At 34.7% G+C, this 70,989-nt stretch overlaps 5 protein-coding genes across 18 annotated transcripts in view; 4 read left to right on the top strand and 1 right to left on the bottom strand.

The window, feature by feature from the left end:
• LOC113698525 (uncharacterized) overlaps positions 1 to 8,913 on the top strand; it is an 8,918-nt gene extending 5 nt beyond the window's left edge. The window contains exons 1-7 of one of the 5 annotated variants that reach the window (XM_027218374.2): positions 1 to 4,876; positions 5,001 to 5,251; positions 5,338 to 5,482; positions 6,107 to 6,308; positions 6,389 to 6,685; positions 6,887 to 7,518; positions 7,815 to 8,913. The exon at positions 1 to 4,876 is cut by the window's left edge and continues 5 nt beyond it. In XM_027218374.2, the coding sequence (XP_027074175.1) occupies positions 23 to 4,876; positions 5,001 to 5,251; positions 5,338 to 5,482; positions 6,107 to 6,308; positions 6,389 to 6,685; positions 6,887 to 7,518; positions 7,815 to 8,489 (7,056 nt within the window). In that variant the 5' untranslated portion in view covers positions 1 to 22 and the 3' untranslated portion in view covers positions 8,490 to 8,913. Of the gene's footprint in view, positions 4,886 to 5,000; positions 5,252 to 5,337; positions 5,483 to 6,106; positions 6,309 to 6,388; positions 6,686 to 6,811; positions 7,519 to 7,814 lie in introns of all 5 variants that reach the window. The other 4 variants (XM_027218372.2, XM_027218373.2, XM_027218371.2 and 1 more) reach the window with 4 other exon arrangements.
• A 767-nt stretch (positions 8,914 to 9,680) lies between these two features.
• LOC113698527 (uncharacterized) lies at positions 9,681 to 15,775 on the bottom strand. Its single transcript, XM_027218375.2, has 4 exons — positions 15,562 to 15,775; positions 14,589 to 14,837; positions 12,648 to 12,867; positions 9,681 to 10,362 (listed from the first exon to the last, which is right to left on the bottom strand). The coding sequence occupies exons 1-4, from the start codon at positions 15,717 to 15,719 to the stop codon at positions 10,108 to 10,110; spliced, it is 882 nt and encodes a 293-aa protein (XP_027074176.2). The 5' UTR covers positions 15,720 to 15,775; the 3' UTR covers positions 9,681 to 10,107.
• A 20,437-nt stretch (positions 15,776 to 36,212) lies between these two features.
• On the top strand, positions 36,213 to 47,929 carry LOC113697878 (clathrin heavy chain 1-like). 8 transcript variants are annotated; one of them, XM_072058289.1, is made up of 22 exons: positions 36,214 to 36,442; positions 37,769 to 37,829; positions 38,302 to 38,436; positions 38,527 to 38,676; positions 38,743 to 38,874; positions 39,318 to 39,404; positions 39,495 to 39,619; positions 40,599 to 40,682; positions 41,743 to 41,880; positions 41,984 to 42,236; positions 42,321 to 42,457; positions 42,532 to 42,810; positions 43,000 to 43,167; positions 43,745 to 43,802; positions 43,894 to 44,797; positions 45,075 to 45,146; positions 45,550 to 45,622; positions 45,699 to 45,901; positions 46,491 to 46,603; positions 46,714 to 46,898; positions 46,981 to 47,360; positions 47,529 to 47,929. In XM_072058289.1, exons 2-13 carry the CDS (start codon positions 37,800 to 37,802, stop codon positions 43,019 to 43,021), a joined length of 1,572 nt encoding a protein of 523 aa, XP_071914390.1. In that variant the 5' UTR covers positions 36,214 to 36,442; positions 37,769 to 37,799; the 3' UTR covers positions 43,022 to 43,167; positions 43,745 to 43,802; positions 43,894 to 44,797; positions 45,075 to 45,146; positions 45,550 to 45,622; positions 45,699 to 45,901; positions 46,491 to 46,603; positions 46,714 to 46,898; positions 46,981 to 47,360; positions 47,529 to 47,929. The 8 variants fall into 8 exon arrangements, with proteins under 8 accessions (XP_071914393.1, XP_071914390.1, XP_071914392.1 ...); XM_072058291.1 differs by having other exon boundaries at positions 43,000 to 43,189; XM_072058290.1 differs by having other exon boundaries at positions 43,000 to 43,802; positions 46,981 to 47,079; positions 47,227 to 47,360.
• A 5,836-nt stretch (positions 47,930 to 53,765) lies between these two features.
• LOC113698106 (uncharacterized) lies at positions 53,766 to 57,228 on the top strand. 2 transcript variants are annotated; one of them, XM_072058285.1, is made up of 2 exons: positions 53,766 to 53,982; positions 56,255 to 57,228. In XM_072058285.1, exons 1-2 carry the CDS (start codon positions 53,778 to 53,780, stop codon positions 56,785 to 56,787), a joined length of 738 nt encoding a protein of 245 aa, XP_071914386.1. In that variant the 5' UTR covers positions 53,766 to 53,777; the 3' UTR covers positions 56,788 to 57,228. The 2 variants fall into 2 exon arrangements, with proteins under 2 accessions (XP_071914386.1, XP_027073595.1); XM_027217794.2 differs by having other exon boundaries at positions 53,766 to 53,987; positions 56,251 to 57,228.
• Positions 57,229 to 59,371: 2,143 nt separating this feature from the next.
• On the top strand, positions 59,372 to 66,190 carry LOC113697942 (signal recognition particle 19 kDa protein-like). 2 transcript variants are annotated; one of them, XM_027217569.2, is made up of 4 exons: positions 59,372 to 59,623; positions 62,337 to 62,528; positions 62,698 to 62,797; positions 65,837 to 66,190. In XM_027217569.2, the coding sequence occupies exons 2-4, from the start codon at positions 62,352 to 62,354 to the stop codon at positions 65,965 to 65,967; spliced, it is 408 nt and encodes a 135-aa protein (XP_027073370.1). In that variant the 5' UTR covers positions 59,372 to 59,623; positions 62,337 to 62,351; the 3' UTR covers positions 65,968 to 66,190. The 2 variants fall into 2 exon arrangements, with proteins under 2 accessions (XP_027073370.1, XP_027073371.1); XM_027217570.2 differs by lacking the exon at positions 59,372 to 59,623 and adding an exon at positions 60,419 to 60,568.
• Positions 66,191 to 70,989: the final 4,799 nt, after the last annotated feature.

Raw genomic sequence — 70,989 nt, 5'->3', positions numbered from 1 at the left:
GGATCTGCAGTAGTAGCAAGATATGGCCAATCATGGCGGAGGGGTCGGGGCAAAGTTTGTATCTGTTAATCTAAATAAGTCTTATGGGCAGCCTTCTAATCATAATCATCAACATTATAGTGGCTCTTATGGGCAGGCAGCTGCTGGGGCTCGGGCCAGGTTGGGAAGTGGTGGAGGGAGTGGGGGAATGGTGGTTCTGTCACGGTCGAGGATTTCACAGAAGGCTGCTGGGCCCAAATTATCTGTTCCACCCCCCTTGAATTTGCCCTCGTTGAGGAAGGAACATGAGAGGTTTGATTTATCAGGATCAAGTAGCGGAACGGCTAGTGGTACTGGGCCTGGTAGTGGACCGAGGCCCACCTCGTCCGGCATGGGTTGGACCAAGCCTGTGGCGGTAGCTTTGCCAGAGAAAGATGTTGGTGATGGTGATCTGCAGGTTGAGCCTACTGGACATGGTATTGATGGTGACAGTAGAGTCAATAGTGCTTATATGCCACCTTCAGCTCGGGCTAGTGGTATTGCAGTTGCTACTTCAAGTGCTAGTTCTGCTAGACCTTTTCCTAAGGCAGTGGACAGAGCTGTGGTTTTGAGGGGTGAGGATTTTCCTTCTCTACAAGCTGTATTACCTGTATTACCTGGGCCTGGGCAGAAACCGCAGGATAATGTGAATCAGAAACAGAAACTAGTTACCTCTGAGGAGTCAACTGACCTACAGCGGGACAGTTTTCTTTTAAATTCACTTGTTGATATGCGTCCACATGGCCAGGCTTCACGTCATACAAGTGGAAATGGCGCCATGGAGAACGGTGGTGAGGGCCATGGGTTGGGTAGTTCGCACCTAGCTGATCAGCCTCGGAAAGAAGAGTACTTTCCTGGCCCCCTGCCATTAGTCAAGTTAAATCCAAGGTCTGATTGGGCTGATGATGAGCGTGATACAGGACATGGTATTACTGAACGAAGTAGAGATTTTGGGTATTCAAAAACTGATAGAAACAGTGTTGTGGCAAGAACAACTGCTTTTAACAAAGATTTTGGGAAGGATATCAAGTACATGCCACCACATGTTGGGGACCCCCTACAAGATGGTGGTTTTTCAGCAAGCGAGGAAACTACTCATTTAAGGAGGAATGGAAGCCATTTTGTGGAAGCGCGACAACAGTGGAACAACATAAAGGAATCATATAACAGCCGAGGGTCTGAATGGAATACACGGGAGCGCTATGGTGCTGAACAATCCAACAGATATAGGGGTGACAATTTCCAGAATAGCAACATCTCTAAATCTATGTATGCTTCGGGTGGAAAAATGCCTCCTGGGACTGATCCACTGCTGACTTCTGTAAGGGACAAACGTGTCTCTTCAAAAACTGAAAGATCATATTTTGAGGATCCTTTTATAAGTTCTGCAGGTTTTGATGAAAGGGATCCCTTCTCTGGTAGTCTCGTTGGAGTTATTAAAAGGAAAAAGGATGTGGTCAAACAGACTTTTTTGCATGACCCTGTTCGGGAATCATTCGAAGCTGAACTTGAAAGGGTTCAGAAGATGCAGGAACTTGAGAGGCAGCGGATTATTGAAGAACAAGAAAGAGCTTTGGAACAGGCTCGAAGAGAAGAGGAGGAGAGACAACGGCTTATTAGGGAAGAGGAAGAACGCGTGCGAAGGCTGGAAGAGGAAGCACAGGAAGCTGCATGGAGGGCAGAACAGGAGCGTTTGGAGGCTATTCGAAGAACAGAAGAGCAGAGAATTGCCAGAGAAGAAGAGAAAAAGAGGATTCTTGTGGAGGAGGAGAGGAGGAAGATAGCAGCTAAACAAAAGCTTCTGGAATTGGAAGAAAGAATGGCCAAGAGGCAGGCTGAAGCTGTCAAATCTGATTCTTCTGTCGCTACTACGAACTTAGATGACAAATTTTCAGCAATACTGAAGGAAAAAGACGTCTCCCCTTCTACAGATGTTGAAACATGGGAAGATAGTGAGAAAATGGTGGAAAGGATAACAGCATCAGCTTCTTTTGACTCAACTGTTCTAAACAGGCCTTTTGACGTTAGTTCTAGGCCATATCCTACCAGAGATGGATCTTCGGGTTTTCTTGACAGAGGAAAGTCTTTGAACTCATGGAGAAGGGATGTGTTTGAAAATGGCAATACTTCTTCGTCACAGCTACTGGAAAATGAGATTGGTCACTTCAGTCCCAGGAGAGATTCATTTGCCAACTCGAGAGCGGTCTCTAGGAAAGAATTTCATGGAGGGGCAGGATATATGTCTTCTAGTGCTCATGTAAGAGGAGGGAAAGAATCTTATGCAGATGAATTTGGCTATCACAAAGACCAGAGATGGAACTTTTCAGGGGATGCAGACTCCTTGAGCAGAAGCATGGAGATGGATTCAGATTTTCAAGATAATCTTGCTGAGAAGTACAGTGATATTGGATGGGTTCAGAACCGTTTTCGAGGCAATACTCCTCCTCATCCAGAGAGGCCATATCCACATTCTGAGGCAGATGAGCTTTATTCTTATGGAAGGTCACGATATTCCATGAGACAACCTCGTGTCCTTCCTCCTCCAATTGCCTATACACAGAGGAGTTCTTTCAGGAGTACGAATGATCATCCTGGACCATCTGGATTCCTGGATGATAACCACTACAGCCATGCAGAAAGAAGTGAACCAACCAGGCAGACAGCGTATTATGGTAGTCATCAAGATGGCCTCCAGCAATCTGAACTAGATATCCCGAAAGATGATCTCACTCTTCAAGATCAGAATTCGAACAAGGATATAACTCCTAGGTGTGATTCACAATCTTCTGTATCTGTTTCGAGTCCTCCTAACTCTCCACCACATCTCTCCCATGATGAGTTGGATGATTCCAGTGATTCTCCCATGGCATCTATTACAGCGGAAGGGAAAAATGTTTCAGTGTCTGAGAATGAATCTATTAGCTTAAATGACAATTCAGGGCAGCATCTGAGGATGACTGCTTCCAGTTCCGTTTCTGCTACTGAAGATGAGGAATGGACTCTTGAGAATAACGAGGACCTGCAGGAGCAGGAAGAATATGATGAGGATGAAGATGGTTATGAGGAAGAGGATGAAGTGCGGGAAGGAGATGATGAGAATTTGGATTTGACCCAAGAATTTGAAGATTTACATTTAGAAGAGAAAGGTTCTCATTTGATGGGCAACTTGGTTTTAGGCTTTGATGAAGGTATTGAGGTTGAGATACCAAGTGATGACTTTGACAGAAATTTCAGCAATGAGGAAAGAGGCTTTGGCATATCAGACTCCTCTATCCCTATTGCGGGAGAAGAGGGACTGGTTGATGGTGTAAAAGGTGATGAACCAAGCCATGAAGATGTAGGTGGTTTTTCGCCAGTCTCAGTTATGGTCCAGGAAACTGAGATTACTACGCAAGATTCTTTTCTTAAACCTATTGAGGACCCATACACCTCAATAGCAGATACAACTGGTCTTTCTACTCAGCAAGCTTTATCTGTTTCAGTTGACATGCCATCTTCTGCAGGTCTGACAGCAGTTTCTATTGGATCTGCTCCAAGCCAAATTGATTCACCTGTTAAACTTCAGTTTGGGCTATTTTCTGGTCCTTCTCTCATACCATCTCCAGTTCCTGCCATACAGATTGGCTCGATACAGATGCCTTTACATCTTCATACTCCTATAGGAGCACCTCTTGCTCATATGCATCCATCACAACCACCCATGTTCCAGTTTGGTCAGCTCAGATATTCATCTGTCTCCCATGGAGGCCCACCCATTGCCCCTCAATCAATGCCTTTTGTTCCGCCGAATGTGCAGACTCCTTATAGCGTGAATCAGAATGCAGGGGGTTCCTTGGGTATTCAACCAGTTCTGGACACTTCTGCTCAGAACGTGGTGAAAAATGAAGTACAATCTACCGCTGGGATTAAGCAGCCTGGCTTTGTTCCTGGACGAAAAAGTGAACCTAATGGGAATGCATCATCTGAATTAAGTTCAGGTTTGGTCAGACAAACTGTGGATAGTGGTGCTCTTTCACAGAGTGCTAATGCAAAGGTTTTAAGTGGTCGTGATGACAAACTTAAACCAGAATCGGTTGGCCTAGCTGAGAATAGGGGGCAAAATGATGCTGTTAGAAAGAATCGTATTTCATCATCAAAGGGAACAATTTCTGAAGGTCAATCACTGCCAATCCAACCTATAAGTGAATCTGTTTCCAACGAGAAAAACTTTGGTGGCATTAAGGCTCAAGGTGTTGTATCAGGTAGCAAGGGGAGAAGATTCACATATGCAGTTAGGAATTCCAGCATGAGATCATCTCTTCCAGCTGCTGACGTTTCTAGTTCAGATACACATGGTTTTCAGAGGAGATCTAGGAGGACTGTCGAACGAACTGAATTTCGAGTTCGGGAGAATGTTGAAAGGAGGCAACCAAATGGCTCATTTTCTTCTAATAGCTTAAATCCGGGTGATAAACCAAATTACAATGGAAGATCTAATGCGCAGTTTGCAAGAAGTGGATCTAAGAGAGGGACCATGTCTAGTAAGTCGTTGAAGCAAATAGTTCATTCAGAGAGTTTGATGTCAGGTAATTTTATTTCCCAGGATGTTGAATCTGGGAAACTGGTCGTTAAAGAAAGTGGAAGAGACATGTCATTGAGGGATCAGAATTTCTCTCTGTCTGGAGAGGCAAGTTTGAAAAGAAACATTTCTGAGGAGGATGTTGATGCCCCCCTGCAAAGTGGGGTTGTTCGTGTTTTCAAACAACCTGGCATAGAAGCACCTAGTGACGAAGATGACTTCATTGAAGTGAGGTCGAAAAGGCAAATGCTGAATGATCGACGGGAACAGAGAGAAAAAGAAATTAAGGCAAAATTTCGGGTAATAAAGGTTGCATTGCTTGTGCGATTTTTCCGTACTTTTATGAGTTTTTGTTTTGGTTCTTGCTTTAGTGTATTTGTTGTTTGCTCAGCATGATTCACTCAAGTTTTCCATGTATCGCCAGCCTCCACGTAAACCTAGAGTTACTAGGCAGACTTTTGTGACTACTGTGGGGTCAACCAACTCTAAGAAAGTTTCTGGATCACTGGCTGGAGAATCATCCACAAACGTGAACTCAGGTTTTGCATCCTCTGAAGGGCGAGTTTTGGCTTATAAGGAAGCATCTGCTGCCTTGGTGTCCCAGCCGCTGGCACCAATTGGCACACCTGCAGTAAAATCTGAGATACAGGCTGATAAAACATCCCAAAACATTAAGTATGCAATTTATATTTCAAAATCTTTTCTAACAAATTTGTTTGCCTCTGAATTTTTTTTTTAATGTAATGGGTATTTGTTTACAGGCATCATCAAACAAGCTCTGTCTCTATTGTATCTGGTGCTGGAAAAGACCTTGGCCCTGCTATGATATTTGAGAGCAAGAATGAGGTTGTTGATAATGTGCAATCTTCTATGAGTTCTTGGGACACTGCACGAATTAATCAAGAGGTATGCAACATTGCTTTTGGAATGACATGAGTGTTGGTCGCTGGCTTCATAGATTCTGGGTACATGGTTAATTAGTGATATTGACATTCTTTTCTGTTGCTTCATATGAGTGGCTTCAGACATTTACTGGTTTAGATCTACTCTACTCTAACTTGATAATGTAGAAAGGGATTTTTTTTTTTTTCAGGAGATGCACATGCAGATTGGTTGGGTTCCATCTCTCTCCCTTTCTCTCTCGTGTATATATATATATATATATATATATATTTTGGGGTTCTAAAATGCATTTTTCTTGGCTCTCAACTTGTATACCTCATATGCATCTCTCTCTCTCTCTCTCTCTGTGTCTGTACATGCACGCACACGTCATGTTCACAAAGTTGTATGCAATCTTATATATTGTTGTGGTGGTGGTGGTTTTTTTTGGGTTGGGGGGGGGGGTTACATCCAAAGTCTAATTTGTAGGCACTCAACTTGCACACCTGATTTAGCAGATAATGACTTCTGTATGGTTATGAAGCTGTTTTTGTATTGTTGACCTTTATCACCATTCTGGTTATGGTTGCTCTTGAATTTAATCTTTTTTCTTAAACTTTAAAATTCTGACTAATTTCATTTTCATAGGTTATGGCCTTGACTCAAAGTCAACTTGAGGAGGCTATGAAGCCTCCCCGCTTTGACACCCCAATTGCTTCTGTTGGGGGCCATAGCAGCTCGGTCAGTGACCCCCTCTTGCCATCGTCTTCTATGCCGACAAAGGAAAGATCCTTTTCATCTGCTGCTAGTCCAATCAACTCCCTGCTTGCTGGAGAGAAGATTTGCTTTGGTAATTTTGTGAACTTCTCCATGGCTGGGGTTTTTCCGAACTGTGGAAACTGTGTCCTAATTTTTTCCCCCTCTGAACAGGTGCTGTTACTTCCCCACCTGTCCTTCCTCCCAGTAGCCGGGCTCCTGGCTCCAGTAGACAAGATATTCAAATTTCCCAGAGTCTATCTGTAGCTGAGAATGACTGTGCTCTGTTCTTCAAAAAAGACAAACAGACTGATGACTCTTGTGTTCATCTACAAGATTCAGAGGCTGAAGCTGAAGCTGCTGCCTCTGCAGTTGCTGTTGCTGCTATCAGCAATGATGAGGTTGTTGGGAATGGAATAGGTTCTGTTGCTATTTCGGATTCCAAAAGCTTTGGTGGTGCAGGCATTGATGGTATTACCTCATGTTTTCTATCATGTTCATTTTCGTTGTCTATTCATAGTGGCCTTCATTGTTAATTCAACATTGTTGATATTGTATTAACTTCTTCCACCCCCCACCCCTCCCCAAAAAAAAAAGAAGGTATGGCTCGTGATCAACAATTAGTGGGTCAATCTAGGGGAGAAGAATCTCTGAGTGTGTCTCTTCCTGCAGACCTTTCTGTCGAAACACCTCCAATCTCCTTGTGGCCAACTTTACCGAGTCCCCAGAGTTCTTCAAGCCAGATGCTTTCTCATTTTCCGGGTGGCCCTTCATCGCCCTTTCCCTTCTACGAGATGAATCCTATTTTGGGTGGTCCTATCTTTGCTTTTGGTCCGCATGAAGAATCTGCTGGTGCCCAATCACAGCCTCAAAAGAGTAGTACTACATCCACTTCGGGGCCTCTTGGGACATGGCAGCAGTGCCATTCCACTGTGGATTCATTCTATGGACCTCCAGCTGGATATACTGGTCCTTTCATTAGCCCACCTGGAGGAATTCCTGGAGTTCAAGGGCCTCCACACATGGTGGTTTATAATCATTTTACTCCAGTTGGACAATTTGGACAGGTAGGACTGAGTTTTATGGGTCCTACTTATATCCCTTCAGGAAAGCATCCTGATTGGAAGCACAATTCTTCATCGTCCGCAGCTGGTATGGCTGAGAATGATATGAATAATGCTAATATCACTGCTGGACAGAGGAATGCTGCCAACATGGCTGGAGCTATGCAGCATCTTGTCTCTGGTTCACCAATCATGCCCATTGCCTCACCTTTGACCATGTTCGATTTATCACCCTTCCAGGTAAAGATTTGTTGTTATCTATATGTAGCTTTTTGTAGCTCTCTCTCTCTCTCCCCACAAAAAATCGAAAAGAGAAAAAGTAACCTCAAATGGAGAGGAGAATGAATTGTTCTTGCTTTCAGATGCACAATACAAGTTCCTGTGTTTTTGTGTATGAAGTTTGAAGTTTGTGATCTTTGGTAATCAAAGTCAATGGATAGATATGTTGCACTATATTTTGTTTAATATATTCTTGTCTTGTCTGAACTATCATTTCCAGAGTGGTATTTTAACATGTCCTCCTGAATTTTCTACAGTCAGCACCTGACATTCCCGTCCAAGCTCGCTGGTCTCATGTTCCTGCATCACCTCTTCATTCAATTCCTCTCTCGAGGCCATTGCAACAAGTGGAAGGTGTGCCACCACCTCAATTTGGACACCAGCATCCAATTGATCAACAGCTGAATGTTAGCTTCTCTGAGTCTCAAACTTCAACTCCCTCTACTAGTGGCCCAGGTTTTACCGTTGCAACAGAGGTAAATACTGCACAATTTCCTGATGAACTATGTTTAGTAGACTCATCAAGATCCGCCACTGCTGGGGCATCTACACCAAATCCTGTCAATCAGAGCTCCTCCAACGGTGCTGGTGCTGGTGCTGGTGCTGATGCTGGCACTGCAGAGAATCTGCGAACTGGTGGTAGCAACAAAAGTGAAGGACACACCACTAGCAGTTCCAAGGCTAGGACATCCCAGCAGAAGAATTTGTCGGCGCAACAGAGTCATTCCGTGGGCTACAATTACCAAAGAGGAGGTAGTGGCCCTAGTGGGACCTCTCAGAGAAACAATGCAGGGAATGAATGGTCCCACCGGAGAATGAATTTCCATGGGAGGAACCAGACTTTTGGTTCTGACAAGGGATTTTCCTCTTCCAAAATGAAGCAAATCTATGTGGCTAAACAAACTTCAAATGGGACTCCAACCCCAGGATGATTTTTTTGTGGTGCTCTGCTGATTCAATGGAGTATTGGAAATTGCCTCGTGAGTTTGATGTTGTTGCTTAAATTTTGGATGTTGTCTTTCAATTCTTGAGCCTTACAGCTTGGGGATCTCTTTTCTTCACTTGGTCATTCATTGAGTTGTAGAAGTCGGTGACGGCAATTTCCAGTGTCGTGGTTCTCGAGTCCGCTTACTATAGTGTGCAATTATAATAGTGGGTTTGGCCTAGCTAGAAGATGGGTATGGTCCTCGTAAAATAATATTGGTTCTGCAAGCCATAAAGGCCTTTTCTGTTTGTTTGTTGGAGCTTGAGAACATTGATTCTTCCGTACACTAGTGGTCATTTTTGTAGCAACTTCTCATAATGTGCCTGCTTAATTCCATTATTTTGCTCCTATTTAAACTTTTCTTTCTTGAACTTTCGGCTTGAGGTTTACTTGCTTCTTTGTTTAAGTCAACCTTTCACTTTAGTTTTGCCTCGTTACTCCTGGCTTGCGGCCCAGATGAGGAAGGTAGACGGAACGAAACCTCCCCTCGATTCTTGAAGTACTTGTTTTCGTGTACTTGAACAAATTTGTTAAGCCTTCATTCGTTTCGTGAGGAAATTGTTGAAATTGATTACTCGTACGTTTCACAATCTTCTAAACTGGGAATTTGCCCCTTCGCTCATTTAAAGGTCGTCGAAAGTTCAATTGGAATGTGCTTAACCTAATTTGCTTGTTAGAAAAAAGTATGAATTAATCTTCTATACACTGACAGTGTGTGTATATTTTCATCATTAAATATATTAATTTAAATTTGAATTTAAAATTTAAAATTTGTACATGCATCATACATCCAACAGAGATAATATATACATTGTTAGTATATATAAAATTTACTCAAAAAATATATACTTAATTTTATATATAAGTTGTGACACGTAAAAGAGCTTGCGAACTGTTTTTTTTTCTTGGCATTGTATTTTCACCCGCTCTCTTGTCCCAAGCAATTTGGAAATCCATTCTTGATTTCCAAATGTGGCGGAAATGAACTAAAAGAAACCATTCTGATTGCCAAAACTTAAATAAAACACATAGGAAAGTTTTATACATAATTTCTTTTTTTATTGGTAATATATTTCGCGTGAAGCATAACAATTTAGATATTAAAAAGAAAACTTGAAAATATTCTTGACAAAAAAAGTTCATGAATAATTTAAGCTTAAATCAAAAGAGCTAAAAATAGATACAAGAGAAACTTCGAAACTTTTAAACATAATTTTACCAGTGTCCCAAGTTCTCTAAACGAATACCATTAACTACTACGATACAGACTATTCATTCCCGCGTCATTCTGACGAACCAAATATCAGTCTACAATACGTCTAAAACTGCAATTCAAATCAATGGTCCTGAAACTTGCTAGCTGCAAAGCCCACGTCAAAGTTGCATCTAGAAAGAAAACAAAACCACAACAAAATGCTTGAAACATTGCAGTTCAACAAAACCACAACTCTGTTCAATAAATGCGTCCCCTGTTCACCAGCATTAGGCAGCCTCCTTTGGAGGGTAGACCGTTCAAGAAGAGTATGAAGCCCGTCCTTGTTGAACTTACTGTTGCTCAACCAGAATCACAGACCAATAGACCTTGATCGAGATCTGCTCTTGCTGGTCGATATCATCTGATTCGCGTGTTCTTCCTCGTCTTCCAGTTTCTTTCTTCGAGCAGCCTCTTCTTTTTGTCTGTGAATCAACTCCAACTCCCGATGGCGTTCTTCGTCTTTTCGCTGAAGTTCCATAGCGAGCATCCCCTGAGCCTCTTCTACCCGCCTTCTATTCTCCTCAAGCATTTCATCAAGCTCTTCCCTCTCCTTTCGAGCTTGTTCCTATGATGCAATGTAGTAGATGTTCAAACACAAGACAGCAGAATTAAGACACCACTTAGGCAATGCCGGTTAATATACATTAAAGAAAGTTATAACAAGGAGGGAAATACATGTTGTAAATTTGATTATGCTGTATGTTGCAGCTAATAACTGCTAGCAACAGTACATGCAGCATACTTCTTCTAATCAGATATATGAAAAAAAAATGACATTGCATGCTAAAGAGCACCTAGGGACTTTCAAGAAATTCTACTGAAATAGATAATCAACTAAAGCTTCAGAAGATGAATTTCTCCTGATTTTGAGCCTCAACATGCACATTATCCAAGATATTTAGAATTTAAAGAGAAATATTGGCAGAGCCAACATAAGCCACAGGCCCAAGGTTACAGCTAACCAAATAACAGGAAAACGACATGGAACACTGCCATGTGAAGCATACATCTGACACACCTAAGCTTCAACTTAAACCTAGTGCATAAATCTCGTACTAGATATCTGTTAACTATTACAAGATAGCCATTTTTTTATTTTCATGTCTTTGTAATATCACAATGATGAACATACCAACCAAACTTGAACCCCAAAAGACGGAAACGAAAAAAAGATGTCTCATCAAAATATTCCCCAAAGATGTATTTACAGAACCAATCATGAAGCAGCACCAGAAATAAGTGTAAGATCACTTAAACCAAAAAGAGATATCATCAAACAGTCTAAGATTCAAACCACTTGTACATAGCGTAGGTTCATTTTCTTGTATTATGATTCTAACTCATTTTATGCAGATTTTACAAAAATAAATAACAGTATAAACATTAAAACATGTGCAATGCAGAAACCAATGTGCTAATGTTTTTTTTTTTGGGGCAAATAAATAAGACCAAAAACTAAAAATGATTGGCGCAGAGAGAGATAGAGAGAGAGAGAGAGAGAGAGGTCACTTGAATCTCATTTAGTAACTGGGAATCACAGTTCTGTAGAACATGATTATCAAGATGTTAATCTGAACCACCGACATAGGCCTTTTAAAGAAAACCCCTAATTGTTACGAGGTCACAAACAAAAACATCCTCTGTGCTAATTATGGAGTTAAATCCAAAACCACATGATCACATTTCCAATTAATATCATGTTATTTGTAAGACTTTTGTCAACATATCAAGAAGTTAACAGCATATGTTCCTTTCTTTTTCTTGTCTGTGAAAACAAATTATTTTTATTATTGAAATATATGAAAAAGTTCTTTGACACAACAACTGCATCAGCAGGGCCCAGATTCTAAAGCACCAGTTTGCAGTAAAATAACACTAAAAGAATAAAACATAACATATTCATTACACAGCCTTGTTTTAAGGAATCAAGCTCCTCACAGAATATTTATCCTTTATATCTTCTACTTTTTTCTTCATGGTAGATTACACTCGCATGCCTAGCGCCCTAAGCTATCATAGACTACCACTGAAAATGTGAAAAACTAGAGCAGTGTTATCATTAGTTCACCACTTAATAGTGAGTAAAAATAAGGATGACCAATTTTCCCTGTCTATGTCCTTCAGAACTTACACTGCCCAAAACTTAAGAGGGAAAAAGAGTTCAAAATATTCTTTTTTTTTTAATGTGGTTCAAAATATTCTTAGGAGTATAAAAGGGATTTAATTACAAATACTCCCACACTACTGTTTCAATCTTTATATCCGGAAAATGGATTTAGCCTAGAAAAGCATTCTTCTTGCTGGTATATCCTTTCAAAATCAGAATATGTATTTCAAATCTCCAACAAAGTAAAATAAACACTATGGACAGACATTTTCAGATAAAAACTGTTTTTCAATGTGTTTCAGCTATTGCTTCATGAAGGATAAAACAGAGCCTATTGCCCAAATCAAAATGGATAGAATTTCTCAAATAAAACATCAAACTAGGAGAGCATATTAATCACCTAAATTATTTCCTCAAGCCAACTGTATCAAAATTTCTAACGTGGAACCCAATGAACTAATACATTATGAAGCTAACTAGAGACCCTTTTTCTCAGTAATGAAATTGAAGATAAATTAATTTATTGGTTCATTTTCTGTGGTAGAGTAGAATAAGTACATGCTTAATGCAGTTAAAGCTAATTCTCCTTTTCATAGTGAAAGAAAGTGAAGATGGATAAAAATTTGTCAACTTTTTCTAATCTGTGATTGTTTATAATGGTCTAAAAGGTCTAGCATAGATACAAAAATTATAAAAAGATAAAAAAGAGAAGCTTATAGTGGAAATTGGAATGAGATGCATACTTCTTTTTGTTTTGCCTCCATAAGAGCAGCTTCTTTTTCCTTTTGCAGTTGAACTTCAACATCCTCAAACAATTTCTTCTGGCCTTCTTCTATCCTTCTTAATACTTCCAGTTTAACTTCTTCCGAAGCCAATTTTTCTTCAACCTTCCTCCGGATTTCGTCTTCCAACCTCCTTGCAGTCTCCTCTTCTAATCTTTTCAGTTCTTCTTCTTGCTGTTGTCTGAGAACACAAGAAGCAACTTGAACCAACTTGAATAAGAAGAGTTTCTTCCATTACCTAGATTAGCAGAACTAGGTTTGGGTCCTCATAATTATATGGCTAGCCAGCTAACTAGTATTCTGGCTGTTTCATAAAAGTATTCAAAACTGCATAAATCTTGGGAACCATCAGTAACATATCACACAAACATAAATCAGAGCATTTAAAACCACAAAAGTTCTCTTGTCAAATCATTCCAGCTCTCATGACTTAGATTCAAATAGTACATGGCACACTAAGACCAGAAATTTTCTTAGACTATGATCCTTTTAGGGTATGGTAACTACACAAAAGAATCCTTAATCTAGATGGTATCTAGTACATTGATTCCAAAATGACTGTCACCTTACAAAATCCAAATGAAGTTTCTTCAACACTATAATTCTACCATTTAGAAGCTACATACACAAACTATGGCTGGAACGATAAAGGAAGAATAGCTAGTACATTTTTAAGAATGGAAATCTATTCACACTGTTTAGTTAAAACGCGTGCTTACATCTGTTAACTTCGACAGTGGGATGAAGGAAGTAGGCTTTACACATAGTGATCATGAAAACCTAATATCTCATCAGAGCAAACAACTATTGCTACCAGTCAAAAGCAAATAATTCTTCCTGTAGATAATCCATTTGGGCAATTATGAGCATCTTTCACAGTAGGAACACATTTGGAAGCAATCCTCCTACACTTGGTCATTAATCATAAATATTTTTTGTGTAAAATTAAATTCATCAACAATCATTAAAGCTGCTATGCACGATATGTGTTCTTTCTCAATGCCAATTCCTTTGTCATCTTTTAGCTTTCTGGCATTGTCATCCACCTGCACCAAGATTGTTCAGTTCTGATTTTTGGACAACTACCTATGTAAGGCACAACTGTGATATCAATGACTAAATATACTTTAACTGAAAGAACATTTAAGCACTCCAATCACCAATATATCTTTCCCCTTTGATTCCCCAGCAACAGACCTGTTATATGAAATTTTCTTTCCTAACCTTGTCGCAGAAAGTTGTCACATTGTAAGTCAAATCAAGACTAATAGTAAGAAATATAAGCAATCCAGAAAAAAAAGTAAAAGTATAAACAGCTACAAACCTTCCAAAAGGCTTTTGCGTATTTCCCACACTCTCAATAAGAAAGTCAACTTCTCAAGTTTATACAAGCATAAAGCAAACTTTTAAGCAATTTTTAGGTACAATTTTATTTTTCAACAAAAAGATCAAATAAAAAAAGGCACATAAACAATGGTAGGACACTACATAAACAATGGTAATGCTTGGATTTCTTTAATTCGTATAGCCATATGTATTACTCTGCTGCAGAATGGAGAAATTAGCATGAGTTGTATAGTCATGCAATGAGCATAAGTCAAATTATCATGCCATGAAGGTAGACCCAAATTTTAGCATTGCTAAAATTCCAATTCTGTAAATGCATAGGTTCAACACCACATACTATAGGGAATCGAGGGAGTCAGTTCAGATGGATTACAATTTGGTCCAACATAAAATCTGATTAAAAAAAATCCAACACTCCATGAAGGTCAAACAAATATGCATGGCCTAGATTTTTTAAGAAGATATTATGCTCTTTTTTTAATGAATAAATAATACATGTCATTGGCATATAATAGATATTAAAAGTATCAGGAAGAAAAGTAGAAATAGATATACCTTTTCTTCTCTTCTTCTTCCTTTCTGGTCTTTTCTGAGGCATTCTTGAGCTCAGATGATGCCGGACTAGAACTAGGAGACTTGTTAACAGGTGACAACGAGTAACTCTTACTTCTCTGTCTCCTGTGATGCCTAGGTGTTGGAGAAGGGCTCTTTCGGCGCCTCAATGTGGGTGAACGACTTCGGCGTCGTCGAGGACTACTTGAACGACTTCTACGTCGATGAGAACTACTTGAACGACTTCTTCGCCTGTCAGATGAGAGCACCTAATGTCATATTATTGGTGAAACGAACTTAAATTTAGCCACTATATGTTCTTAGCAGTTCAAATTTTCATTTCTAAATCAAAAACAAGATTGTGTACAAGACTGTCAAAAATTCAAACAAACAATTCTACTAACAATTCTGACAAACCTAATATTAGCCAATATAAGTTCTCGGCAGTTGAAATTTTAAATTCTCTATCAAAAAAAGATTTTATACAAGAGTGTTAAAGCTCTACGACTCAACTAATACTGTCAAAGCAACGATGTCAAGGGAAATTTAGTGACAAAATCACGCAAGTCGCGTTACTTATTGGAAAGTGGATTTGTACTGTATCTTATTTCTGTACTAAACGTGGTGTTGAATGCACATAACAAGATAAAATTTTGTACAGAAATCAGTCCAGTTACCCTTCACCAACTCAAGACAATCCTATTTTCCAGGCATTTTGAAACACAAAAAATCTTTCAAAATATTATCTAACCAATGCATTCTAATTCCAAAACCATCCCAGGCAGAGTACAAACCAGAAGCACAGCGTACAACACACTCAGCAAAACAGAAACCGCAACAGGGACCCAAAACATCTATATTAAATTAAGAAATATCTGCAACTACATCTTAAATATGTAATTAAAGAACAAAAATTAGCATTAAAGTTTGAGAGCAAAAAAAGAGAGAGAGAAGTTAGGGTTTTTAGTAGGCTGACCTGCTATGAGAGTTGGAATAACGTGACCGGCTGCGGTCCCTACGACTACGGCGGCTACCATACCGGTGACTGACCGGAGACGCAGACCGAGACCGGGAGTGGCCTCTCCGGGAATACGACGGTGACCTCGACAGGCTCCGGCTCCGGCTCCGACCCATGTTTTTTTAAAAAAAAACTGTATATGGTTTTATAACCAGCTAAAAATAAGTAAACAACCATTATGAAGTCGGATCGGGTCAGCACCGGGATTTTTGGGTTATACGGAGCGGAGTTAAAATTTTGGTGCTTTATTTTTGCACCCAGTTTCAGTTTAGTCCTTTATTTATTGCAATATGACAGATTTTTATCTTGTTTTTATGCTTGGTTTTAATCATAGTCCCTTGTCTATTGCAGTTAGCACATCCAACCCGAGTTGATCTAATTGCATAGTTAAGAGTACTTTTTTTTTTCAGACTTTTGAAGTTAGTTAATTAAATCTAATCCCAGATTTAACCCCAAAAACTGGCAACTCTTGAGGCAAATCTAATTGCATAGTTAAGAGTACTTGACCTTATTTGTTAGGTGATGATGAAGCACTTCAAATTTCAAAATGCCTTCGTAGAAATTAATAATGAAGAGTATAATAGTTAATTATAGTTATAATATAATGAGTGGAATAATGAATGGTAATACAGAATAGAGTAATAAAAATTACCAAGTCAAAAAAATTTTTGCAGTGTGTAATATATACTTATTGTTCTAATATTTTAATAGTACAAAGACGGTAAACATGTTTTATCATGAATTTGCAGCAGATTTTCATTGAAATTATGTTATTTTATTTAAAATGATAATACATATGTGTGATAACTAAATTCTTAGAGGGTTTTGAAGTTCCCCAATAAGATTTTATGTGGCTGCTTGGAAACACTTATAGATGTGTCAACCAATATTGCCTAAAACCAAAATGTTAGTTGTTATTTGTCCCCAAATTGAACTGATGAAGAACTAATAATATTAGACAAAAATTAATAAAAGACTAAAGTTAGAGGTGTGTATAAGGGATAAAGGACCATATATGTATTTTACAATAAGTAGCAACTATTGTTGAAAAAATGAATGAATTAATGAAAGTTAGCAAATGTGGAGACTAGATTGTCCTTGGGAAAGTTGGCATAGAAGTAAGAGAAGTTTCATAGTTTTTAAATGGGGCATAACTTTGGCATAATTCATAAAGCAGGAAGAGTGCTTTTGCATTTTAATAAATTGAGAGTTTAAAATGAGTAAATGACCATTGTGCCACTCCTTCCATGGTCATCTCTCTCCATCTTCATATCAAATCACTATTGTTTTTCTTCCAAATCCTAATTTCCTCAATTTTTTCCTTTCATCGAATTCTTTGGAACCATAACTGGAACTAATAAAATAATGGGAATGTGATTGATAAATCAACAACAAGATCGTGAATTTGTAGAGCATTGTTGAAGGTGTGGGGGGGGGGGGGGGGAACATTATAACCAATCTATTACCTCTTAAAAACCTTATTAAGAGTACAATATTTAATTATAGTCATAATATTATGAGTAAAATAATGAATAGTAGTACGGAATAGAGAAATAAAAATCACTGAGTCAATTTTTTTTTTTTTGCAATATGTAATACTTATTGTCCTAATAATTTAATAGTACAAAGACTAGACTATGTTTTATCATGCATTTGCATTTCATTGAAGTTTATGTTAGTTTATTTAAAATGATAATATAGATGCATTACAACTAACTTCTAAAAGAATTTTGAAGTTCCTAATAAGATTTTATGTTGTCAATTTTAAACACTTAGATAGAGGTGTCAATCCATATTGCCTAATGACAAAAGATTAGTTGTTATGTGTCCCCAAAAACTAACAATATTTGTTAGACAAAATTAATAAAAGACTAAAGTTGAAAGTAGGTATAAGAATAAAGGACCAAATACGTCTTTTATGATAAATATAGGCTATTGTTGAAAGAATAAATAAACTAAAGTTAGTAGATGTGAAGACTTGAATATGTCTTTGGGAAACTTGGTACAAAAGTCAGAGAAGTTTTTTTCGTAAATAGGGTATAACTTTGGCATAATTCATAAAGCAGGAAGAGTACTTTTGCAGTATAATAATTGGGAGTTTAAGGATGTGTAAATGACCATTGTGCCTCTCTTTCCATCATTGTCTCTCTCCATCTTCATATCAAATCAATATTGTTTTTTTTTTCAAACCCTAATTTCCTTGTTGAATTTTTTCGAACCACAGTTGGAACTAAAAAAAATGGAGATGTGACTGATAAACCAACAAATAGATTATGAATTTGTAGAGTATGTTGAAGGCATAGGGGTGAACATCACAACCAATCTATTGCTTGTGTGAAAGTTTAATAGTTATGTAGAGTCAAGAGAGAAGGCTGCATTAGTTTTGGAAAAAAAATGCACTTTTCGTCCCCAATATGTAGGGTGTTGATTAATTTTAGTGGTAAAGTTTCAACCAAAGCATATTTTATCCGTATAGTCTTATAATTTCAACCAATTGAGGACAATTGAATGATTTGGACAGAATTTCTCACTTGACCAACATGATTCGTTAGTTGACCAAGTTAGTTGACAAGAACCCTCAACAATCCTTTCCTAATTCAACCACCCTTTTTCATCCGGTCCCATAAAATTTCCAGCAATCAGAACTCTCTCCTCAATCACAAATCAAACAAGAAGATCGAGAAGACACAAAAAATTTTGGAGAACAAACACTATCCTCTATTTCCAAATTTTACTCAAATGAGAAGTAGAAGTTTTGAAGTTTCAAGTCATCAATTACCCTATGCGATTGTCGAAAGAGAGAAAATTTAACATGTAAGCATAGTGATAATCTAGGAAGAAGGGTTTTTTGATTGTCCTTTATGACCAGTGAGAAATCTATTGTTTCTTTATGATATGAACATACAATAAAATTTGATTTTAGTTCATTGATTTGAGAAAAATGACATTAATACTTTTTTATATGTGCAACTATTTTGCTTGGCTTGATGATCCAATTTGCACAAGAGGAAAAGTTCCTTTACTTGGTTTGCTAATCAAGCAAAATTAGATAGAAGAGAATATTGAAAAAATGTGCAAGAGGGAAAATTTTTATTGGCATGATGGCGGTGTTAGTTGTCTTGCTAGTTGTTATTTGGCTCTAAAAAGGTGATAGACGACATGCAAAGGAGAGAAAGTTGATATTGAGCTTGAAGTGATGTTTTTATCTAAGGGGGATTGTTGAATTGTGAAAGAAGATTTGAACGTGACCCTATTTTTTTTGTTAGAGTTGGAACTTTATTTTGCACAAAAAAAAAAACACTAAAATTACAAAAATGGACCTTATTTTTGTTAGCTAGAAAATGGTCTGGATTAACTCTGCTAATTTGATAAAGAAGGTAGGATATAGGATTGAAAATGTATAAGGTCTATATGTTTTAAAAGAAGTGTTTGCTTTACACTATTTTTGTAACATTATAAACGGTTCATATTTGTGTATTTAAATTAAGGAATAAATCCAGTAAACCCTTCTACGGTTTATGCAAAAGTTAGGTGACCTCCTTATCATTTGGAACTCTCTTGTAGTTCTGACTAAACTAGAAAGTGTTGCAAATGTGACTGGATATATAATCGATAAATCATGAAATACCAATTTTAACCCCATTTATATTATTGACCAAACCAAAGACCTATCAACTATCAAGTATTATCATTTCTCTCATCATTTTTTTAGTCTTTTTCCCTTTCTTTTATTTTTTTTTCTTATCATCTTAATCCTTATATTTTCAGTCTTGATTTTTTCTTTTTCTTTCTTTCTTTTTTTTTTCTTCCTTTGAATTACTCTTTTCTTCTTCTTCTCTCAGGCATCACATCCCACCACCAATAACACTATATCACCACCGGACATTGCTCTGTCAATCCAATGTATTATCAAATTCTATACTAGTACTACTATAATGCCAGCCATCTTCAACCACATAACCTATTGAAACCTAATCATTTTTCCTTTTAAAATTCAGTAAAAAAGAAAGCCTATAAAGATGAATTCTTTACCACTGAAATTATCACTTTATTTTATCTTTTTTTTATTTCTTGTACAAGAAAGCAACAAAAGGCACATGATTAATTAAATAAGCCAAATACAAAAATGTTGGCCTAATCAGCAACATTCCTCAGATCCCGCCTCGACGGGACTAACCGCCCAGCCCGTAGCACTAGGGGTACAGCCCCTCATGCTGGCCGAGGTGGTACGGTGCTTTGCGCTGCCATTGTGGTTAAGAAAATAAAGTTGCGTCTTCGCTAACAGCTATAACTTTTGGTGCAATGGTAAGCGCTTGATTTGACAAAAAAGATATAGAAGTTTTGGGACTTTTGAAGTACTAGACACAGCCACATTAGTGGCATGCTCAGCCGCACCATTGTGAGCAGCAGCCTCCAGCAATGAAATCTCACCAAAATATCATTCCATAATCCATATTTCTGTAAATCATGATCCCAGCATTCAATTTGGTCTAAAGTGACTAAAAAAGAGCAAAACTGCTCTTGAATATTAAAATCCATTGACCATTACTACATTAATTTCATGCCTATACCCCTCAAATTGTAAGCTGTTAAGCTTTTAATTATTGAATTCAACCTTCATTGAAAGTTTTAAAACAAAGAAGGAAAAATCAATAAAAGGAAAAAAGAAAAGAAGGAAAGATATAGTGATTTGGGTTGTGGAGAAAACAAGAAGGAAAAAAGGAAAAGAAAAAAGAACGCTATGAATAAAGACTGGAACTTTAGGATCTATGTGAATTTTTGAATTGAGAAGGAGTGAAGCAACATGTGAAGTTTGGAATTGGGGAAGAATAAAAATACAATCACATATAAACAAAGAGTGAAAAGAAAGACATTTCCAAAAAGTTTCACTTCAACCCACTAATTTTTTATAATTATAATTTTGGCTTAGCCTTGCTAAAGGTCATTTTGGAAAAGAAAATATGAGTTGAAGAGTAATATGTGCCTTTTTCACCACCATTCACATTTTCATTGCTCGTGGATGTCATTTGCTGGCCATCTAGCCTATTTTTTAGCATCTTCCAGTTTAGACAGGACCACAGGGAGAGCCCTTCATGGCTTGGTCTGGTGGTTGAGGTTGCTAAAGAGGGAGTTTTAGGTCCCTAGTTCGAACCTTACTGCCAGCAAGTTGTGGAAGGTGGGGAATAGTCCACGAGTTCATTCCCTGCAGGACACACCTAAAAAAAAAAAAAAAAAAAAAGACCACAGGGCAAACAAGACAAGACAAGACAAGACTTTGGGTGTGTGCCTGGCAATTAGAGATGCAAAAGGTATGGAGAGGGGTGGGAGGTAAAAAAAAGGATGCCCGATTAACTTTAGGAGCATAAACAAAGATATAATACCCAATAACTAATAAAAATCAATTTGAACTACAATATTCATCCTAATTTTGTTTCAAACCAAAAGTTCATAAATACATACAAAACAAAAAACAGGCAATATTCACAAAATTTTCTCTTTCCCCCTCGATCTAAAAGGACTAGCAGCATCCTTTCTTGGCTTGCTAGTGGTAGTAACATGCCTATAAATATCTTTAGTCTTGAAAGAAGGCATTTGCATCTTTTTTTAGTTACAAGCAATGGCTTGCTAATATATTTCACTTGAGACTTTGACCATGCCAAACATTTGATACGTATTTAGACAAATTGGGATAGATCATGTTATAAGATCCATCTCAACCAATTGTTCAGTCTCCTGCATCATTCAAAAGAACAATTAAAATTAGTTAACATCTTATTAATTTGTCTATGAATATGAGTTCCAAACAAATGAATATACACTAGACTTGTTCGGTTTTGTTGTTCTAGAAGTTGCTAGTAATTGGAACTTACTTTTACCATATTGTCTTCTACAAAAATTAGCAACATATAATATAAATTGAGAATGCATTATAAAATAGCATTGAAATAGTAAAATGAGCACTTTTTTTTTTTCGAAGACTCATTAGTAGATATATTGGCTTTTCTTCATACCTACAACTAAAATGAATAACAATTACACATACCAACTAATAAAGTTGAGTGTGCTAAAAAACCTTGCTTGTCTCTTTTTACGTCAATGTTTGCAGTTGCTAAAGTTGAATGTTCCAAACAACCTTGCTTTAGAGCTTAAAAACCTTACATTATGTCCCTTTTTGTGACAATGTTTGCAGTTGCTAATTTGTCCCATTCTATTCATTTTCTTCATGGTCTTTTTCTTTGCTTGTTGAACCTTATACAATAGTGGGAATGGAACTTTACTTACAATTCTTGGAACCCATTCAAGTTCTAACTCCATTCAAAGGACATATTATTATTTCTTCATAGCACTTCAAATAGGTTTTCACTATATAGTAGTTTGAAATAGAGGTGGCAATATGGATAAATGGTTCATAATTGGTTTTGACTTAACGGATGGTGGATGAAATTTATCCAATCCATTTAAATCCATTTAATAAATGGATCTAAATGGATGGATATAAATGGATTAAATAAAAACCATTTATCTATTTATAATCCATTTAAATATTTTGGTAACTTTGTTTTTTTTTTTTTGTCAGATCCCTCGATATGCAATAGCCACTTTGGGCCCTGACTAATCTGGAGTTGAGCCAGGTTACACCCCACAAGAGACGCAAGCTCTCCCCATAAGAGTTGCAGTGCTTCTGGTAAAAATGCATTTTTAAGTGCTAAAAGCAAAATGTTTGGTGAATACCATCCCATAAAATTAGGAGTAAAATTTTTGGTGTTAAAAACACGTTTAGCAAAAGGTTAAATTTGGTACTTTTATAGTAGCTTCTGTGATTTAAAAAATAAAACATTGAATTTAATCATTTTATCCTATATTATGAACTAAATAAAGAGATAAATACATTTAAAAATTTTAAATTACATATTATTCAATACAATAAGTATTTATTGAATTATATCTCCAAATAATATATTTTAAAGCATTTAAATACTTAATAAGTATTTTTATTAAAAATTCTATTGAAAAATTACTTTTTAATAAGTTATTGTAACTCGAAACAGGCCCTTAGTAAAAGGCAAAGAACATGTGATTATTAAGCAACTAAAGGGAAAAATCTACAAAAAACAAAAATACGAAAATATACTGAAGGAAGTACAAGACAATAACAAAAAAAGATTCTTCTCAAAGTTAACTAACTCATTGAGGCCAGTTGTCAATATTTTGACCATAATGCCGCTTTCTGGAAGGAAGAAGTTGTTTGTGAGTCCTGGGTCGTCTTCCCATTGCATTCTTTTTTGCTAAATGGAATTATATGGATCAAGTGGGTAATCCATGTAAATCCATTAATTTAATTGGTTTTAAATGGTTATCCATTTAAAGTCATCACACTTTTTTTAGTCATCCAAATCCATTTAAAGTTGGTTTATATGGATGGATAAATGGATTTAAATCCATTTTGCCACCTCTAGTTTGAAACATACTTCACCGGATTCTTCTTTTGCAAGCCAAAATATAGTATTGGTACAGGGAAAAAGAATACCTATTAGATCCCTTTTTCTGCAAATACAATTTTGCTTCTTGAATTGAATGGAAAACAATCAGGTGCTCTCTCCATATTCCTTTATATTCTCTCAGGAATTTTCAAGACAATAGAAATAATGTTTCCAATTCTCTTTCACTTGATTCCTGTTCCTTTCTATTATTTGTATTATGTATAGTCTCAATAACTCTATCATCTCAATTATTGGCTTTTCGTTAGTAGTCTGAAGAACTAATCCCGTGATTCCTTATTTTTACTCTTTGCTGCAGCATAGGCAATTGGAAGACTATTATTGTGCGCACCAACTCTAACAACTATCAACAACACCTACTCCTTCAAAAAATAAAAGTGCCATCTACTCTAGAGAAGAGTCTACATCTAGCCAAGAACCCATACTTGACTCCAGTAAAACATAGTTAAACTTTTCAGATCTTTGCCTTTCTATTGATGTTTCTTTATAACCATCAATAGTCTTTATTAAGAAAGTGCTACCAATGTTGAATCTTTGAATTTCATGTATATAAGCCCCTATTTAGGTATATTGGTCGGTTTTACTACTATGAATGACATTCAAAACTTTTCTTTTTGACCTATGTATTTGATCTCTAGTGAAAGAACAACTATTGTCTTTCACCACTATCTTGTTAAAATTCTTTAAATCTAACTTAGGATTAGACCTGAACTTTTTCCAGTACCTCTCAGTCATCCATCCAGAATTTATAAGATCATTATCACAATTAAAAACCATACATGATTTGTCTTTAAATGATCTCATTTGTATACTCTTTTCTCCACTCATATTTCTAGCATGTATAACCCAACTATTTTAACCCTAACCCTTGTCTTGTCTTGTTTCACAAACATATTAGGCTTATCTTGTTTTATAGATTAGTTATGCACAACTAACTTGAACAGTTTCATATTGGTAAAGAACATCTTTAACTCTAGTTTGGATTATTAATGTTATTAGGATTGAAAACAATAGACTTCTTACTAGAATTTTCATCATTGGATTCATGAATACTCTCAAAATCTGATTCTAAATTAGGAACTATATTTTTGCCATCTCCATCAACCAATGCGTCACTACCTCCATTTCAATTTTCCTAATGATAGTTTCTTCTTTGTGAATTGTGATTGTCTACTCCAAACCATTCAACATTTTTATCCATATTATTCTGAAACATAGCATCATTAGAATTAACATTCTTATCACAGTTTCTAACATTATCAGTACCTCTTTCTTCATGATCATGCATATTGTTGTTGCCATCACCATTTCCATCTTTCTTTTCATTGTCATTAGCTTCATAAGGATCATAATCAAATTGTTGAACTAGAATTTCATAAAAGGATATTTCAACGTACAAGTCATTTTCCTTAGATGATCCAACCTTCCTCTCTGATATCCCAATGCAATTTTGTACTGTTCAAGTTTTTATTTTCCCAATTAAAATACACCTTATGCATATAAATACCAGCACCCTCAGTTAATCTATCCTTTAAAAACACTTAAACTTGCACTCTTAACAATAGTCAAATACACACAAATCTCCACTTTGGTAATGAGGATAAGAAAAATATGAAATTAGCCTTCCATGTTGAACACAAGGGATCACATCTAAATAATCATGCTCAAAACAAGATAAATTTTACATTATTAATACTTTATTGAACCACTAATTAAAAAAAAGTTTAGGGTAAGTATCATAATTTGGGATTGGCATATTGTTAAACTCCTTCTTTTACAGTGACATTTTTCTTCAATTGAAAGCAATAGCATTGTTTTTTCTCCACAGCTTCGTGTCGGCTTGATCTTCTTGTATGATTCACGATTAAGGAAAGAGTTATAATGCCTAGAAATATTGTGGGGTTGCACAAAAAGAGAAAGTGAATTAAGAAGGATTTTTGAGGGTTTTTGTCAATTGAACTTGGTTTAGTGTCAAGGCATGCTGATCACATAAGAAGTTTCGTCCAAATTGGTTGCCAATCCATCAATTATTCTCAGCTGGTCGAAATTATGAAATTATGAGGATAAAATGTATTTTGGCTGAATCTTTCAGGACAAAATTGATCTACGCCCCAAACATTTAGGATGAAAAGTGCATTTTCCTATGGGTTTTAAGTTTAAAAAACTTGAGCAGCTAAGCATATTGAACAAATATCACTGAATAACCAAATTTTCAATGTCTCTGTGTAGTAAAGATTCAAGCTTAAAGTTCTAACCAATCCAAGAGAATATTTGGAAAATTTTTTGTACAGCATTGATGAACTTGCTCCGATGAATACCTTGTAACTTTCTTGGCAAAATAATTAGCGTGAATAAGAAACAATTGCTTACAAGTTGTTTGATAAAAATTCATCAACCATAATCACTATGACGATGATAAACTAGTTAATAATAATGAATTTTTGTTGGAACCCATTAACAGGTGTCGAGCCTGTGCAATAATAAATATCTGCTCAAACAAAATATAATTTCTGTAGATAGTGACAAGCAGAGTCGAATCCACAGGGACTGGGGATATTTGTCTCTTTTGAAATTCAAACTAACAATGGGGTTTTTTTATATGAGTCTAGGACAAGTTGGTGTGAATCTTTTTATCTTAACTTATTTAGATCTGTATCACTAGTACATTTTAATGAATAAAAATATGCATTGATTTGTGAGATGCACTTTAATGAATAGAAATGTGTGCTTTAATGAATGTCAATGTGTGCTTTGATTTTAAAAAAGATAAATTAAAATAATTTGTAAATGAAGTACTGTTATTTCTCTTAAATATATAATTAAATTTATTACATGGAGAAATGAATCTTAATTACTTAATTATTAACAAAAACTAGCATAAAATGTCCCTCATGTTTCATCAAAAAAATTTTATGCAAACTCGCATTTAAAATCTGGATTTTGCTTCCTTCACAGTAGCTAAATCATCCAATTTGATTCAAAATTATATTTCCGACCACATTTTGGCTAAAATTGACGATATGACTTGCACATGGTTGATACTTAAAGGGCAAAAGTATCAATTCAAAGACACTCATTAAAAACTATTCTAAAGTAGATAAAACACTATGAAAATAAGAAAAAAAAGAAGTGCAACAAAAGTAAAAAAGAAAAAGTAAGGTGTAAGTTGCAAATTTTCCACATTTACTTCATCTAGACGGTCTTCTTTCCTCACATTTCTCCCTTCCATCCACCCCAACCTATTGTCGTTCCTCTCCTTTTATCTCCTTCCTCCCTCTTCCCTACCTGCCACCCCTACTTTCCTCATCTCTCTCCCACCAAAACTAGGTGTTGTTTCTTTAAAGAAATCTTCAACTCATTTTGGAAATTTACAATCTGTAAACAATCCAAAAATCAAGACCCTTAGAATAAAAAATAAAATCCATTGAATTTCTCCAATAATGACCCAAAAATTCCATATTTTACCAATATATTGCCCAAATTTTTTACTTGGTCTGCATAAACAAGATTCATCAATGAAAGCATTAGGGTAAAAAAATATCAACCTATTGGGGAGTATTAATTTTCACATCCATAAACCTTATCTTTGACAAATCTTGAATATGTGCTCTTCTAATCAATTACTACTACCTTCATTTGGTGATGAAGAAATGGAGAAAAGGGACTTTAAATGTTCATACAAAGCATTCTTTTTTGAAATTTGGGTTGAAACTTTGGCTGGATAGTGATTTATTAGGATGGAATAGAAAAGTAGAAGTGCTTAAGGTTTTAGTATTGAAGTAAAGGCTGAAGAAAGGCTTGAGAAGATAGTTAGTTTGAAAGTAGAGACTTTGTTTAGATCTAGAACTACAATCCAAACTGTTCCAATTAAGGGTGTGAAGAGCAAGACAGCAGGGGAGTGGAGGGATGGAAGGGAGATGGGATAAAGTTAAGAAGGGCAAAGGGAGAGGTAAAGGTAGAGCTGTAAACGAGTCGAATCGAATCGAGTATCTCATGTTTGAGCTCTGTTCGTGAAGCGATTCGAACAACGTTCGTGTTCGTTCGTTAATTTTCGAACTCCAAACATGTGTTCGTGTTCGGCTCGTTTAATATAAACGAGCCGTTTGCGAACATGCTCGAAGTGCTCGAATCCAAATTATTTTAAACCATAAATATACCATGCAAATCATTAATCATTCTAAAAAATAATTAAAGCATTAAGTGACTAAATTCTATTATTCATTAACTATATAACTAACATTAACATAAAAACAACAAATAAAACAAAGCAATTTGCCCTCCAAATATAAAAGTCCAGCCATAAAATTAATCCTAAAATTTGCCAAATGATAATTATGTCCATGCGAACGTTCGTTAAAACTCACGAACATGCTCGTGTTCGCTCGATTGTTAATCGAACAAAAAAAATTCGTTCGAATTCGGTTCGTTTAAAGTTTCGAACAAGTCTTTCACGAACACGAACGAGTGGAAACTAACCGATCTACTGAACAGCTCGGTTCGTTTAACAACTCTAGGTAAAGGGGTGGGGGAGAAGTGAAAGAAAGGAGTTTGGTGTGACATCATGTGGGAGATGGATAGTTTTTAAGATGTGGTGGATGAAAGCAAAAAAAGAGTAGATGAAACTAAATTTTGGAAATTTGTAACTTTACACCTCATATTTCCTTGCTTTCTATTTTACCCTTTTTAAAATTTTTGTAGTTTATTATTTGCTTTAAAAAAAAATTTAATAAGTACATATGATCTAATACTTTTGCCCCTTAAATATTGAGCACATGTACGTCAAATTGTTAATTTCAGCCAAAAAGTGGTAGGAATTATGGTTTCAAACCAAATTAGATGAATTCACAATTTTACGTGATGTAAAATTTGGTTTTCAAGTGCAAGGCATGTTAAAAAATTTTCGACAAAATGTGAGACACATTTGTGCAATTTTCCCATTTTAAAGAACTATAGAAATATTCCATTTAAGTTACTAGTTTCATGAAAGGGATATGTTTTTGTTTAACTTCCCAATTTAGTATTAGTGGTTTAAAAAATTAGGAAAATTTGCCAGTGATATTCATGTGTTTTTGTTCTTAGGAAATCATTATGTTTATTTGTACGACTGACGAAGATCCTCACTGGTGCATGCTTATCGACTAAAATTGTGATTTTTCGGCAATGAGTTCAAATTGGATAGTAGATTATTTGGGAAGTTAGTTGGAATAATTATTATAGCACTTTTTATTATGTGATGTATGTGAGATAAAAAGATGATTAGAAAGATAAAAATATGTGTTGAAAATGTGTTTGTAATGCAAGTAAATAATTTTTGAATAAATAATTACTATCCAAACACACCAAATATTTCTCAACGTCGCGATGCTGGTATTGTCAATGAGATGCCTTGTTCAAGAAAATCAGCGGTTATAACTCAATTTGAAACAAATAAGCTTATGGTAATCAATAGTACATTGTCAGCATGATGAATAATATTCGTGAAATGTGTCACCAGTAAGTTATTAGTGAGAGACTATTGACCATATAGTATCTGCAAATATCAATCCCAATTATAGGTTGAAGTAATTGTACAAGTGGTTGTATGGCCTTGCACTTAAGGGTGTCAATTGAGTTTTCTAAATCAGCTATTGACAAGTTTAGGCTTGGCTCACAAATTATACGGGTTTCGAGTTTCGAACTTTTGAGTTTCGAACTCAAATTAAAAGGTTCAAATTCAACTCACACTATCATATTAATTTCGGATTGAAATCGAGTTTGGCTTGAGCTCGTAATTATATAAAAAATATTTTTAATTAGGGTAAAAAAACAAAAAAAACCCCTGTGGTAAGCCTAATACACAGAAAAGTCCCTTATGATTTCAAAATATACAACACGACACCTTATACTTTGAACTAAATTGTAAAGGTGACGGAATCCGTTAAATTTAACGGAAATGACTTATTGGAACCTAAAAAAAAAATTTTATACCCAATTTTTATCAAATATATCTATTCTACCCCTTGACCATCAATTCTCTCTATTTAGAAAATAAAACAAATGATTTTTTTGAGTTGTTTTTTGCTTTATTATATCAGGGCATTTTGGTCATTTTGTTCATTTCCGTTAAGTTTAACGGATTCCGTCACCTTTACAATTTAGTTCAAAGCATGAGGGGTCGTGTTGTATATTTTGAAACCATAGGGAGCTTTTCTGTGTATTAGGTTTATCACAGGGGGCTTTTTTGTTTTTTACCCTTTTAATTATGAATTACTATAAATTTATATATAAATTATTAACATTTTATATCATAATATGCATAATCATAAATTATACATATTATTATATATAATTATATCATATATGGGACGGGTTTTAATATGATCTAAACTTGGCATGATCTAAACTCAACTAATATTTAGTTTAGACTTAATATTTAGACCTAAACTCTATCTGGACCACCTAAATCTTAGAGTGAACACGGTTTTTTGGATCGAATGGAACGAGATTTGACTGACTCGATCCTATTGAAGAAAACAAAAAAAAGCATGAAAATAAAGAATAAGGGGAAGATTCTTACCCGGTTGAAGAAAAGACACGAGAAAATGAAGTCATAAAAAAAAAAAGAGATACGGGGGAGACAGAAGAAGGCTAGAAGCCACCCGAGTCCCATTTGATGAAGATGCAAGTTGGAGGAGGAATCATATATCATATATCATATATATATAATAAAATTGTATTATCATACTTATCCCTTCATATTTTCTCTTTCCTACGTGGCTTAACGAGACAGCAAGTAGTTTCCTACGTGGCTTGCTCCTTTTTTGTTTGGATATATATCAATTCTTATTTCCTACAAAAATTCTTAATATTATATGATTCTTATTTCCTATCCAAAAAAGGAACTGGAAAGTAATGCGATATAAATAAAAGAGACATAAATCTTCTCTATTAGATACATAGGAATAAATGATAATATATTTTTTATAGTGTCCTATTCTTTTTTTTTTTAACAATTTCATCATAGATCCTTTTTATTTTAAGATAATCTACCCATATATAAAACAATATACAAACAATCTAGACATGGAAATTAAAGAAAGTTAGCCTGAGAAAGTTTTTACAAGACTCACACTCCCCATGCATAATTGATGTACAAAGAGAAATGGCACTTCATCTGATTGAAAAATTTTGTAAAAGTCCATAAAGAAAATGGAGTGTCATCAACCAAAGAAATAAAATCCCATTATCATAGCTAAAGAAAGATGAGATAAAAAATTACATATTTGTTGAAGTTTTGCACCCCAAAGACCCCTACCTGACCCTCCGTCCGTAGTGTCCTCCAATCCAAGAGAAAGGCCTCCGTCCGTAGTGTCCTCCGCCCGTCTTTTTTTTTTAATATATTTCTGCTAATAATTCCTTAATCACAATACATCTCTGCCCAGATGGTGGGGAGTATTTCGTGTGTGGACCCACATCATAGGAGTCCATACACTTAAAAGACTCGATATAGTGGAGGTGGTCTTTTAAGGTCGGTAAATCTATCTTGATAACGCATTTGTAAATTTATTACGTACAGGTTTATATACGTGCATAGTACGGGTCACATAAGATCTTATTTCCTACCCAAAGTTATTTGGACGATTATGATTTTATTTCCTATAAGAATTCTTAATATTATACGATTCTTATTTCCTACCCAAAGTTTCGTACTTTAAGCAACTTAAATTAAGATAAACATACTTTTAATGTTCTTATCAATATCTCTTTGTATTCTTATCAATTCTCATTTCCTATGTCTACACTGCATATAGTCTTTAATATATTGATTTCAACCATCAAATTCATGGTTAGATATTTCCAGTGCAAGCGGTTGACATATTAAAGTATCGATTTTGGTTTTCCACTACTCTTGATTATCAGGTACATCTTCTTTCAATATATACATATATATTTTTAAAAAGGCATGTTGATCTTCAATTGTAAGAACTTAGTAACATATTTTGAATTTTATTTTTTTTATTTTCTATTTGTTTTGTATGAAGGCATAGGATTTAAACAAGTACTTTCATCGTTATTTTTATAGGATTTTTTCTAACATGTTTGTTAATTGATTTTTGTGATCATACACTACGATGTTTGTTAATTTGCCTTCAGGAAAAACAACCAAAAACAAAAAGCACTGGAAAGTAATGCGATATAAATACAAGAGACATAAATATCTCTATTAGATATATCTGCAAATTCATTAATTAATTAAAAGACTCTGGCCGTTTACTTAATTATAATCTTTACGTATTGTTATACACAAATTTGAATGCGATAAATCATTTATTTTTTTTATACTTAGTTATCCTACTTTGCTATCATGCAGTGATAATAGAAAATCAATAAATGCTGATTTGCACGAACAAATCGAGGAGAATGTTCAAATAGAAAAAAATAAAAACAAGTTTCTGAATAGTAGAATATTATTTGATACTATTTACAGCACTTTTTATTTATTTTCAAGTTTTTGAATGTTATGGTATTGTTGAATGTTATTTTTTCTATTTTTGAATTATTATTCACTGAATTAAATGTTCAAATTTATATTATAAGAATACTTTACATTACAACGCGCACATAGTAATATACTTAAGACAAGTTATAATAGATTATACATTAAATATGTATTTTATATCGACATTTTTATAAATTGACTAAAGTTTATTATTTTTCGACGATTCCCGTTCAACGAACGGGTACAAAACTAGTATATATAATAAAGTCGTATTTTCATACTTATCCCTTCATATTTTCTCTTTCCTACGTGGCTTAACTAGACGGCAAGTAGTTTCCTACGTGGCTTGCTCCTTTTTTTGTTTGGATATATATCAATTCTTATTTCCTATAAAAATTCTTAATATTATATGATTCTTATTTCCTACCCAAAAAAGGAACTGGAAAGTAATGCGATATAAATAAAAGAGACATAAATCTCCTCTATTAGATATATAGGAATAAATGATAATATATTTTTTTATAGTGTCCTATTCTTTTTTTTTTAACAGGTTCATCATAAATCCTTTTTATTTTAAGATAATCTACCCATATATAGAACAACATACAAACAATCTAGACATGGAAATTAAAGAAAGTTAGCCCAAGAAAGTTTTTACAAAACTCACAGTCCCCATGTATAATTGATGTACAAAGAGAAATGTCACTTTATCTGATTGAAAAATTCTGGAAAAGTCCATAAAAAAAATGGAGTGTCATCAACCAAAGAAATAAAATCTCATTATCATAGCTAAAGAAAGATGAGATAAAACATTAGATATTTGTTGAAGTTTTGCACCCCGAAGGCCCCTACCCGAACCTCCGTCCGTAGTGTCCTCCAATCCAAGAGAAAGGCCTCCGTCTATAGTGTCCTCCGCCCGTCCTTTTTTTTAATATATTTTTGCTAATAATTCCTTAATCACAATATATCTCTACCCAGATGGTGGGAAGTATTCCGTGTGTGGACCCACATCATAGGAGTCCATGCACTTAAAGGACTCGATATAGTGGAAGTGGTCTTTTAAAGTCGGTAAAATCTATCTTGATAACGCATTTGTAAATTTATTACGTACAGGTTTATATACGTGCATAGTACGGGTCACATAAGATCTTATTTCCTACCCAAAGTTATTTGGACGATTATGATTTTATTTCCTATAAGAATTCTTAATATTATACGATTCTTATTTCCTACCCAAAGTTTCGTACTTTAAGCAACTTAAATTAAGATAAACATACTTTTAATGTTCTTATCAATATCTCTTTGTATTCTTATCAATTCTTATTTCCTATGTCTACACTACATATAGCCTATAATATATTTATTTCAAGCATCAAATTCATGGTTAGGTATTTCGAGTGCAAGCGGTTGGCATATTAAAGTATTGATTTTGGGTTTACACTTATCGTGATTATCAGGTACATCTTGTTTCAATATATATATATATATATATATATATATATATATATATATATATATATATATATATATTAAAAAGGCATGTTGATTTTCAATTGTAAGAGCTTAGTAACATATCTTGAATTTTTTTTGTTTTATTTTCTATTTGTTTTGTATGAATACATAGGATTTAAACAAGTACTTTCATCGTTATTTTTGTAGGATTTTTTCTAACATGTTTGTTAATTGATTTTGGTGATCATATACTACGATGTTTGTTAATTTGCCTTCAGGAAAAACAACAAAAAACAAAAGGCACTAGAAAGTAATGCGATATAAATACAAGAGACATAAATATCTCTATTAGATATATCTGCAAATTCATTAGTTAATTAAAAGACTCTGGCCGTTTACTTAATTATAATCTTTACGTATTGTTATACACAAACTTGAATGTGATAAATCATTTATTTTTTTTTATACTTAGTTATCCTACTTTGCTATCATGCAATAATAATAGAAAATCAATAAATGCTGATTTGCACGGACAAATCGAGGAGAATGTTCAAACAGAAAAAAACAAAAACAAGTTTCTGAATAGTAGAATATTATTTGATACTATTTACTGCACTTTTTATTTATTTTCAAGTTTTTGAATGTTATGGTATTGTTGAATTTTATTTTTTCTATTTTTGAATTATTATTCACTGAATTAGATATTCAATTTTATATTATAAGAATACTTTAAATTACAATGCGCACATAGTATTATACTTAAGACAAGTTATAATAGATTATACATTAAATATGTATTTTATATCGATATTTTTATAAATTGACTAAAGTTTATTATTTTTCGACGATTCCCGTTCAACAAACGGGTACAAAACTAGTTCCCTATTAAATATAAAACTTTTCTAGTATTGTGTTTTGACCCTCTATTTTTTGAACAATCATATCCCAAACTTCTTTTATAATTACTCTATGCAACTTTAACTTTTGTATTTTTTGAAATATAAAGCTCAATTTTGTTGAAGAATTGCCGACTTAAAAAGTTATTTATTTTTTTATAATATAAGTGGGAGGGTGTGAATCCGGAACTCTTTATTTACACTTACTCCTTCTGAACCACTTAATCCATCCCTTCTCTCCCTCCCCCTAGTTAAAAAATTTTTAGACTCATTAATGTTGATTTGAGCTTTAAGTTCAAAAATTGGCCCTCAATTGTTTCAAAAAGTTATATTGTAGACCACAAACACTCTTCAAATGATATCCCTAGCCTATAATTGTGCAATTGTTTGAAAGAATTCTTCATATTAGTTATAAACTCACCAAAAATGTCATGTTAAGGAGTAATTTTATACATAATTTTTATTTTATAAATCATTAAAATATATTTATGACATCATTATGATGTCATCCGATTGGATCTCGAGTTAAACGAACTCATTAACCCAACAGAAAAAACTCAAAAATAGTTTGCTAAAAATGCTCTCTTAAATTCGCTTAGAATATTTTGAATTAAATTTAGGGTTTCCCAATCAACAATTGTTTCTTTTAGTTCTCAAATTTAGTTATCATTTCTAATCATCACTTTACTTTTTTTTTTAAAGCAATCATAAGCTCAATTTATTTATTTATTTTTTGTTCAAGCGGATATCAGTTAATCCATTCTTTAGTTATGACAAGTTCACGATCCTAAATCCTTGAGGTCACAAAGGCAGTGAAATAACAATTCCATTATTAGTGAAATCAGGAAGTTCTACAATCTTTACTTTTCTTAGTTCACATTCTAACACTTTACATTTATCAACAGCACAACACTCAGCGCTTTACAATTAATCTTTAAGTTGGATATACTCAATATTAGTTTTGATTCATAAGCTGCTAGAAAATAAATTGAGCAATGTCAAAATGAATTGCAATACAATAAAATTCAGTCACGAGAGCATAAATTTATTCGATCAAAGTTTAAAATTAATTTATGACTACGAGAAAATTACTTATAATTATACACACTGTACCCCAATTTGTATATAATCTACTAGCTATGTATGCAAAAAAAAAATGTTTATTTTACCAAAAATTAATCAATCAACGCAATTAAATTAGAAATCTATCATGTAATAATTATGAGTACCATTTCTTAGAAATTTATTCTTCCAAATTGATTTACAAGATAAGAAAACTCGGGTACTTTCAAACTATTCAATTACCGACCTAAATTAATTCATGGCTACGAGGAAAGCGCTCGTAGCTCTTGAAAAAGCACTGGACTATATGAGCAAACCATTATATAAATAGTTTGCGTACGTGCCATGCATCAAATCTATGTATATAAATATTTTATAATTATTATATTACTTAAAAACCTTTATTATTATAAAAAATTATATGTTTTATCACTCGAGTTCGAGCTTGATCTCAAATTTCTTCTCGAGAGAGGTCGAGCACCTTATATGTATTTTATACAAGCCGAGATCAAACTTCAAAGTTAAACGTTTGTTGAGATCGAGCTTAGGAAATGTATTTCGAACTCGAACATGAATACTTTTGACTTTGTTCATTGTTACTTCTAATTGTCAAAGTTTGATCCACTTAAAGCTCATGTATATGTAAAGCCCAATGTGGGCACTTTTTTTTTTAATATATAAATGTGAGGCACTTATTAATGCAGCTTCGGGGTCCACATTGGGTTAATTCAAATTAAATCTGAATATTTACTACGTCTAGTCTAACGGGTTAGTCTATTCCGATAAAACTACAATTACCACATCTAATCACATACACCTTGGTTTTTATTTTTCAACATGGCTTAAATATTATGAAATTATCTTCATCCACTAATCTTAATTGTGGGGATTTAGTAGAGTTGAGTTTAAGATTCTGTTTGATAATTCAATTCAGCATCTAAACTTAAAGGACTCAAATTTTAATATGTTTAGACGCGTTTGATAACTAAAAAGCGAACATCTGAATTAATCAAATGATACTGAATTTTTTAGGCAAAATTTGCTCCAAAATTTGCTCCAACTACTAATATGTTTAGTAAGCAAGTTGAACTCGAGCCAGATGAGATTAAGCTCGCTCGACGAGCCACATGAAATTTTTGCTCGACGAGCCACATGAAATTACAAAAATACCCCTATTTGTATAACTAATTACTAGTTGGAACTTGGAATTCAAGCGTCAGAGGGCTGAGGTTCAGAGTCTTCAGACTTCAGAGCAAAAGTTGTTTCCCCAAATTGTGAATTGCATTTCTAATTGCTTCTCCCGCTGTCCCGCATCTCTCTTTCGTCTTTCCTTCACAATTTCTCAAACAAACCCTAGCCACCGCCGCCACGAGTGCACCGCAGCCACCACCGCCACCGCCACCGCCACCCTTCAGCCACCGCCACCACAGCCACCACCGCCACGTTGTAAAGTTAATCGTCTGCAATTGTCTGCAATTACTGTTGATATTTGCAATTTGATATATCTTTTTCCTTTCCAGCTCTGTTTCTATGTGTACCTCTCAAATGCTTGCTAACATCTGCTTGTTAACTTAATGTGTCCTCGTTCAACTCATCATGTTGTGCATCCTTTTTTTCCCTATTTTCTGTAATGACTTGCTATGTCACTGCACATGTTTATTTGCCAATAGAAAGAAATAATCCAAGCGTACACTATCTTCTCCTTTCCCAGATATTACAACTGCAGCAATTCAGTTCATAAATTAGACTAGGATGATATTATACATAAGAATTTAACTGGAATTAGACAATATGGAAATATAGAATTAACATCGAATAGTGGAGCAGCAACGATGAGATGATGAGAGTATACAAGTGTCAACAATGCTGCAGCAATCTTTCCAAATGCTTGACATCCTAATAGTAGCCTCATATCCAGCCTTGAGATTATAATAACACTTGCTATCAATGTCCGTAAGCATCATTTCAGAGGTGTCCATCTGACTTTGAGGATCAGTTTTTCAATTTTTTAACTACTAACATAGTTTTTGGCTAGATTTCTTTTTCTGAGAAGTTTCCAATGAATATAGATACTTTGTTTTCTCTCTAAACATAGAAATAGACCAAAAAACAACAGGTTCCCTAGTATATTTTTCGAGTTTGTTGCATGGTTTCTTTGCCTTGGTTGTTAAAACTAAAAGTTATGCGTGCTTATGTACATTGAAATCATGTACTTTACTTTTCTTTAGTTAGAAAATGTGTGCTGTGTTCTCTTGATATCCGTCTTCTTTTCAGTCTGATGGCGGGCCAAAAAATTGTAGTAACTCAAATTGATCATCACTTCTCATACCAGTAGTAGCAACAAATTGGTCCTATAATTAATTTCTGAGGGGTGTAAGTGTGGAATTAAAAGTTCTTGGCGGAAACCTAATTTGGAAATTGAAGTGTGCATGGTTTTTTTAGCTTCAATTGTTAGCTTTTCGAGCCGTGTCCATCTCATTTCTTGTCAAGATGATGATGATATCAGTTAATTTGTACCTAGTTTTTACTCGTTTATATTTCTATGGACCAGAAGAATTGGTAGATTGCAGTGAGCATTTAGTTGACAACAAGGATACTAGTTTATTAGATAAATCAAGTATATTTTAATTTGGCTGCTTGTTTGAACAGAATGAATCTTGAATTGTGTTGCCATTGGAGATTTGGTATCCTGAGTTTCATAAATAGGTTATCCAGTTGGTCATTCTGCAAACTTTGCTATCTCTTCAGCCTCTTTTTTTTTTTTTGCAATTTTCTAGGTCAGTCGATTGTAAGTGTCAGAAAGCAGGGATGGACAGTCACAAGGTTGAAGATAAAGAGGTGAATTTCTCTCCTACATGCTTAATCAAGACTAGTGACATGATAATGAGGTTCCTCAATTTCAGAGGAATCGCTTGCTATTGCACTCTGATGATCTATCTGTCAAGTATTTTGCAAAAGTGCAAAATGGATTTTGACATTACTTTTCTGCAACTGCCTTACAGTTCTCTATCATGAGGAAGATCTCAACTCTTCTTTTTTACTTCTTTTGCATTCTAATTTTATTTTACTTCTGCGTCCATGCTTGGTTGTCATCTATCATGTTTCTAGTCATTTACATGGTCTAGACAAGCTTGTAACAATCTTGGCACGCTTAAGGATTGTCAAAAAGTTTGTCCACTCCTAGGGCTTTGTATTGAAGGCTTGTGACTTTATTTTTTAGCTATTTTTGTCATTTCCTACAGTCCTAGATTAGTTTTACTTCCAAAAATTTTCCATGTGCAAGTTTTCCTGGATATTAATGTTCTGGAAGGTTTGGGAAGCTCTTTCCAATCTTGAGCTCTTTTCTGGGAAATATGTGAAACCCGGAGATCCTGATGAGACAAGTTTGCCACCAGAACAGTCCAACTTTACTCCATCAGTTTCCAAACTTCTTTCATTTACACAGGCAGATATTGTATTACCTTCCTCTTTGTTATCCACACACATATGGAATCACTAGAAAATGCTAACACACAGCCTCCTCATATTAACACAGCTAGAATTTCGTCCAGAAGATTCAAGTCACTTCGAAAAGTATGGAGTTTCAGCAGCATCTGTGGAAGCAGAACCTTGTGTCGTGGATATTAAAAGTTCAAACAATAAAAGATGGAGTAGCCACAACTTTCCATGGGCAAAGGGGCTAGAGGTGGGCAAACCTATATATTCTTGCTTCTGAAATATGAGCCATGCACTTAATTGCATCTGATGTCAGGAATTCAGCGGAAGATTATTTGGCAATTTTTCTTTGGAACCGGAGCAAAGAGAAGTGATCAATGCAACTATGAGTGGACGCGATGTTTTTGCAGATGTGTCAGCTATAGACGGACGTGAAGTGACATATCAGGTAAAAGAATTTATTCTGTTTTAACCCACTCGTTTTTGTTACTAATATTATACTGGCATAAAACCAGGAGTTGGGATTGATAATATCCGGCTAAGCTGACTTAGTGCGTCAGAATAAGTTCACCAATCCAATTCTCCATTTCAGTTATATGGGCATATTTTCAAGTGTTTTCATTCCTGTGTTCAATAAATTTTTTGGACTGACCCTTATTGTACCTAATTTTGTATACTAAATTTTATGTATTTAGATTTAACACTAACCTAAGATGTTTTCCTTTGAAAGACTAATATATTTCCTGACCACATAATTTGTTGTTGAAGTTGTACTACTGTTTATGGGATTGCGAAGAAACAATAAACATTCCTGGTTGTCTTTTGTGTCATTTGGAACTAGTGATGTGTTCTTTAAACTCTGATTAGACAAGTAATTCTGCTTTCTGTCAGGTCCCTGCTCTTTTATGTCCTGGGATGACTTTGGTTGTTGTCCCACCTCTTCTCATAGCCAACATTAAAGTTAAGAATCCACCATTGGTATGTCTGTCAAATATTAATCTTTCTGTCTTTTCTCTATATTATGGCACTCTACCTAATATCTTCATTGAAAATTCTTATTACTCATAGGGAAGAAAATCTATGGGTCTATCTGGCTTAATGGAGCTGACTGAACAACAGAGGATTCTGGGGGAGCTTGTGAAAGAAAGTAGTGAATGCAAGCTGCTATATGTCACCGCTGGCACAATTACCAAGTGTGTAGTCATATATTTCTTTTTGACTGTGTGCTTTACTAGATGCATTCACTCTGAAATTGGGAAAACAGATGGAAGTTGGAAAGGAAATTATCCTACAACCACTTTGTTGTCTTGAGTTTGTATTTTAAGTTGGATAATTTTTTAGGAAGTACTACTATGAGCTGTTTGTCTTATTGACCTCAATGCTGTTGGAAAGACAACTTAATAGTTTGTGAACTGTGTACCTTCACCTTTCTGCAAATAGATCTGTTCATTCTGGAGTTTGGGAAAAAGTCAGAAAGTTGGTTTGCCAACATTTTTAAATGCTGTATGCTGTATGGTTTTCCTTTTCTAACCATATGTTTCTTTTCGAATGCAATTAACTTGCTACTAGACAAGTAATGTATTAATCTGAGGAATGAGTTCCCTCACAGGAGATGCTGCACTAATTTTCCACGAGGAAAGATCTAAAGCACCATGAAGCAAATGTTGGAGACCTCTTATTATGTCTTGCAAAACCTATTTCTCTAACTCTCTGATAAAAAATCAATCCAAGCACAAAAGATCAGTTCCCTCCTATTCTTCCCGTTCCTTTCCCTCCCATATCAATAATTCATGTTTGAGGCTTTTAGAGTCTTTGATTACAGGAATCCTTATTGGCCGTATTTCCTTTTGTTCGTTAGGAATGATAATTTAACCTGCTAGACAAATTAATTATACTGTGAAGCCGGCATAATCAAAGTGACGGCCTTTCCTTTTTCTATTGATCCATTTGTATTATGATCAATAAAAGCTTTGCAAAAAATCTTTTTTCTGATAGCGATATTATTGCATATTGAGTGACCAACCTTAAGGTTTGCTTGTGAAGTAGGGTCTTATTATGTCGTGGAGTTGGTGATTTTTTTATACAAGTTTCTTTTACCTCCTGGAGCCCTTTGTTATGATTACGGTACTACTATTGGACATTAAGGGAAGTTCCTACTGACTAGATATTCAGGTTGAGCGTGCCGAGGAGTAGAGTAGGCGAAGGTTGCCGCTATCATCTCACTGGAGTCCAGCCACTACAGCGGAAATCATCACTGTAAAGTTTCCCACACTCTTGTACCTTTTTCCCCCCTTAATTGTATTGTTTTCTTCTTTGTCTGCAATCATGTCGGTTATGCTTTACTTTCATCTTGTTAGTCGATTTTAAGTGGTTGGAATTGATCATAGGTTTGAGTAGAGCTTTAGATTTAAAATTCAAGCTCAGGCCGTATAAGGAATTGATGAAAAAGAAATTTCAAAATTTTTCATGCTCACTACCTATTTGTCGGAAGGTTCGAATGAAAAAAGAAGAAAATTTGCAAGGAAGCGAATAGAGGGATGAGAAAGTAAAGACAAGGAAAGAGCGTAATTCTTCTTGAAGAAAACAGGGACACGAATCAAATTCCTTGGAACCAATGCCCAATTGTGAGGGAAAGGTATGCAGCAATTATACGTATATAGTACCCAATTGTAAAGGTTCAGAAGCAATGAGCCCATCACTTTCATATGCCTCCAAATACCCTTATTCCTTATTATAGTGGATGGATCATGGATGACAATTTGATAATGCCGTGCAACCTTCAACTTTTTCGAGGGAATTATTTTTTTTTTGTTCAGATTTTTTCTATTGAGAAATTTATCACTTGTATTTTTCCCTTTTACTAAGCAAGCAACTCATTACTCGTGCTAAAGAAATTATTATTGTGATGTTGTAAGCTCCTATCTAACTTAACTACGAAATATTTTTATCCAAACACAATCAAGTAGTCTTTCAGTTTAATAGCAGACTTTATTTCCTCTAAATCTTGCAGTAGAAAAAAATAACATCTACGTGGGGGCAGTATGCTCTGCTTGCTTGTCATCATATACCCAAGTAATTATGTTACTCAGTACATTGCTTAAGAAACCGTATTGAAATGTAAAAACTTCATTGTCACTTAATTGGTGTACATTTTCTGTAACTATGATAATACTTTGTGCTGAAAGATAAATTTTGTGTGTTTGCTGATTTGTTTCTCTTGTTACCTTTGTCTCCAACTCCTTGCTTTCAAGCAGTAGATTTCTTCCTTTCCCTTCCTCTGCTCTTCCCTTGAACTAAACCTTGCATTAGAACGCAGCTTACCAATCTCTCGGTGCTTGCAAGTTGCCAAAGAATATTGTGAGCAATTGGGTGTTGAACCTTGTATAAAACTTTTTGAGCAATTCAAATCATATGAAGGATTGTACTTCTTCTTGGGGTCTTATCTGAGCTCAAGGTGAGATATGTTGGAAATGAAGTGACTCTTCTTCGTTTTTGACTTGGCCATTTTCTCTGTCTTTAGTCTGTTGCCTTCATATTTTAAACTCTGGTTGTTGCAGTGAGGACCCTGACATCCATTTTAAGTATATTGAAGCAGCTGCAAAGACAGGGCAGATCAAGGAGGTTGAGCGTGTTACAAGGGAATCAAATTTCTATGACCCAGAGAAGACTAAAAATTTCTTGATGGAAGCCAAGCTTCCGGATGCTAGACCCCTAATAAATGTGTGCGATCGATTTGGTTTTGTTCCAGATCTTACACACTACCTGTATACAAACAACATGCTCCGGTATATTGAAGGATATGTGCAGAAGGTCAGTTGCTTTTGAGAACCTACAATTTTTGGTAAATGGTGCATACCCTCTGAAGCTGAATTCCTTTTTTTCATGTGTACATAGGTCAATCCTGGAAATGCTCCACTAGTTGTGGGGCAGCTGCTAGACGATGAATGTCCCGAAGATTTTATTAAAGGCTTGATTCTCTCTGTCCGTTCGCTTCTTCCTGTTGAGCCTCTCGTGGACGAGTGTGAGAAAAGGTGCTTTTTCGTTGCTAAAACAACCTTTACTTAGCATGTCGGTGGACTTATTAACTGTGAACTTCTGATTGCAGGAACCGGCTTCGGTTACTTGCCCAATTTTTGGAGCATCTTGTGAGCGAAGGAAGCCAGGATGTGCATGTGCACAATGCACTTGGAAAGATCATTATAGACAGTAATAATAACCCTGAGCACTTTCTCACTACCAACCCATATTATGATTCACGTGTCGTGGGCAAATACTGTGAGAAGCGTGATCCTACCCTTGCTGTTGTTGCCTATCGGAGAGGGCAGTGTGATGATGAACTCATCAATGTAACAAATAAGAACTCCCTGTTTAAGTTGCAGGCCAGGTTGGTTGGTTTTCTGTGCTTAATTTTGTGCTGAAAGATAATACGTTGCATTAGTGTGAGATTGGTCTGTGAGTTTATGCATTTTATAGAGTGTTTCATCTCAGCCCAATGCTCGTTTGCAGCTGCTGTCGATTAGACCAAGTTGTGTTAAACTTCTCAGATTGTAGTGATAAACTTTTTGATTGTCAGGCTCCAGGAATGGTTTCAATGATGAGGGAACTCCAAAATCCGCTGCTAGGAAGTCACCATCTTGGAATTGATGATACCAAAAATATTGCAAGAGTGGTACAACACATGCTTATAGATGGTGCTCTTTTGCAAATTACTGCAAGGAGATTACGTGGTTCTCTTGAAAAAGTTGAGTTTCTATTTGAAAATGGTATCTAGTTGTCACTCTACATCTCTTTACATTCACCTTGTTATGATCGTCATTTCGGACTAATTTCTTTGTGCTAATTGCATATATATTCTTCATGAACTTTTCTTCTCCAACTTGAGAAATGGTCCATCAGTTTCTCAGAAAGTCGAAAGCCCTCCCAAAACTATATGCTTTGATTTTTTCTGAATTTTTATTTGGGGATGTTTAAAAATGAAAGGTAAGAGAATTTGAATGGGGAAGAATACAATTTACAGGGCAAATTTATGCAATAATTTTACGTGTAACATTTAAATGATGTTTTAGGAGAATTAACTTTGTTATAGTCAGCAAATTGCTAGATTTCTCCAAATACAAAAATTTACAGTATTTGATATGTTTACTTACGATATAGTCTAGATGTGCCTCGGTGCTTCCTCCAAAGTTGCATGTTTAGACCAATTTGCTTCTGCTTTATGATTGAAGTGGACATTTCTTTGCATTTAGAAGCTACATTGCTTTAGATGCATCTCAGTATGCTGCGCGTTGACTAACTTGTCGCATTCACTGTTTGGATAGGTGGGAGTATATTGGCGTCACTTGGTTCCTTTCAGCAAATGTGGTTTTCAAAATCTAAGTAAGCTTTTACATCCACTCTACCTTTCAATATTCAACTTTTCTCCTTTTTTTCTCCCCATTTTCAGTCTATTTTATCTCTCGATTAACAGGTTTGAGGAACATGGAGCTTCTAATGTTCAAAGAAAATGCCCGTAAAGTACATTACTGGTGCAGACAATTATCACATTAGACAAAAATTCATGGAGCTGACTTCACTTTTGATTAGTTCACTGACGGTATGGGTTGCTCGGTTTTAATATCCTGCTTTATAGGCGCCCAAACAATGTACTATATATATTGTACCTCTCGCGAATCGTTGCTAATGTTGTACAATTACGTTACCTGACTTTTAGTTCAACAAATTATACTTGTTAGGGAATCTTTCAAGTTTGTACTTGTTACTGACTTTTAGTTTAACAAATTATATTTGAGCATTGACTTTTGCTTTTAGATTACTATATGCATTCTGTTCTTTGGGATAATTTTACAAGTCCTTTGGATTTTTTGATTGACGGAATGTATAGCAGGGACTGGGAGCACTACCCGCAGGTTGCTTCTATATAAAAAAAAAAAAAAAAAAAACTCCTGACAGTTAAAAGTGTCAGCATAGCTCCGTTAAAAAAACTCCTACTTATTACTAACTATAACTATCCTGACACTTTCGATTATCAAGAAAACGAATTTTCGTTGGCAGATGAGATGTTATAACAGTATAGTTTTCCTGACACATTTGAATACTACATACCTATCCCTACATTGGAAGGGACGACACTCGTCCGAGGTGTGAGGAAAGGTAAAGTGTCATGTTAGATTATGTATACGGACACCTCTAAATGCCGTTAAAGGTCATTTTTGTTGTAGTGGTAATACGCAGGGTTCTTCTGTCCAAAGACCTTTTAAAGGATGAAAGGACAATTCTGAAGATCAATTGGACAGATACACAGGTTGGCATCGATATATCCCAGAGATGGAGTAAATGATCCATTGACCTTTCATGGAAAGCTTCAATCAGCGGTAATATCTCCAAAAGAAGCTGTGTATTTCCTTCTGAATTCCACTACTAATTAGTCTACTGTCCAAGACTTCCATGAAAAATATGTCATCCGAAATTTTGAATTCAATAGTTCCAAAAGATAATAAGATAGAATTTTGATTTATATATTGCTTTGAACCTTTATGCAATCTTTGTTTGCGTGAGCCTGCAAGTTTATTTGAAATACTTCTTCTACATTTGATTTGCATGGATATTTTATCCTCATAGTTACATTGGATCAATGGTGATATGTTTTAGGCTGAGCAAGAGCACATAGAAGGATCGATAAAAGCTCTACTGAACGCGGCGAGGGAGACATTCAATTTTGGTGTAAGTCTTGAATCATGAGCTGCAGTTTTATTCTGAGCAAATTATTCGGATAGCCGCTGAACTTTTGCAATCGTCAAGTTTTGGTCACTAAACTCTTAAAAGTTTGGTGTTTTGGTATTGAACTATCTAAAATTTAGATTTCAGGTCATTTAGTCGTTGACTATAGCTTTTTCTTTTGTCTCGTGAATCATGCGAGCACTCAAATCTGTCATGTTTAATAATTGAATCAACGGAATGACCTGAAATCTAAACTTTAAATAGTTCAGTAATCGAAACGAGACTTTTAATAGTTCAATAGTCAAAACTCAACCATTCCAAAAGTTTGGTTACCATCCAGATAATTTGCTCGTTTTTATTCTTGATTTTCATAGGTTTTAATAATATTCTCGTAATTTGTACACAGGAAATTCCTATAATGGCGGGACACATAGTTTACCCAAAGTTTGAACACGAGTATGAACCAATTAAGGAAATAGGTACTTCTACTTAAATCTTTTGTAAGTTTTAAATGGACTTTTGTATTTTTCTAATTTTAGCAACAATTAAATGCAGGAAGCGGTAGCTTTGGAGTCGTGTTTGAATGCAAGGTCAAACTTGATGACACGTATTGTGCTGTTAAGCTTATACGTTTTCCCGCATCAGAAGATGAAGAAGAAGTTCAACGTACCGAATCAAGAAAAAAAGTTCAACGTGTGATTAATGAAGTCAAAATGCTCAGTCTTGCACAACATCCAAATGTTGTGCGCTATTCTCAGGTTATTTAATTTTTTTCACGACAAATACCAAATAATATCCAACCTTATGTAATTTTCTCTTAAAATGCATTGTTTGCTGCTTTACTTTTTGTTGTCATTCTCATTGTAAATAAGTAGTTAAGAAAATTGTATATTTGTGATCTGCTGTGGTTTCAAAAAATGGGTTGGCCATTAAATATGCTATTTTAACCTTTTTAAGTTTTATATTGCAGTAGGGGCGCAAATGAGCCTAATCAAAATGAACACCTTAATGTTTAAGTTTGTTTGATTATTTTAACGAGTTTAAAATTTTGTTTAAGTTTGACTTGTTTATTTGTCGAACCAAGGTTGAACGAGTTTTTTTATCGAATTCAAAAGTTATCGAACATAAAACGCTATTCAAGTTTGGTGTGGCTAGTTGGCGAACCAAGTTCGAACAAGTTCTTACTGAACCGAGCTCAATTTAAATATTAAGTAGCTCGGTTCTTTTTTTTATTACTATTTTTGTCCTGTACATGCTTTAAAAAATTGTTTATGCTACATATTTTTAGTTAAGTTCTTTTTACTTTTAAAAAAAATGGCAATCTAAACTAAGAATTTGTTTTTGAAGGCATGGATTGAAGATTACAGAGAACAAAATCGGGTCAGAGGTTAATACTCTGGTTCCGCTTCATATGGCCCGAGGGAGAGGATGATGTATATTCATATGGAACTTTGTAAGGGGTATGTTCTCATTCTTACTGATTCTCAGGTTTTATTTTATTTTTCACTATGAGTTGATCTTGCATGATAAATACGCACAAAGTGGAAATTAAGCTTTAAATAATGTATAGGTCATTGAAGTCTAAATTAACGGAGGAGGAGGAGCTACGTACGGATATGGCATGGAGTTACTTTCGGCAGATTTTGGAGGCTTTACAGTTCATACACGGCAAAGATATTATTCATCGGGACTTGAAGCCGGATAATATTTTCATAGACAACAGTGGAACAGTGAAAATTGGGGACTTTGGATTAGGTTCATTTAAGTAAATTTGGTGCTTTACAAAATTGTACCTGGGTAATGAGTTGGTTGACTAACCAATTTTTCCTGTTCACAGCTCTGCGTGAGGTTGTCAGATCGACCACAAAGGATGTCAGTTCGACCACATCCTCGACCACGAAGGATGTCAGTTCGACCACAAATTCGTCACCAGTTGGTACGTATCTCTACCGTGCACCTGAAATGAAAGAGAGGGACCCCAACAAGCCCACCAACAAGGTGGACATGTATGCCTTGGGGTTGATTGTATTCCAGCTGTTTTGTCCCCGGAGATGTTCTGAGCTCGAACTGTTGAAACTAACAGAATCGCCCGGGCAAGTTTGCGAAAAGTATAAGGTGGATGAAACTGCCAAGCCCCTGATCTTGAAGCTACTTCGGACAGATCCATTGAAACGGCCTTCTGCTGCTGATCTTCTACAGCATTTAGATACATTGGAGGTAGATATTCTTGATAGTTGTATCTCAATATGAAGGATGTGGAACTCTCAATTTTTATGTGTTCTACTTTGCTAGTATGCTAGTGCATCATAATCTATTGCCTTAATTCAGAAGTATTAGTATTTATAGAGAAACTATGTATGTTGATTTCATTTGTATCCTTTCCAGGGGAAAAAACAAGAAGCACAACTACAGAAACTTTCATAGCATTTTGAAACTGACATTTAGCAACTGCGATGGGCCATGCAGTTGGCTGTGCCTGAAACTGGGGAAAACCCTACGAAATGGATGCTGTTTATCACTGTTTGACACTTGCAGAAACTTGCAAAGTTGTGCACATGGTGCCATGTCACCTAGACTCCTTTTTGATATTGTATAATGAATTTGTTTCTGCAACAATGCTATTTTGAAGTGTGCCAAAGGCATTAGGCCATTTCTGTTACTGAAAAGAGTTTCAGCAACTTCCTCCTAATCCTTGTCTGTGTGAAAAATGCTGAGAAATTCTTTCCATGTCTTGTGTTATTAACTGGGCATTCAAGAAGTTAAAGTCTGCTTTCCTTCATTGATAACTTTTGTGTTTATTCTTTACTCTTTTTATTTCATTCTACCACTTACATCTCTGAGTGTTTGCCTCTTCATTGCTGTCGCTGGCATTGGTTTGTAGTTATTTTTTCATTTGTTTCAACTATTAACTTGCAATTGTGGCTCTGATGACACAAGAGAAAAGGAGCCTTATACTTTGATAAAATTGGTCAGGCTGCAGACACGAGGGTCCAAAATATTCCCATAGAGAATACGTCGTCGGATCACAGGCCTCACAAGTTGGAAAACTGTCCGATTCATATAATTATTAATACGTTTAGTTATTGCATAATCTTGAATTTCATGTAAATTTAATTATATGAGTTGACAAATTCAAGATTACGCCCGATTTATATGATTTTACACCATTTGAATGTGTCATCCTGCAGAGTGAAGCACCTTAATTACGTTTACATACTGTATTAGGAAACAGCAAATGCCCTGAACGTGATTTTTCATGGAATTATTGAAAATTTTAATAGGTTTTAAAAAATTGAGACCACGTTTCATCCATTGTTAAGTCTAACCATTAGCAATCTTGTGTAGAACTTTACACTTGGATTGCCCTTCAAAATTGTCATTAACTTTTTATTTTTGTCTCTTTAAATTTTATTTTTTGTATTATAATCTGTATTCAGATTCCAACTCATGTGCTATGTTGTGTATCTATATATGAAATACCTAAAACCATTCTAATTAGGCCAAGGATGTCAATGAGAAAATGCAATTAATTTCTCTAGTTCCTTTTTAGGACAATTGCTGCAACTCTTTCAAAATAAAGCTGAATTCTTTTCCATTGATAAGAATTAATCTAGCAACCATTGCATAAGTTCAATTTGAGCCATTTTGATCTCCTTGTAATAACAACAAAGAATTTGAAGGTTTGAATTGTTAATAGGAAAGTTTATTTCTTTCTGTCCTTGTACTTTATACTAGAGGTGGCAATTGAGCTGAAACCCCAATGAACTACCCATGCTCAAAGGAATTTTGGGCAAGACGGGATCCCCTAGATTTGATATTGGGTCTTAAATGGCATTAATCCCATAAATACCTAACAAATAATGATAATATACTTGGGTATTACTTAGAAACCATTAGGGCGCAATACATATTACAACTACCTTGGATAAAAATTTAGTCCAAAATTTACAAAAAAACTAAAATTAGGGGATTTTTACGTAAATAACTCAATATTAATTAGTCTAAAATTTTAAAATAGAAATTTTACATTAATTTTTTTGTGACAAACAATTTCTTACTAAAAAAATTGTAATATGACTTATTTATACTTGTTTCTAACTCTATGTAAAGCAAATGCATTGTTGTCAAGTACATGTAACTATTGTATTATTCAAGTGCTAACTAGTTTATATTGAAGAACTAACATTGTACTATCAACTAATTTTAAAAAAAGGCTTGAATTGTAAATCATCATATACAAGAATTTAGCTACAATGATTTACAACGTAGTATTTAGAGGGTGCAAAATGTTATCTATTTCATAAACTATTTCTCTTTGGCTAGATACACAAGGTTAAATAAGAGAGAAAAGAGGGGGGGGGGGGGAATTACATGCAAGTATGCAACGTAACTTCTTAGACAAAGCCGTACATTTTTTTGGACCTTTACTCAATTTCATACTTCTTGGACATTTATATTGCCTTGCACATGAAACTTTTAGGCAAACACAGATATAATTTAAAATTGGGTAAAATGTGACAAATTGCAAGGCTACATTTAGAAAACCGAATCATCTCCTATTACTTATTACATGATCATTTAAAGCACCAACTCATGATTTTTACTTGTTCTGCAGTGAAGTTCTGAGAATCACGCCTTCACTCCAAAATCTAGGGGATTTCTTTATTGAAACTGTAATTTTCTCCTCCTCTGCTCCAAGCTCTTGTATTGTTCTCTACAGAAAAGAGGAAAAAAAAAAAAAAAAGAAGATGGTTCTACCACATAGAAGCAAGAATCCTTTTGTAGATAGCATTTCTTCTAACAAAGAACCGAGCGCCTTTGGAATTCTTTCATACAATTTCGCGCCTTTGCTACACGTACGGCAGAAAAGTGGCGTCAATCCTATTCCCGACTTTTTGCTATTACATGCTAACGGTTTTCTCTGTTTATTGTTTTTTAGCAGTTAAATAATTGCTACAGAAATAAGGGTATTGTTGACAGTTGATCCCCGCCGGTGCCGGTGGTGATATATGGTCCCACAATCACTCCGGGAAAGTTAAGCGAGATTTTGAAAATGCTAGGAGAATGAAGTGATATATTATGAAATCTAAGGAGAGGTTTTTGAAATTATCCCTTTTTAATTTTGTTAAAGTTGATTCTATCACATTGACTCTCAAGAACAAGAATTTTCGAAATAAATAATGTGTTTCTTTTGGCGATTGACAAAAAAAAAATGAATGTAACGGGTGTTCTCGAAAAAGAAACAAAAGGTTGCAAAAGTTAATTTTGAGCAACTAATGATCAAATAATTTGCATAAATGAGCTTTGGGTATTTTAGTTAATGACCCTAACACTTTGTGGGGGATTTATTTCAGCATGGAAAAAAGTAGCATACAATGAAAATAGTAGCGCAAATTCTACAAAATATTTTGTTCAAAAATTACGATTAAAAATTTGGCACAAAAACATGAGTGTTTGGTGTGTTTTGGATAAATTGAAAAAAAAATAAAATATTAGGGAGTAAACTGCAAAACACACCAACTGGAAAACACATCAAATAGAACTATTAATGGGATCAGGTCAGTCCGATCTCGATCGGATAAAAAGACCAATAAACCTAACCTTTTATTGGATTGGGCTGAGTTTGAATCTAAATATTAGATTCAAATTAAATGTGAGTCGAGTCGGAGGTTTTTAACCCAAAATCCTATATAGGCGCAACCCACTAATCTGAATATATATATATATGTGTGTGTGTTTGTGTGTGTTTATATATGTATATGTGGGTGTATGTATATATGAATAATTCAATACGTAATACATTTATACTTTGGTATATACAATTATATATCCAAACAAATACATAATTACTAAATACTAATACTTGTATGTCAAAATATATCAATATATATTAGAAATATTAAATATAAAAGCTGGATTTTGATAAACTTATACAATGTACAAGTCCTTAAGATTTGTCTTTCAAAAAAAAAAAAGATTGTCTTTCATGAGTTAGTTTTTTTTATCTTATTAATAATATATCATTATATAATTGATGATAAGTTGGTTTGTTACGCTATTCTATGATACAATTGGTGATCGGCTGGCTTCTATCTTATAATAATTTGACACACACAAAGGTTGTTGAAAAATTCTTGGTTCATGTACTTTTTAATGAACTGTTACTGGTTCATGTATAATTTTAATATTTTTTATATCAAATTAGGTTTACAACCTAGTAATTATAGTAATTATATTAAGGAAATTAAAGATTAATAAGCGAGTTTGGACTAATCCCGAATTAGGCTCAAAACCCTAATGTTTTGTAAGCCAAATATGAGTTTCACATTTATTAACCCGAATCTCATAGTCCAAAACCTGAAAGTATTACTAATTAGATGAGTCGAACATAAACTTATTAAAATCTAGTTCAAATAACCCGATTGACAGGCCTAACACCAAACCTTAGGGAACTTCTTGTCATTAGACCTTCGTTTTATTCACCAGATTTTTTTTTTTTTCTTTTGAAGCAACAAACAATAAGCATTTTTGTTCCTTCGTATCCTCAAAAGCATGGAGCGTTTTATTCACTGGAGTAACTAACTACTTAATTGCTAACTGGAGCTTAAATGCCATCGTTTCACTAACAATCATTCACTTTAACAAAAACTACGTCGTTCACCAGATTAACTAACCGCTTAATTGCTAATTGTAGCTTAAACGCCACTGTACCACTACCGATCCTTCTAATTGTCAAAAACTACATCGTTCCTACGCACCAATGCTTTTATTCTTAACAACATTTTAACCTTTGTCCTAACCAAACATATCGCTATCAGGGTAAATACCGGCCGAAATCTACCACAGTAGCGCGCGTTTCGTCTAGACTGCGCCCTAAGGGGCTAACACATATCCTCTTGAGAGATGAAATCTTAGTGAAAGCTAATTACAAAGTACAATAGCCTTGGCATATCCTTATTTGGTTAGTCAATATATTCATCCGATATCCTAATTCTTCTTAGTTACCAATAGTCTTGGCTTTACTTTCTATTTTCTTGAAAAGATGAATATTAATGGAAATCTCTTTTTCTTTGGACTTTATGAATCCTTAAATTGTTATGTTTTGCACGTTTACATTATTGTATTTGATTTTAGTCACCTTAAATTTGTGGATATTGTGAAGCATTGCCAAACAGAAATTGAATTTTGTTTTAGATTAAAAATTGTAAAGTAACTTTTTCTCAGTCTATTGGATAAATTGCAGATACTCCCCTAAACCTATGAGGCCTAATATTTTGAAAGGAAGGTTTGGAAAATGCAAATTAAAAAAATTAAAATTTTATAAGAAGGGCCTAACTTTTGATTAATCTGTGAATCGGGACTATATCACTATTCATGGATTGAACATTTAGTATATGTAATAAATCTATCACTAAATGACTGACTCATTCTTGTACAGGCATGCATTTTATTGAATAACAGAGCACTTTACTAATTAATCTATGCTCAGTTGTCAATGTGCATTTTAATGAACAAAAAAAATGTTCATTCTTGTGTCTATATATATATATATACATATATAATTCTTGAATAAGTACAAATTTCCCAAAATTTACCAAAATTTGAATTTTCCTAGGGATAATTTCAGAAACCCCCCTGAGGTTTCATGAAATATCACCTAGCTCCCTTGAGGTTTTCAAAATCTCACTTAGCACCCCTCGAATTGACATTTTGGTAACATTGTCACCCTTCTAACCAAAAGTAATATTAAAAAATTCATGTTTGAGGAGAGAGATTATTTTAGTGCCTTTAATACCCTTAGCCTATAGAAAAATGAACATTTTACAAACTAAGGAAAAAAAGTACTAAATTGGAACCATCTTAAAAGTGAGGAGATGAAAATTAATAAGATTTTATGTTACAGTCAATAGTCATTTCTATAGTAGAGAGAGACAGTAAAAGCAAATATTTTTTTAAACCATTTCTATAAATAAAATCCTCCATAGCATTGAAGGCAATTAGCATGTAAAAAGCATACATTTGAGCCAAAAAAACTCAGCAATAGATGAAATTCAACTTCAATATCATACAGAGAATATACTCAAAACAGATAGACTTTTTTATGGGTATGAAATATGAAAATTTTATTATAAAAAACTCAGAATTTGAAAAACTGCAGTTCGGAGTTTTAGTTACTTTATTTCTCTTGTGCTCTACATGAATAGGAACAAATAACTCAATAAATAAATAAAGTTGTGAAACACAAAAAAGGGGAAAAAAAGAACCTGCAGCTATTTTTCTCCTAATGCGCTGAATATTTCATTGATTAAATCCTATATTTCATTGACATTTAGAGAAAGAAAAATAAGTTTAGAAAATTTAAATATGAGGGTATTATTGACAATTCATCACCTTTGATATTAGCATATGGCCCTACTATCACTTTAAGGGTGCTAAGTGAGATTTTGAAAAGTTCAGGGGAGCTATGTGATATTTCATGAAACCTCAGGGGAGGTTTCTGAAATTATCCCATTTTCCTATCCCTTTTTCCGAACCTTCCTTTTTTTTCTTTCCCTCAGGTGTAATATTTTCTATCCAGTAGTAATTAGCAACCCCTACTGTCACACGTGGCAAAATTTGGTTGGGCTTCTAAAGATGATGGGCTGTCTATCTCTGCCTCTCCATCCTGTGCTTGCTTACAACCAAGAAAACCCCGTCAAAGGGATACAGCTGCTTACAACTTCATTCCACCCCTGCAACCAACAGATGGCCTCCATCACTGCTTATACTACAGCCTCTTCAGTGGTGTGTGCCGCTCTCATGCCTAAGGCATCCATTGTTCGTCCTGATTCTGCACTTGGTAAGGTTCTTTGCTTCCTCAGTCCTCGTTAATTTAATAAAAAAAAAAGAAATTTTTTGATTGATTAATGTGAATTCTTGATTTTATTTGACGTTATTGCAGCAGTTGTTGATGGTTATTCTTGTATTTTTGTTTTCAATAATGTTTCAAGAACGACAAATGAAAAATGGGTTCTTGGCTCGACACGTGTGAGACGTCTTGCCTATTTTAAGTTGTGGGTTTCATCTAAATGAATTTTCTTTTTACGAGTCTAAAATGTGAACCAGTCCTGGATTTTACACTATAGTGTCAATGATATAATCGACAATTTGAAAAAACAGAATAGAAAAGTAAAATAAAGAGAAAAAGAGGATGAGTTACAAGTTGGTTTCTTTACTGATTTGTTGTGGTAGTTTTGTTCTTTAGAAATAAGTTACTTACTTTGGTAACTTATAATTAATTAAGTGCGTGTACGCCTTCTTACATTCTGTGGGATATTTTAATTTAGGGAGATTTTACGGTGCCTTTTGGTATCAGATGGTCATGTTAGATTCACCATTGGATGGTTTTCACCCTTAGATTGTGACAATTTCGATCATTCAAAAGATAAACTACTATCGTCATTGAGGGAATGCTACCTCAAAAGGGACCTTAAAAGTTTCCTCTAATTTATTGTCCACTTAGAAGTAGGCACTAGCAGTGCATTCGCCTTCCATATTAAGTCCTATTCACTTTTCAAATACACTACCGATTCTAAGCTTGAAGATGTAGATTTCTACGCTTGTATAGATGATATTACCCACTATGGGTTGTCTAACTTTCTGCAAAGAGTTTTACTACCGCTACTGTATTTTTGGGTTATAACCTGGGATGCTTCACATACCATTTTTCCGATATAGAGGGGTTTTGTTGTCTGTACTACTACTGTTACCTTGGCAAGCTTCAATCTATTTATTTCTTTATTCTGGTTGTTGACTTGAGCTTTTAATCCTTCTTGCTTAACTGGTTGGCTTGCTTTTGCTGCCACCACGGAAAAGAATTTACTAGTCTCATTGTGGTTTTTCCTTTCCGGTAACCACGCTGCAGCATCACAAATTATGCAAATCTTGGGGAACATAGTCTAGAAGAAAGTAGAAAATGTTTCTCTAGTGACGTCTGAAATGACATTGAATTTTTTGCTAACATCTAATAGACTCTTGCAAAAATTGCTCGTTCTTTCTAATGAGACGTTGAATGCAGTCGTGAAACCACAGTGGAGGGCACTTTATATTTAGTATCTTCTACCGTAACTTTGGTTGTTACACAGTGTATTGCTCGATGCTTGAAAACTATAGTAGTAATCATTACCTTCTGTTTTGATTGTTGCCAAAGTTTAGCAATTCCACATTATCTGGCACCACCTACTTTACATTGCTGGTTTTCCACTCATAACTTTGTGGTCGTATTTCTTATTTTGGTGATAGATTATACGTTATTATTGCAGCAAAGGTTATATTTGAGGTTTTTTTTTTAAAATAAAAGTGTTGAATTTAGATCAATTCAGATGCTGAGTAAGATACATTCAGGTTTAGCTTAAAAGGTGGGTCCAAATAGTTTAGGATTGAGTTCCACAGAAGTGGCTTGGCAACAGCGCGAGTAACTCATTGCAGTGACTGTGTGTGCCCTTGATTTTTACTTATTTGTTGCACATTGCATCTCTAATTGAATTAGTTCATTTTAAATTGTTTAATGACGAAATTCCCCTTTATCCATGTTTGCTGAGTTCATCCAGTTTACAAATTTTTATTTTTTGTAGTTTAGTTCTTGCTGGTATGGTTGTAGTTTTGCCCTTGATTGTAAGGTGGAGAAATGAGGTTAATGTTTGTATGAACTCGCAACTTTTTCGGAGGATTTACTTGTTACAAATGGGACATTATATGTTTTATGGTAGTTAAAATGTTCAAGAATATATTTGGGCATGAAATATTTTCTACTACAATAGATAAGTTCGTCTTTTGGATTCTCAATGTACCTTTCACTTGTATCCTAGAACGGAAGTATGAAACAGCACTTGAGACATTGATTGTAGTTGCACATTTTGATCAATAAAGTCATTTTCTTTTGATTATTGTTGTTAAAAGTTATGATTCTGATGCAAGAAGTATGAGACATGCTGACATGCAGAAACTCTAGACATCATTGTCTATCTCTCAAACTATGTTTAGTTAGGTTTTATTGCACTGCAGGCATACCTTGGAAACTATGAACCTGTATTTCAAACTTAATGTTCTTATCTATCCCATGTTGCAGGCAGACTTCAAGTTTCCTGCCAGAAGAAATAAAAGGCGGAACTTGCAAGGTATGGGAAGCAGAGTATGCTGTTTTCTAGGAGTTTCTCCTCCAAGCATAGAGCTCCAACCACCAAATGCACTTACGTCAGATAATCCTTTCTGTGGACAGAAGGTCATTGATACCGTCAGCAGCAAGAATGCAGAGATGCAAAATGCCACAGAAGCATTGACCAAAAGATTGGTAATAATAGATTTAGACCCTGCTACAGCAAAAGCGGCAATTGCAATTCTTGGGCCATTCCTCTCAGCATTTTCTTTTTTGTTCATCCTGAGAATAATCATGTCCTGGTACCCGAAGCTGCCTGTTGAAAAGTTTCCGTACTTCATAGCATATGCACCCACCGAGCCACTTCTCATTCCGACACGCCGGTTGATTCCACCCCTAGGTGGAGTTGATGTAACACCTGTAGTCTGGTTTGGGTTGATCAGCTTCCTTAATGAAATATTAGTAGGTCCACAAGGGCTTCTCGTCCTCTTATCTCAACAGATTAGCTGACAAGCATGCTGCTGGTACATGTCAAACTAAATAACTACTTCTAAATATACAGCATTGGGAGTGTATTTTAGATAATCAGAAATGAGGACAAAACAAATTTGATTCTGTGATGCTATCTTCTAGCTCCATTAGTTACCGACTAGCTTCTGTATCTCTAGAAGGGTTTGTGCTGCTTTTAGCAGATGGGAAGAAAAGAGAATCAAACGTTGAGGAGTTCACTTTTTGCCTCTGCCTGGATATGGTGGGTATATAGAGTAGCCAGTATTGTTGCCACTGTGGAGTTAATCTGAAAGCTGGATGTCTGAAGCATGATCACTGCTGTTATAGCTTAGGCTATGTATTAGGGTTCAATTGTTTCCCTCAATTTATTGTATAACCTTCCTATTCAGTTGTTCTTATTACCTTTCTTATGCATGGTATCTAGTTGGTTGACAAAATTTATACGTGGGCTTTGGTTAAAATTCCTGCATGGATGTTTGATTCCAAGGTCCAATGTCTGTATTTTTGACTTGGTACGCATTGCTCTTTGTGCTTTTTATTGAAGCACCTTCCCTCTTATGGCAAACGACCACGGTAACCCTCAAGTTTCATTGAAACAGAGTGCAAATATTTTAAAATAAAACACAAGAATAAAAAAAGGAGACAAAAAAGTTACCGAGAAAATTACTATTCTCTCTTTTTCAATCTCTCCCTTTCGGCAAAACTAAACTTGGCTATGCTTGGTCTTGTAGCCGTGTGAATCAAATTTTATCACATCATCTCACCAATTCAAAAGTTGGTGACTTGTACTAATGAAAATTTGACTCCACGAGAAATTGAACAAAAGGCTGCTGAATTGGCCTATTTCTTGTGTGTACCAATTGAAATATTTTTGAGAAATGCGTGGAAAAATAGATGCTTTTTCAACAAGAGGGGAAAATGCAAGAATCTTTTTTCCTATAACATAACTTAAGTGTGAAGTTTCATCAGAAGATTCATTCAGAAGGTTTATTCAAGCTAAAACGGGCAGAACAACCATAAACGGAAACTTGGTGAGATGGTGTGGTAAAATTTGGATCACATGATCTGCATAGATCGGACTATATATAGATCGGATCTATCGAAATGTTTGCCAACAAAATATAGGTAAGATAGCTGAAAGAAACTCGAAGGGAAGACAAACATTTGCGGTAAATTTGGTCTATGTAAATCATGTGATCCAAATTTTATCACACCATTTCACCAATTCAAGAGTTGATAATCAGGCAAATGTGATGCAGGATGAGTCTAAAATAAGATTTTGTCACGTCATTTCACTAATTTAAGAATTGATGATAAGGCAATGTGATGGAGGATGGCGAGGGATGATAATGCAACGGGATCCAGCCATCTAACTCCCGGTAGCAACATTTTCGAGTTTATTTCTGGGGATAATTTTAGAAACCTCTCACGAGTTTTCCAACTATTTCACCGATCTTTTTTTAAAATTTAAAAATTATACTAACCTTCCTTAATATTTATTAATTTGTAACATCTAGATCCAATTAACAATTAAAAAGTGATATCAGAAGAGAGAAAATAATTAATATAATTCCATTATTACCCATCATCTACTACATTATTTAATTAATTTAATATCAACCAACACATTAAAGAAAAACCCTAAAATTTAAAGGTCTTTGGACGAATTTGAGGAAAAGTTAACTTTTGATTGTGCCCAACTCATGTATGATAAAAAGGTCTTTGGACGAATTTCCGGTCTTTGGCAATTTTGTTCGAGATTAACAAAAGAAAACCTTTAGAGTTGAGACTTTTGGCTTTTGTTGTTTTTCTTTGCTTTTCTTCTTTTGCTGTTTCGGGAGTTTTAGTGTGTCTATGAGGATGATATACACGAGATAATTCCTTAAAAAAAAAAAATCGACAAATGTTGACTTAACAATGTGGTGTTTGGCAACTATGCTTGCCGTACTTAATGTATTTTGACAAATGTTTAGGAACACATTCCTGCTAAATCAACAATTAACGGATTTTTTTTGAGCAATAATCTAAGGAATTTGTCCATATATGTGTAATTTTGTGATTTAGAATGAAATAAACTGATTGAACTTGTGTTGATTTGGTCATCACCAGCAACATCCATCAGTATATCGTGCGTTGATGAAGAGGAAATATAAATTAATCCTCAAGTTGCAGTTGATTGTTTACTTTTTGAGGTTTTTCAAATTCACTTTTATAGTAGAGGTTATTATGGTCATTTTGTTGGTTCTGTTTGTTTGATCATCAGCAAGGGCGTGACTAGGATGTACGTGGGTCGAGCTATTCAATGACTTGGCTTGAACTCGATTTAATCGAGTTCGAATCGAATTCGAGCCGAGTCTCGAGCTACTCGATTATACTTTGAAATCGAGTTTGAATCAGAATTTTACGATTTGTACTCGTCGGGCCGGATATATTTAATTAATATATATATTATAATTATAAAATAATCGTTATGGGTTTACAACGCACTCTTCTTAATAATAAAATTTTATAATGGCAGAAAAGAATAACATAATTGTAAAAGGCCTAAAAAGAAAAAATGTTGGGAAAAAGCGAAGAAACGATGGAAAATGTGCCAAAAAATTGTGAAATGCTTCAGACTTTAGTTTCTCTTTCTCCCTTCTTCTCTGTTCGAACTTCGAACCACTGAGTGACTTCTCAACCCTCTCTCCGATACTCTCAATCTCTCACTCGTCGCCGACGCCGTTGCTCGCCGCATCTGTCAGCCTCCATCGCCATCGCTACAGAGTTGGTTGACATCGGAGCTAATTTGAAGAGCGAAGAAGAGAGAGAGAGAGCTCGCAGCATCTGGTTACTGGTATGTCTGCCTCTGCTCTAATGTGCAATACCGTCTCATTCATTGATCCCGCACCCATTTAAATCCAACGGTCCACAACCTCTCAATTTCCCCCACAGATTTCTAATCCTATGGCTGCTTTGCCGATCTCCATGATATGAACACCGCCACACCACTCAAGTATTTATTAGCGTTATTTAACATTTCTGTTGTGTTGTTAGTAGTTACCAAAACAAAAGGTAGCAGTAGTTGTTAGTATCATAATTTATTCCGCTGTTTGTTGAATTCTTCTGCTGGGTTGAGGACATAATGACAGCATATTTTTTCACCTTGAATTATACGGTTGGAGGAGATTTAAAATATCCAGTCATTTTCCTTCAAAAGTAATTTTGACAGGACCCTATTTTGTCTGTTAAAGCTAATGGTGGAGAAGAAATTTGAGTCTGGGGACTTTGGATAGGTGTGCTTTTTTGTGGTAGTGGCTTTGTTCCTCCCCCCTTCCGATTGATAGTTGCCCCTCTACATAAGGGCCCGAATGGATCAAGTTCTCAATGTGATAAAATGGTTGGCTTAATTCACGAAGTAATGATTAAACATTATTATTAGCATGGGACAGAACAAAGGTGGTGGAAATGGAATTGGTGTTATGCCTTGGAGACAGGAACCGGGTGACTGCAATACGGTCAAACCTTGGGCTTTGATTTGTAATTTGGCCGAATCTTAAGGGAGCTAAGTGATTGATTTTTTTTTTTTGGGGTTTCTTGTTTTCTGTCTCTCTCTCTCTCTTTCTTTGGATTTATTCTCTAACTAGTTCTTAGAAGCTCCTCCACGCCAGAAGTCCATTCTAAAAACCCCTAATTTCAGAATTCAACTAGAATTTGACGAAGAATAAAAAATTGCTGGCAAGGATAGTAGTAGTAAACACTTCTGAGCTGTTCCCAAACTTTATCTGCCTGAATTTTACAGGTAATTTTTTCCTTTATTTTTTTGCCTTTTATTTTAGTGGTTTTAGGATCAGATCAGATAATTGTATTCATACATGCTCTCTGGTTAACATCGTTTGCGTGCCTAGACACCAAAATTTAATTGATTCTTGAGTTAACTTTATCCATGAATCAATGTTCTTTTTCCTTTTTTTTTAATCTTCCTTTGGTCCTTTTATTGTTGGGGAATTTAGGCAAATTGGCAGGGGGTAGATATACACTTTGGGTTTACATTTTTTTTGTTCAGATTATACATCCTATGTTTTCCTTGGTTTCAATTTATCTTAAAGTGCCCAAGTGAGGAAATGTTTGTATCCTGATGGCTTATGGTTATTTGGCATGATTAAATCTGTAAATTGACTGATATCATTTTTCTAAAACGCAAATTGAAAGGGAAAATGTAGAATTCTTGTAGTTTTTTTTTTTCAAATTTTTATGGCGCCTTTTTTTTTTTAAAAGGTGTTTTTTCTTTTAATAACAGGAAGAGTGAATTTAGCAAGGCAAGCATTACATAATTCCCATCTGAAATTTAAAGTTCTTGATGTTCTTACGTAGGAAAGATGATACCTAAGCCACTTATCTTGTTCTTTTTTCTTACTTTATGTGATTATTTTGTTGTGGTCAGTTACCTCCATGATATCACCAATGTCGATGATGACTCCGTGAATGGGTTTAGTCATTAGTGGGTGCCCATTATTGTTTTTCTTGATTTGCTGACCTTGAACTTCACTGACTTGAAATATTAAGGTCAGTCTTGTTGTATTGGAGTGTGAAGGTCTTTTGTTTTCCAATCTGTGCTTATTGGAAGGAGGATAGATTCTCTTACTAATGGAAAATGCAAACGAGGATGTATGAGTAAATATGATTTCTTGAACTAGTAATAAACTCTGAAAGATGATACTGCACTTTGAATTGAAGAAAGAGTGAGCATCCCTTTGCATATAGAAAAAAGACTCCAATTTGAGTAATGTCATATTACCAGCAAGAGTTTCAGTAAATGGAATCTGTCCATGAAAGTTGTGTACTTAAGTTTTTCCTTTTAGCTTTAAGTGTAAGCAAATTTGTTACAAGATTTTCCTTATTTTGAGTAAGATATGCTAGCTGATGGTAGATCTGCTTATGAGTTCTACTGTTGAGTTTTTATCAGCTCTTCTGATAAATAAACAGCATTAGTTGTATCTTTTTGATAAAGTATGGTTTTCCTGCATAACACTTCTGACTCATTGCGTTTCTTTTCTTTTTGCATTTTCATGCAGTAACATGCAATAAGATGTAGCTGCATGCTCTTTAGTAAATATGTCTAATGTTTAGTCTTATTTTGAAAAGTGGATATCCAATAGTTTTAAGTTCCATGCAGGTATTGATCTGACAACGTAATCGTTGTTATTTCTTCTATTTCCGTTCCCTTTTCATTTTTTCTCCTTTTTTCTGAAAGAAATCCTGGTTTTCAGTTTGGGAGGGTCCTAGTGCAGAACATAGAAAAGTGCTGTTATTTAATGGATTTCTTTTTGGGAATGGGGATGGAAAGTAGGGGTAGGGATAGGAGTACAAGGTTGTCAAGTTAGTTGTAGTAGCTGCAACAGCATAACAATTTCAAAATAACAGGAAAAGAAGCTGAGCCAAGAGTCATTAATTGACTGTGTATGATTTTTACTCTGTGCTTCTTCCTGTTTTAAATACTCCTTGTAGTTTCTAGTCTTTAAATTCTTCAGAAAGGTCGTTGCGAATGACATAAGTGTTTATGTTTTCAGCTGGTGGCGGCGAATATGGATGGTAATATACAAGCTATAAAGAAATGGATTGTGCTCTATCCTATCTACATCAACTCAAAGAAGACAATAGCTGAAGGCAGGCGGATTAGCGTCAGCAAAGCATGTGAAAACCCTACTTGTGTTGAAATCCATGATTGCTGTATTCACCTGAAACTTCCGTGTGCTATTGAGGTATGTTATTGAGCACTTTCATTTAAGTTTCCATCTCTTTGTTGCAGTTTGCAAAATTGTGTTTTACATCAACAAAGAGCTTGATGGATTGCTAATTTGATAATATGATTTGTCTTATATACTTTTATGAATGTAGTTTGATATTTGGGCATGTACACAACTCTCGTAGGTTGACAAGGCATATCCACGTGATTTTATGCAAAGGGGACGAGTAAGGGTTATGTTAAAAAGGGAAGATGGAAGTCTTTTCAATCCAGCCATTTCTTCCAGTAAGGACTGATTTTAAATTCTTAGCTTTGTAAAGATTTGATTTATTTATTTATTTGTTTATTGATTGAGCCGCGAGTTAACTCGGCATGTGGCTAAACTAGTTACTTCAGATGTTGAATGCTTCTAATTTTGTTGATGCAATATTGCATGGAAGATATTCATAAACAAGCTGTTGGCAGTTGTGTCTGAGATCGAAAATGAATAATCCATCATAATTATGCTCCTCCTAGTTATTTTGACAGAGGTTCCCCCCCCCTTCCCTTCTCCTCCTCCTCCCCACTCTTCCAAACTGCATGAGAACCAAGTATAAGAGGTTGGGGAGGAGGAAGGAAGGAAGAAGCAAAGTTTTTCAGAATAACAAAAAATTCACTAACCACACATATGTCTAGATAGTTAAGAAGTATGTGATTTAGTATTTCAGAATCATTAATTTGGAAAAGATGTGTAAACTTGGAACTACAAGATGACAGCACCATTTATTTTGGAGATGTATTAAAGTGTTTTTGTGCATGCTAAACAGAATACTGGAGATGGCTATCTGCAGTTTCGAGTACGAGTAGAATTAACAAGGCTGGATATTGGCTTTGATTAATTAAAATTTTTGGTTGCATTTTAAATAGCACTAATAACAGTTGTAAATGATACAATGCAGTTTTAGTGTTAAATGGACGGAATAGCTGCAATGAATATGCTGGGATAGAGGACGTAATTCTGGACTATTGAAGTTGATTGTGTTGGTTGAAATACTGTGCTGTTTTCTTGGTTTACCTTTGAGAATTTCTGGCATAAAACAGTGTCTATATTGCTGTCTGATGTATATGTGAGTCCCTCACAAACTACTTTTGTTCAATGGAATCAGTTATAACTAATCTTTTATATATATATATATATATATATATATATATATGATGTTTCCTTCTTGTTTGGTCGGTATACGTGACAATCTGAAACAATAGTTCAAGACCTTGAATTTTGCATATGCATTGATTTTCTCATTATACTATTCTATATTTTGCATGAATTTATGTGGATGTCAATTCATTGATAAGCCAAAATTGGCGTTTAATCAAAGGTATGATGCATGTGGTGAACCATTGTGCTTTGTATTGATAGTGCTAGATTTAAGTTGCATAGGCTCCACATTTGCAATACAAAGTTTTCTCTAGCATTTTGAACTTTTATGGGACAATAGGAATCACATGGTTTGACATCACATGTTTGTTAACTTGTCAATATGTGGCAAATAGGTAAGTTGGAAAGATGTGGGTTGAAGAATGAGGCAATATATAATGAACTCGATAATTTATAGTTGAAAGATATTGGAAAGGAAGTGGAAAACAGACATGCTCCTTCTGCCATAGAGGAGCAAGACAGATCAGTGCGGGAGGTTTAGATGCGCATGAAATTTGAAAGACATTAGAGGGTTGAAGAAAAGGCCAAGTGTTTTTGGCCCATACATGCACCTGTATGTTTTATAGTATGGGAAATATGGAGGTGTTCAAATTTTGTGCAAAAGATTAATAATTAAATCACCAAATATGCTAAATATGCTTCACTAATAAGTTGGAGATTTCCAAGTTATCTACACTTACTATATGTATTAAAATTCTGGGATGCATTAAAATTCTGGAAGTTGTACAGTGAATTCTTACTATGAAATACTTTCTAATTGATCATATTGCTTTTAATGAATTCAATCTCTTAGAAGTCAATATTCTCATTAGAGGGAGAAAAGATATTGTCTTATGTTGCTTAATGCATGTTTTATGTGGTAATATTTCTTTTTTAATTTTATATATAGATATTTGCCAGACCATGGGAGGCAGTTTTTGGTACACGGATGTCACTAATAACTTGTTTTTTTGCAGTGCACAGCACCCACAAAACTATCTCAGATTGTCGTTCATATTATTGAACCTTTTTTTTTTGTCTCGTCCAGTCCACTGAGCTTCAACTAGGCCATTCTGTTAAGTTAGATGGAAAATAGAACACATGAGAAGCAAGTGCAATTGGCACATTTACACCATTTCCCTTTTAAATGATCCTCAAAATTGATTAATGACCTGAAACCTGTAGTCAGCTTCTCCTCTCCTAAGTCTGTTTCATCTTCTTCTTTGGCAGCTGGAAACTGGCTGCAGACTGTTGCCCTCCTCTCTCTCACAAACACACACGAATCACACAAAAATATTCATAGGAAAACTTTTCCAGAAAAATGGAACAGATAAGGAAGTGCAAAACCTAACCAAGTAGAGAAAATCTCAAGCGCACATTGATCTTTTTATTTTGTGGGGCATTTTTACACACACACATAAAGAAAGAGTGAATCTGTCCCATGAGATTTAAGTAATTGGGCCACAATTTTTTCTATTAAAACCAACATTCAATTCATATTAATTTACACAACATTCAGATTTGGTTAGCCCAATGTGACATTTTATCACACAAGAAAGGGTGAAGTGGGTGCAATTGGGCCACATTCAGACTTGGGTCTCTACTCTCTCCCCCTTATATCCCTTCATCGCAGTTGTTTTCTTTGCTGGAAATTTCATCATTTTTGGCTTGATGCTCTTTGTCAGTGCCTTCTTCGACAGAGCCTTTTTTGCTTGTCTCTGGCACATTAACAAGAATTATAGAACACAAGTGAAAAGGTGTATCATTGTCTTTTAAAAGATAAAGTCTCTCCTTTCTATGAACTTGTGCTTCAAGATAGTCTGGTCCTCACGCAATTTTTTCATTTTGTCTATCTTTGGAAGCCTTTGTAATGCCTATGACAGGAACCCTTTATAATGCCTGCTTAATACACTTCATTGTTGTTACTTTTGTTGCGTATTGATCTCGAACATGAGATTTTAGGTTTTTAGAACTTTCAGTATTCAAGTAATTTGAATATGTAGTGCTCTTTTTATGGGCTTGTCTGGAGAAATTTAACGAACTATGAAGGTCTATGCATGCCTTGTGCTGGTTTTGTCGTTTAGAATGCTCAGAATACAGTATCTGTTTTGGTTATCCTTTGTTTCTAATGTTGGTCCATCATGTAGGGAAACAACTGATGCTCCGTGTTGCAGAATTGGTCCCCAAACATTCGAATAGGACCAAAAAGCAAGAACCTGCGACATCTTCAGCAGCTGGCCCTTCGAAGCCTGCAAAGGGTGGAAAGAAGAAGAGATAACTTCATGAAACTCATGGTGGTTATTTCCACCATATTTGGTCTGAACATGATGTATTTTGGAACCTGTCACATCATTTTTATCTTTTCCTCATTTTAAGATGCGTTCAGGGTTGCAAAAAATTTTGGGATCTGAAGCCCTGCCTCTATTATATCCTACTACCTCTTGTTCCGGACCTTTCTTGCTTGAATGGCAATCTCATAGAGCTCATTCTTCGTTGGCAAATTCTTGTATTCTCGTTCTGCTGATTTAGAATTGTTTTGCTCTTCCATGGGTTGAATTATATCGGATTAGTTATTGATGTTCAAGTTTGTAGACATTTAAAACAGGAGTTGGGTCCTGAAACTAGCATCCCATGATAACCTTTGATATTTTTCTAGGAGGAAACGACAGCTGCTTGCTTGACTATATAATTCTCTGTGCATTAGTCGAAAAGATCCTCTGCATCAGCAAACTATTTCAACGAGCTTGTGTATGAGCTTTGTTTGTTTAGTTTAGTGAGGTTGAAATTAAAATTTTGCTTCTTTATTTTCTTAGCCATGCTTGAATGACTTTATATATCGAAAATTTTTTGTTTATATATTATAGTAATTTTGTTCCCACACTTCCAAAAAGGGGAAAAAAAAGCCCCCACAAGCTTTCAACAAAAGATTTGGTAACATTTCTATACTTAGCAGACAAGAAACCCACCCATTGATCGAAGAAAGTGACTCGATTTTGCCTTAGCTATTCTTCTCCATTTTTTCTCGCATCCGATCCTCAGCCCCCTTAAGGAGCTCCTTATTGAGCCTCACTTTAAAAATTTGAGACATCTGCAAACAAAATATTTTTTTTTAATAATAGGAGTAGTGATTTTTTAGAATTCCAAGTCAAGTAAATCACAGTTATTTGAGAGTGATTTTTTAGAATTCCAAAGCAATCACAGATATTCAAATTTAAAAAAGTTTGTAAAAAGTGATGGAAAACATTGAATGTTGAGAGGGTTAAGAATAATTTTGATTATGGATTTAGGGTTTATAGATTTTTGTTTGATGTGATTTCTTGTTATTGATGCACTGACAGGGTTTCGTAATATTCAAGAGCAGGGAATAGCCAAATAGGTTTCGAGATAAGGTTTGGTTAATGAAATCATGTGAGTTGTTATAGGCGTCAAATTTTTAGGGTGAGACTTGGTAAGCGAGCTCCTCAAGAAGATGAGGATCGGATGCGATTTTTCTCAATATAGTCCTAACAAATTCATGTGAAAAGCATCATTAGTTTTTTTCTACAATCTAAAACTCTAAATAATTGTTCTCTCTTTATTCACCTTTACAAAGGCATCTAGAGAAAAATTTATTAGGGATTTCAAAAGGAAAAGTAGAAAAACCACTTATTAGGGATTCTTAGATTTGAAAGTAGTGAAGAATCCTTTTGTTCGGAATTTGAGAGGGGAAATGGAGAAGCGTAAAGAAGAATTGATTACTCAAAGATATATAACATTGTTTTTTTTTTTTGTTCAATTAGCACTAGAAATATGCTTTGTATACTTTGTAGATACTTTACTTGATTAAAGCCCAAATTAAATTGTATAATCATCTTGTTTTATGTTGTAACTATGTGATTGTGTTGTTTTTACGTAGTAATACTAGGAGGGGAATGCCCGCGCATCGCGCGAGTGTTTGGTGCCTGTGGTTAAAGAAGATTTTACGGTAGTTCAAGCGAATATCAAAAAACTCACGCACATTAAGTAACAATATGAAATAACAAAATATCTAATGTATACTGGAAGATGGAGAAGGAAATTATGCATGCTATCTTGCTCAGTTCATATATTTTGAAACAAACACTTGTATATAAGCTTTTCATTAACAAGACTAAATGAACTTTAAACAGATACCCAAATGATTAATGGCAATAAACAAAATAATTATCCACTTAAAGATGCATCTACACAACATTCTTGTTGATGAAAGTAGCCAACTTTTTTAGCAACGACAAAGCCTAGCCTCAAAAGGTTTGGTTCCATCCGAGGATTCAGCAATGGATCATCAACCCCCGTAGATTTTGGGTGAACATAATGCCAAATGCCCTTAACATAGGCCCTTACCTGTAATTTCATTAACTCGATACTAATTAGATCTTTCCCCAAAAAATAAGGACAATTGAGGTGAGGTTTCATTCTTGAGGTGAGGTTTCATTGAATAAGTTGAAATTCAGAGTACAATGACAATACAAATAAGTATTTATCGGAAGACCAAAGGAACATAACGGAAGAATGTGAAGGGGCAGACATTTGAAGAATTGAAGTTGAAACTAATGCTCAATCATAAATTCCTTAATAAACCACATTGTCCTTGCTTTAATTGAGATGAAAATGACATTTGAAGTTCTTCAAGTTATAATAGCAAAGTAACAGTAACAATTGACACAAACCAAAATGAATGTCTCTGCAAGGACATTTAAGTAATTACACCAATAAAGAAGTTATTATGGGTTGTACCCATTGTAGAAAAGATGACCAAATAATCTCACATTCCTAAACTACCCAAACCTTTGAACAAATTATCACTGCATCTTTTAGAATACAAGGACATTTCAATAAACACAATAATACACATGTTATCTAAAGTAGTACCCAATGGCCAATACTATAACTACACTCAAAACAACTTCACAATCCCAAAATACCCCTACTCTTGCGGTTGAAATTCAAAGCCATTCTTTGACCCAAACTCATTCTTATATAGTATAAGGATTTAGGAAGAGATTCTTTAAATGATTAATACTTTAATAGTTTGTAATTAATATTTCATAGAGTTCTCAATGAACAACTCAAAATTGCGATCGTCGTTTATCTTTTCTCTAAATTCACTAGTACACGTTTAAACTCCTTAAAATTCACACCAAAGCATGCTCAAAATCTAATCTAACTGCAAACTCCATATAATATTTGTATAGTTTCGCTAGTATGAATTAAAGCTCATTTTGAGAAGGTTAAATAAGCTAAATTAAAAAATCTATGGAAAATATGACGTTAATTATTTTGTTGTGTCCCTTCGAGTGCCTTGAGTGCCAAAGATTTGGTCAAAGAATAATTAAGGAATAAGAATAATAAACTTTAGTAGCTTATTTTAGTCTTTTGGACAATATTAATGACATTTGTCTTTTGTTACAGTCTAACACGAAGAACTCAAATGTAAACACATTAAACCTTTAGGGGGTTTGGTGCAATTAACCCATTAACCCATTTTGAATTTAAATAATATGATCATCATAATAAATCTAAGCCAATAATTAAAGCATCGAGAATAAATCTTTAACTCTACTACAAAGCATCTGCAAGTAAACATTTAATTTTTCAACGACAATTATAAAAAATTTGAATTTGAAATTTAATTTTTGCACATGTATTATGGATCCAACGGTGATAGTGTATGCACTGTTAGTGTATATAAGATTTACTTTTAAGCATATACACAATAATTTTATAGAACAATTAGGTTAACAAAATATTTGTTTCATTATCATTACCATAAGGTAGCTATTCTAAAGTAGATTTATATTCAGGTGAGGTGAATGAGTTTACTTAATCTTTGTTCCGAAGTCCAAACACCACTTATCCCTAAGGGTATTTTGTCCCATCTTCTCCAAGGGGTCACAATAAATTATTTCTAATATTTCAAACCAAATCAATCTTGAAAGTCATAGGAGGTTGAAAATTGGAAAAATCATTGGAAACAAGTAGAAAGATGAATTACGTAACTTATTGTAGCCATCAATGACAAAATCAATTAGGACAATATTCAGATTAAAACTCACTTGTAGAATTGTTCCAGAGTTGGGTTTAATAGTGAAAAACAAAGTTAGTTTTATCACTTTGAAAACCATTATTTAGAATAAATTTTCTTTATTATGCCATAAACACATTTTTCAATTATTTGTTTATTTCATATGCATTACATCACGAAGCGCTTTAGTGCGTGATATAAAAAAAATTAGAAAAGAAAAAAAAAACCAAAAATGTCTCGAAACAAGTAAATGTTTGATTTGGTCACACTGCAAAAAAAAAAAAAAAAAAAACTGTGATTATCTAATAGTGTGCAGATTATGGTCCTGAATCCTGTTGGTCCAAACAGAGACCATTTGGATAAATAATGATAATATGCCAAGTTTCTAGTGGACATGATCTTCCTTCTTTGGATGGATCCCTTGTCTGACACATCTGGAACCAAATTCCATATCAGGTGGCATTTGGCAAGAAGACCAATTTAGAGCTTTTCCTTATTTTATTTTTATATTACACATCATGCAATAACTTTAGGGTATTGCACCATGATGCCCAAAATGATAGTGCTTCTTTTGTAAATCAATAAACATAACTTTTCTTTTGTCTCCATCAAGAAAAGGGCAAAAAAGAGAAAATAGGTAAAATCAATTTATTAAAATAAGAACACATGTGGATTATGTCATGGATTAATTGCACTAAACCGTTTTGAACTTTTGAAGGAATTGTAGTTTGACCCCATAACTTTTTGAATAAAGAAATAATCCCCATTGATTTTTTTTACGAATATATTCTTAAAATCAATGATTTTACCATCTATTTTCCCAACTTAGTTTCCTTTTTATTTTTTCCTTTTTTCCCTTTAACTTCCTTTTTGCAAACCCTCCTTTCACTAAACTCTTAAACCATCATGAAACTCCGATTCCTCCTCTCTCTGCCAATAATTCCTACTTAAAAAAAAAAAAAACCTAGCAAAGCTCAAGTTTCAATCCTTCACAAATCAATCTATTCCTCTAGCTATGCATATTCTTAGAAATGTTCGAATAGTATAAAGTATTTTATGTTGCATAATTTGTTTATGTGGAGGAAGAGACAAGATTGTGAAAATCGGAACCAAATACACGAAGATAATGATAAAGGTAAATGTTAAAAAAAAATGAATCTAGTGTTAACACAAAAATGAAATTGACTAGATGGTGAAGAACAAGATGGAAATAATAAGGAAATGAAAAAAAAGAAATATTTGACGGAAAATACTATT

This window comes from Coffea arabica, chromosome 7c (assembly GCF_036785885.1).
Source record: "Coffea arabica cultivar ET-39 chromosome 7c, Coffea Arabica ET-39 HiFi, whole genome shotgun sequence".
NCBI classification, from domain to species: domain Eukaryota; kingdom Viridiplantae; phylum Streptophyta; class Magnoliopsida; order Gentianales; family Rubiaceae; genus Coffea; species Coffea arabica.
The sequence above is the reverse complement of the archived record's forward strand: the minus strand, read 5'-3'. Positions and strand labels throughout refer to the sequence as shown.

What these genes read in the sequence shown, in the direction of transcription:
- LOC113698527 (XM_027218375.2), bottom strand. Translation starts at nt 15,719, where the DNA reads ATGGGTCGGAGCCGGAGCCGGAGCCTGTCGAGGTCACCGTCGTATTCC. An exon ending in TATTCCAACTCTCATAGCAG is followed by an intron (nt 14,838 to 15,561) that starts GTCAGCCTACTA and finishes CTCATCTGACAG; the next exon opens with GCGAAGAAGTCGTTCAAGTA. An exon ending in TGGAGGCAAAACAAAAAGAA is followed by an intron (nt 10,363 to 12,647) that starts GTATGCATCTCA and finishes ATTGCATCATAG; the next exon opens with GAACAAGCTCGAAAGGAGAG.
- LOC113697878 (XM_072058288.1), top strand. Translation starts at nt 37,800, where the DNA reads ATGGACAGTCACAAGGTTGAAGATAAAGAG. An exon ending in AACTTCTTTCATTTACACAG is followed by an intron (nt 38,437 to 38,526) that starts GCAGATATTGTA and finishes ATATTAACACAG; the next exon opens with CTAGAATTTCGTCCAGAAGA. An exon ending in AAGTTAAGAATCCACCATTG is followed by an intron (nt 39,405 to 39,494) that starts GTATGTCTGTCA and finishes TATTACTCATAG; the next exon opens with GGAAGAAAATCTATGGGTCT.
- LOC113698106 (XM_027217794.2), top strand. Translation starts at nt 53,778, where the DNA reads ATGATGGGCTGTCTATCTCTGCCTCTCCATCCTGTGCTTGCTTACAAC. An exon ending in CTGATTCTGCACTTGGTAAG is followed by an intron (nt 53,988 to 56,250) that starts GTTCTTTGCTTC and finishes CCCATGTTGCAG; the next exon opens with GCAGACTTCAAGTTTCCTGC.
- LOC113697942 (XM_027217569.2), top strand. Translation starts at nt 62,352, where the DNA reads ATGGATGGTAATATACAAGCTATAAAGAAATGGATTGTGCTCTATCCT. An exon ending in AACTTCCGTGTGCTATTGAG is followed by an intron (nt 62,529 to 62,697) that starts GTATGTTATTGA and finishes CAACTCTCGTAG; the next exon opens with GTTGACAAGGCATATCCACG. An exon ending in CAATCCAGCCATTTCTTCCA is followed by an intron (nt 62,798 to 65,836) that starts GTAAGGACTGAT and finishes TCCATCATGTAG; the next exon opens with GGAAACAACTGATGCTCCGT.